The sequence below is a fragment of the Anoplophora glabripennis genome, unplaced genomic scaffold (assembly GCF_000390285.2).
Source record: "Anoplophora glabripennis isolate ALB-LARVAE unplaced genomic scaffold, Agla_2.0 scaffold40, whole genome shotgun sequence".
NCBI lineage: Eukaryota > Metazoa > Arthropoda > Insecta > Coleoptera > Cerambycidae > Anoplophora > Anoplophora glabripennis.
In genome coordinates, this window is record NW_019416268.1 from 953,322 (window position 1) to 1,025,410 (window position 72,089).

Consider the following 72,089-nt stretch of genomic DNA (forward strand, 5'->3'; position numbering starts at 1 on the left):
TATCTTGGATCGACACTGACGACCTGCCGTCTCTGACGAGCCGCCACTGGCAAGAACTGAGTCAATAAGTATGGAAACGGTCCCCATGAATATCCTGATATGGCCGTTGCCCTGGGAAACGGTCCGAAATTCAATGGGCACGTCATACGCGTGTGACCTGGCATAATTAACAGGCGTTCTGGTGTCCCCTGGAGATTTAATTAAGGGTTTTTTCTTAAGGGGCCGGACAAATTAAATAAAGAGAGCTGCAGGCCCCGTATAATTTTCTTTGAAGGATGTCTTGTGAAATAATAACGGCGATAGAGCAAATGTCGCTGATGTTTATTGTTTTCGACCGTTGAGAGAAGAAAGGGGCAGACGAGAGTGACTTATTATCTGGAATTAAGCTTTTAAAAATAGATGGATTCAATTTTGATACAATATTGTACAGAGTGGGACAAATTCGGCAACGTAATGTTTTAGACCATCAATTGCTTAATAAAAGTTGATTAATTTGGTGCCCTCTTTCATCCTTTTCAAGAAACGTACTTATTTCGGAAACATCTTGTATACATATCCCATATTTGCTTTGTTAGTTTGTACAATATTTTGGAACATTTATCGATCCTGCACACGATCAAGATTTCCATGGAACCACTGCATGGGTATTTTTTCTGCTATTTTTATTAGACAAGCCTTTAAATTCTCATAAAGGCTCGGTAGTGTTACTTTACTTTCCGATCTAGATCAGCAAACAGATATTTTCTAGAAGAGCAGCATAAAAAAATCAAATTATCTGAAATTTTTAAAATGATTATTTCAAGTCAAGTGAAAGGAAAAGAAAGTCTACACCCGGAAGTAAATCCAAAATACCGACTACCTTCGCAGCAACAGCTCCACATTTACACTTCGTCGATCGTCTGCGGTAATTTAAAATTTCAACCTAATGCATTGTAATGCAACTTGCTCTCCTGGAATGAGTGCAACCGTGCCGGTTCCCGTTCATTATTTCCGGTTCACGCCGCGCCGACTGCGATGTTTTATTTCCTCCCAGGATTCGAATATGCATTGTCCGCCAACTCTCCAATGGAATATACTAAGTAAATTTATCTGTTCCGAATCAGCTGAATGAACAGAGCCATGGGAGCCGGCATCTGATCTAGTAGACCGAATCTCGATGCTGTTTTATGAACTGCAACAGCAAATTGTTAATGAAGAGCCGGTGTTTCAACAAAGGAAGCCAGCAAACCGCATAGAAACTTTATAACACTTTTGCAGACTGTTTTAATTATGAAATAAGGTAATTATCGTTACTTCTTAAAGTTTCTACGAAAATCGAAGCCACTGCTATATTTCACTTTTTATTAACGTAGAAGTCAGTCAGTCTTTGAATATATGTGATCCTCAGCAATAATAATTGAAAAAAGAATGAGTTTTTTTATTTTTAGAGGACTTTAAGACACTAAAATTAAAACAAATCAAATCGGAGGGAACACACTTCTTCCTTAAACGAAATGTATTCGAAAGGTTGGTAAATCTCGAACCTAGAGACACTAGAGATCAAAATATAGCTATATCGATGAAGCCTAACGCGTACAACCACTGATAGTTATTGGTCGAGAATTTAGTTTTTGGCTAAAATATGGTTTACGAAGGTTTTCTGGTAACTGAAATAATAATCCGTCTTCAGTTTTCGTTAGACGTCTACAAGGCACTATTCATCATTATTTCTGTAAAGTAAGGTAAAAATAAAGAAATACGGGCCAATTTTTTTGCCACATTATTTCATTTTCTGGCAAAAGGTGGGAAGCACCTCATTACGGAATATCTACAAAAATTGCTCAAAATGGGCGCCACTTTGCTAAATACGTTCCCGAACTCGACGAAATGTGACTTGCTGCATTCTCTAAAGCATTTTATTATTTTTTTTTATTTCTTGGCTATGGTGAGAAATTATTTTGTCGAAGTTTATCCTCTGTTTCCACAGGAGTAAAGCGGCTTTAATTCACCCCAGAAGGAGAAATCTAAAGGATTTAAATGCGGTGATCTAGACCACAGCCATAATACACACTCATGTGTGTTTAAATCTTTTTCGAGATTAGGTAGGACCTTCACGATTATAAATGCTTTTGTACATTTAGTTGACGTGCAACAGGTTCTATTAAGTAACATCCAATTGCTTGCGTCTATAAATTAATTTGAAATTGTACTTGATGCCGGGTTTGCCGTATAATGTCTTCGTTCTACAAAATCCNCTAAGGAAATTACCCGCAGACATACTACGGGTAAAACCATCAGAATCTACACGGATAGTAGACAAGCACTACTGACCTTGCGCAATCATAAGATAATGACTAGGACAGTATGGGAATGCCATCAAGCACTGGTTTACCCAGCATATGGGACACGAGCGGTACTATGCCAATAAAGAAGCTGACAAGCTAGCCAGGAGCGCATCGGGCCTCAATATTTTTGGACCCGGTCCCTCCAGTGTGCTTCCGTTGTTGGCACTTGCTGGAATTATTAGGAAGACACCCACAAAGAATTAATGAAACGGTGGGATGAAACGATTAGCTGTCACTTCGCTAAGGAGCTCTTAGTGTATCCTAGTAAAGACACAGCCAAACAATACTTGGCCATGTCTAGGTCAAATCTTCGCCTGATGACAAGTATTCAAACAGGACACTGTTGGCTAAGTAAACACCTTTACAATATGGGGAAGTGTGAAACACCTCTTTGTAGGGACTGTGAACAGGAAGACGAGACAGTACTGCATGTACTATGTGAATGCACTGCCATTTGATTATTATTTTTTATTTCTTGGCTATGGTGAGAAATTATTTGTCAAAGTTTATCCTCAGTTTCACAGGAGTAAAGCTGTTTTAATTCACCTCAGAAGGAGAAATCTAAAGGATTTAAATACGGTGATCTAGACCACAGCCATAACACAAATTCATGTGTGGTTAAAATGGAAAATCTTTTTCGAGATTGGGTAGTTGACCTTAACGATTATAATAAATGCTTTGCACATTTAGTTGACATGCAACAGGTTCTATTAAGTAACATCCAATTGCTTGCGTCTATAAATTAATTTGAAATTGTACTTGATGCCGGGTTTGCCGTATAATGTCTTCGTTCTACAAAATCCTGCTTTATCCGAAAATAATATTAAGGCAGTAAATTAATTATCTTGTTAAAATTTCTCCAAGAGTTACTCTTGCCGAAGATTCACTTTTTCTTTTGTTTGATGGTATTATCAGTCCTTGAAGTGTTTATCTGAAAAGAAATATTGGTCTGTATCCTGAAGATAAACAGTAATTGATATCCTGCAAAGAAAACCTTGTCCTAAATTTGCTGTATCTTCTATAGATCTAAGGTAAATTATACGTAAACAACATATTAATTATTAAATTGCCTCTTACAATAACTAGCACATGCAGTGAAAAATGTTGGAACAAGGCTGAAAATAAAATAATTATATATTAGAGGCAAAAGACGAGTAGAACAGTTTTTAATTAAGAGCTTTAGATGCAGCCTCATGATTTTATTGTTTCAAGTACATCTAATTATAACTTTGCTAATTAGATGCATCCTATTAGGTGCCTATTTTTATAAAAGCTCATTTTAGTTCAAGTAATTTCAGCCTTAAAATAGCTTTTACAGGCTTTATGTGAACTTACCTCAATTTTACACTACATAAGCCTTTCGCTCTTTGATATTTGAAGTGTTATTAAATGCTTCATTTGTGGAATTCCTAACATGTCTGCCAAATACAGGATTACTTAAAAAAATTTTTTATTTAATATTAAAATAAATATTTTTTAGATACTTGTCTCCTTTGCGTTTCTTATTTGATCTCTCTTAATTTTAAACATGTAGAAAACCACAGAAAATTATGCCTTTCTAAAATAGGTGATATGATATGTCTCATCCTTTAGGTCTGTAAGGCAGTCGACTGTATAGATCACTGTCTTTTATTATCGACCGAAGCTTGAAGCAGTTTATTGTTTGATATCTCTAATTAGATCTTATTCCTCTGAGCGAAAAGAATTCGTTGAGTACGGTGGCTGTAGATCTGATTATGTTGTCACCTTAGGAGTGCTACAAAGTTCCAATTTGGGGCCTTTGTTTTTGGTTACATAAAAAATATTGAAGAATGATTATTATGGTGATGAATAATGATGACCTACAACTGAACATATATAAATTCAAGGATATATTTTGTACGCAGACGATTTAAAAATGTATAACTCCATATGAACACATGATGACTGTGACGTAACGTATTGCAAAGTGAACTTGATCAATTAGCTGAATGGTGTAATATTAACAACCTGGCAATAAATACATCGAAGTGTAAACTAAATAAAGAAATAATATAGGTACTGAGATGAATCAAAAGTTTAAGTTTCAGTATTAGGATGAAAATAGATTAATGTCAAAGAATGGCAATGTAAGAGTTAAGTAATAGATTTGAGATTAAGATGACAATTAAATGCAAAATGACAATTTAAAGTAAAATATAAATTTTGATGAAATATCAATCTAAATTAATAAAAGTGGTCATAAAATAAGGGTACTGTATAGTAAAATAAGGATTAAATAGTATTGCAAAGGTTAAATTGGAAATGTAAAATTAATCTGATTGGTTAAATTAAAAAGGATAAGTTAAGAAAAAATTATATTTAAAAATAAGAGTGCAGTGCAGTGGTAATCAAGGATACGAAAAAAAATATATAATAATAAATAAGACAGGAGAGAAGGGATATAATTGTCAAAACAGAAAAAGAATATTGTATAAGAAAAAGTTAAATAAATTAAAGAAGATGAAATAAAAAGAACACGAAGCTGATAGTGAAAATCAGTTGCTGAGAAAAAGAAAGAAAATTTTGTTAAGGAGTAAGGAGAATACAAAATTGTTGTTTATCGTGCAGGAAACCATAAAGGAAAGAAAATAACAACAGAGAAAATTTAAATTAGAGAAAAATTGTGTTTGAAGAAAGAATAACAGTGTACACGAAGTTTGACAGTAACTAAAGATTAATTATCAAATAGTCATATTAGTAAAATTATTTGAATTGTCGTAGCTAAGAATAAAGGAGATAAGGAGTAGGAGCTATTAAGGCGAGTCGGGAAATTGCAGCCAGCAGAGCGATACAAGAGACGGAGAAAGGAACAAATTGACAAAAAGAAGAGATTGAGTGGACGAAAAGAAGGAAGAAGTCAGGACAGAAATAGCAGAAAGGTAATTACTACTTAAGAAATCGTCGACATTAAAAGAAAGAAAGGACAATAGATATGTATGTATAGGTAATAAGTAAATGTTAGTTTGTAGAGTAGAAATAAGTTATCGCAGGATAAATAGGGACATTTTAAAAAAATTTGAAATTTATAATTTATTACGTCAATATAAAAATTTAAACACAGATTACAAACAATATTATTTATTTTTTTTAACAGAGTTAATTACAAGTAAAACCTATTTTGTGAACCGACTACTGAGATAAGACCTCATGTTCTATTAAATTTGATGTTTATTATTTATACAAAATTGACATAGGTAATCTAATTGTCATTAAAATAATCAAACGTAAAATAGAATCCCATTTTAAATCCAGAATACTTTATAAAAAAACAAATAATCTTTAATTTACAATTTATATTTCAAAATCAAATTGAGTGATAGCAAATAAAAAGCTAGCCTGGTAAGTAATAAAAATATATTTTCTAAAATAATAGTCAAAATTTATAATATTTCCACTGACGCTCAACATTACATATTACATAGAACTACACAAACATTAAAAACTAATTATCTTAATTGAAGCATCTCAATACATTGAATGAAGTTCAATTAACAAGATACGAAACAGTTAAAGATTTAGGTATTACATTTGACACAAAGTTGTCTTTTAATCAGCATGTATGTGAGTTGGTGAGCAGAACTATTAAAGTGTTCTAATTTTAACGTGTTAAAGACATTATATTTTTCTTTAGTTAGATCAAGATTAGAATATTGTTCACTAGTATTTTTTCCATTTTATCAAGCACATTCCAAGTATCTGGAATCAGTTCAGAGAAGATTTTTAAAATTTAAATATGTATGAAATATATCCAGAAAGAGAAATTAGCTAAGAATTTTGATTGGTTCTAGCAAATATGGAGTCATTGAAATATCGTATATCGTATATATTATAGTTTATCTGAATCTATCTTGTATTGAGCCACTGTAGATAATACCATAGATTGTCCACTGTTACCTTCTCAGATCAATCTCTAATTACTGTGATATAAATGTTTGTAGATTGAATTCTTTAATTACCAAAATGACAAAAACAATCGTGATAGCATCGCTTTTTATCTTGGATGTTACACACAATAGAAGCAGCAGTTATTTCAGTTTCATGAGCCGAAATTATCAAGACTTTCTCCTTCGGTAAGAGGCTTTCATCAAATTATTTGAGCTTTCGTCTCGGGTTCCTTATTTTTTTCAGAAATCTTTCGATAAACTTGTTGACCGTTACTTTATTTTGTTTGCAACTTAGCGGAGATGCGTAAGGACGCATCTCTTCTTACAGCTTATATCTGTACACTTGAGTCCCAACAGCGTAACTAAGCGTCTGTAGGGTCCTTTAGAGTTTGTACAAAGTCGTGCTCTCGACCACTGTTTGGATAGGGGATAAGAAAGCCTATGATTTGAGATGAAAAGTTACGACCTGGAGATGGGGAGATAAAAATTATTGCGGAGTATTTATAATTTGAGTGAGAAGCTAGTCAAACTTTACAAAATGTAATTAATATTTGTGCATAAAACTGCAAGCGTGGCTGTTAGTTTACAAGTGCATGGCATTACAATTTTTGCAACACAATATATTATGACGATGATGCTGACTCATATATGCCGTGTACCATCAAAGAATTTGCTTCGTATTACAACAAAATGTTTTTGTCACCCAGCAGCATTAATTAAATATCTGTTCCCAGAGGTAGTGAAATTGCACCGTGCCATTTTTCAATGATTCATTATATAGATTGCATCGGCGTGTTTTCAGTTTTCACCAGTACCAATAAATTTAAACGGAAAATGAAATATGAACGCAGTTTGATATATGTTTATAGAAAACATTAGCGAAATTATATTATGAGGATATACAAATATTAATATTTTTAGATTAATTTTTATACTTATATACGAAAAAGTAGATATAATAAGAAAAATGAATGAAGGAAAGCTCAGAATTCTAATTTATTAATTGGTAAACATTAGTATACCTGCGAGACCTCAGTAGATCATCTAGAAGCTTGAGAAGCTTTTGCACAGCGCCTTCTTGGAGGGCGTGATATGGTAGTTTTAAAGCTGGGTATATGGCGGCATTAAGGGCTTGGTACCCTTTGAGTGTCTTAATCCTAGGCGGATGGTTTGAAGAGCTACGGAAGCTTTGTGCTCGGTTTGGTATTCTTTGCATAGAAATATAACTCGAGCAATATTTTATAAATATTGGATTTATTGATTATTTTATATAATAGTTAATCAATAAATATGAAAGCATATACATAGGCGTATACAATATGCATGTAATTTGGATCAAGTACCAACTCTGGCCAGGTTCTGAACGTGGGTTATTGAACCTCAGGCTGGTCAGGTTGATGTTCGTACACATGGCATGGAAGGTCCGCATATGATCTTGAGAAGTCCGCCTTTGTGCGGCACCATTCGCGTTTCTAGATTTCGCCCCAATTTTTAGTCTGGTAGCTTTGCTTCCTTCCTGGCTGAATTCGGAAAACTTTTGATCCCCGAATTACGAACGTGGAGCGGCTGCTGGTCTTTTAGATCGCACCCTTGATGACTACTATACCAACACCCCTGGTGGTGTCTGCTGCGGCTGGGCTAATTTGGGGTTGCTTGGAGCGGTTTCCGGAAACTTTGGGAACTAAGGTGAATTCTGATAATTCTGCAGCGCATCGTCTTCGGCGTCTCAGCTGGTAGCATCGGCTTCTGGAGGTGTCGTCTGCTGCGTACTATGGGCCAAAATACTAAAATTGCTATGAAATATGGATACATCAAGGTTTTCGGGTCGCTGATTTCGAATCTGTACTCAAAATTTATAAATTCAAAATGACGGATCCAATATGGCGGACAAAAATGCTGAAAATGCTCCGATTTGCACTGAAAGGTTTTTTGAGTCGCTAATTTCGAATCCGTACTCAAATCCGGACTATACAATTATAAAATGAGATTTTTAACTTAATTGCGTTTACATAAGGAAAATTACAGTATTTGCAAAACGTCGCTGAATGAATTCAAAGTAGAATTATAGTTAAGATCTTGACACTTTAAATTTTTTATTAGAAGATGCAGTTACGGGGAACTGGGAAACTAACAAACAAAAAATCGATCATCTTTCATCTAATGCGACCCTAATATTAATTTTAAAATAATTCACGATATATCTATATACCTAAAGACAACAAACGAACTCAAAACTAAAAATGCAAAACCTTTAAATTTAAAACAATATAGGTAACTAACAACAATGTGAAAACAAAACGAATTAAATTAAAGTACCTATGTTCAGGACTATCAATTTTAATTAATAAGTAGTTAGTTATCTAACTACCTAAAGAAAACAAACACGAAACAAAAATGCGACTATGAAGTTTTAAATGATTCACAATAAGAAAAAAACAAACAAATTATTAAAACTCAATGAAATAAAAGTATGTTTGCAAGTATCTATGTATGTTCCGACTACCTAAAGACAACAAATACAAAACAAAAATGTGACCTTAAAATATCGAACGCAATTATAACTTTCCAACAACACCCAGAAAGAAAACACAGTCGTCAGTCGTCACCTCCATTCGCTCCAAGTCAGTTTATTAAAGGATCACGCGCGCGTTATCGTTCGGCTTATTAGCTAAACAGTAGGCAAGACGGTGCGGGGGGAGGGTCGGCGATCGCATCAAGCGAAGCGAGGCGCTTGAATTTTATTCTCGCGTCCGTAATTTTTTTGCGATTACTCCTAAGATATTCATTTAAATTATATGGTGTAAAAGAGTAAAATAATGTGCATGAAATGCTTAAAGCCTCTAACTTATTTAAAATGATAAGGATTAATACCGTATTTGTGTAAATAGCTTTTACATTATCCCTTTATAATTGCCAATTTTTTAAAGTATTAAAATGGATATAGGTTATCTTTAACATCTAGACATATGCCATCGCGGACTTTTCTGTAGGCATATATAAGATACACAATTCCACCATACATTGATACACTACATAAACTTTCGGACCCCCCCGGCTGGGACGCGAGGCGCGGGGTCACGGGGCGCCCGCGCGGCCCGGTCGACGATTTTTGGTGACTTCGCGGTCCCGATTGGAAACTGAAGCGAATTTTTTAAGTGTTTGGACTACAACAATATGAATAACTCTCCAAATATTAAAAAAATATAATATATTATCTGGAGCCAAAATTATAATATAAAAAAAAAACTGAAAAAAAATTACTAGAATAATTTGACCCTCCCACTTTCATGAGTAAATCTATTTTTGTTTAAATATGTGTTCTTTTTTCGCAACTGATTACCTATTCAAATGAATCCATTTGAATGCTTTTACTTCGATTTAAAGCATAAAACTACGAGAAACAATACGCCCTGTGTTCTAAATTGAAATTATGTATTAGATTTGCATTTCACCAACCGCAACTCATAATTAAATTGCATTGTTATTTGGTAATATAACCAGCCCCGGTATTAGTGACACTGCGAAATTTAAATTCAAATTAGCTATTAAATACGTTCCCTCAAAGCGCGCTGTATTATTTAGTTGCAGATGTGGCGTTCGTGTATATGCGGGGTATTATGCAGACGAGTATCGTATACAGCCAACCGATTAGTAAATTCTTGTTAACTACACACCCGAAGAACAATTTATGCACCCGTTGTTGCAGCTGAGATAAACGGGTCAAATTTTAATTAATCGATAAACGATGCCTAAATTAGTTGGTTCATCAGTAAGCTGTCAAAGCCGTCAGACTGGTACGAGTAATGTACAGGGTGATCGATATATTTCGGGAAATGCGTTTTCCTTGAAAGTAACTGAAGATAATTTCAGCGGCTGTCACCCAAGGATAAAAAAAAGTTATTAACGTTTTCTTATTAGCGTTTGTTATACTTTCAGCTGTTCTAATATTAAATATATTACCAATTAAAAACAACTTTAATATAACCAACCTACCCTTGATTCTCTGAGACTGCCACCATCTTTCAAGGATGTTCTGGTAAATTATTATTTATTTAGAATTTTGTTTTTATTTTGAATTATGATTGTTAGTTTTGATTGACTTCATATTGGTGCGAAATTTTTATGTGTTGCAAATTTGTGAACGTATGAATAAGAATTTTCTTCGTTAATAATAATTATTGTTATTATTTGTTATTTATTTTGCACTTATTATTTAATAAGTTGTAGACCGCAGTAGTTCTACTCTCATACACAAACTATTGGTTTGATTAAATATAATTTTCACCGATTCTCTTTACTGATTCAATATTTTTTCTTTTTTTTATTATTTTGTGCAGAATACATTACTAATAATTTACATTTTTGTTAATCTAAGATTTTCGCACATACAATATGATCTATTTTTTACTTTTTACTTCTATTTTATAGCAAAGGAAACATTTCGAAATCATCAAGAAATTTTCGTTTCCTCTAGCTAAAGTTAAACTTCTTTTACAAACATTTATTTTTAAAGCTAACTCACTTTTCTATACTTAATGGTGTGTCTTCTTAATTTATTTGAGCTACCCGGTACCTGGATTCTCCTTCAATTTATTTACATCGCTCTGTAGATCATCTCTTTTCCCGTAATTTGCCACGGTTGCCACTTTTACTTGCCTGGTGTGTTCTACACCGAACTTTTTGGTCTCAAGTTAAGCTTTGTTTTGTTTCTCGTTTGTTTTTTTCTTGGATCATTTCCTCATAATTTCACTTCACTTTTAATTTAATTTATTCAAGTTTTTGCCTTTACGTGGTTTAATACTTGTACCAACTGAACTATGGCGAATTCTGCACTAAATAGTTTTTTGTTTAATAATATATTTTTATCGTATACTATTAGTTTTTGTTGGTTTTATATATTATAAGCATTTGTCTTATATCTTCCATTATTTTTTTAATTAAGCCGTCTAAATAAGGCAATGTAACAATATATTCATTTAATGGAATAAAAAAAGTACCTACGATATACTTTCCGTTTCTGATTGTTCTTTATCTTCTCTTACTTATGCTAATGTGTCATATGGCTTTTCGAATAAAGATCGCATATTATTACATTATTATTGTGCACCTCTCCAATTTGATTCCCAGCAAAATATAGTATTATTGAATATATATTTATCATTTAACTGCCTTACTAGAAATAAATAGCTAAATATAATCATCTTTCAAATTTAGATACAATAGAACGTTTATTTATTTTCCAGGAATTACAAGATATCAAATTAATAATTCCTTGAATTGTGTCGTAGAGTCATATTACTATAATAATTTTATACCTTTTGTATTTCATTAATTCACCTCAATTTTTATTAATTTTATGTATCTAACTTCCATTTTATTAGTATTGTACATTATTGAAAAAGTTATATTTTCACCTAAAAACTTTCCTATCTACAATTCAATGCTTATTTATATCCTTCACATTAAAATAGCTGGCTTCTTCGAAATCTAACATTTTCTGGTGTTAATCCTCGTGTGGATAAAAGTAATCGAATTTTGTATTTATTATTTAGTGGCTCATTATTACAGTAACATCGAACTGGCGGATACACTATTGATTTACGGTGAATGTAGACAAAATAGCGGGATCGCAATGGCAAGATGGCACAGTTACAGTCTCAGGTGACAATATCGAATACCTACTGTGATAATGTCAAGTGATAATACGACGTGTCATTCCCTCTCAACCCTTGCACCTTTGTATTCAATCAAAGTCTGTGTTTTTTAGTTTAATTAATTTTTAATCCCTTAGGCGAATATTGCATTTTGGTCTCTAAAAAGCTAATTCGATTTTAGTATATAACTCACAATCAGCACAGTTTCCTTAAACACGTTTTCATAATTTTTTTATTGTAGAATGTAGAATTATAAGGGCGAATTATACTTTTCTGCAATATGTGTAACAGATATCATATTTTCCAATATGTGGGAAATAAAACTGAGCTAACCCTTTTTACCACGAGACATGATTAAACCAAACGTAAATCGAACGATATGGAGTAAAAATGTACAATGGACCAAATTAGGTTTTACTGCCCTTTTATGAGTTGGCAGGCTGTGGAAAGGAAAACTAGTTTTCTCTCGAAAATCGTCCCATTCCGTGTCGAAAGAATAGGCATTATTCGGATGGCTCTTCTAATGATCAGGCATTTCTCACCCCAGTTCCCTCCATCCTGTCGTGATGGACCGGGTTTTCCTTTTTTCTCAAAGTAGGGCGAAAGATACAACAACAAAATCTGTACCGAGGTCGAATTTCAACACTATTTCTACACACATGACACACATATTCTTGTGTGGAAAAATAGATGGTGTCTTTTCTACATATGAAATGTAATAGTTTAGTGACTGACATCTGTCTACAAAAATAATTACTTTGCTGTCAATCAACAAAAAATGCATAATGAATTTTATAATTCTGACAGGACTTAAAAATTATTTAAGGTTAGAATTCGGCTATAAAATGAGATAATTATGTTGGCTTTTCGTTATGTATCAATCCAGTGTATTGTAGATTTACGCTTAAATGTTTAGATATTATTGGCAGTTGTTGGCATTGCCAACTTAGTAACATAATTAGACGTGACAAAAATGCCATGTATGTAAATGTTATTGAAGCTCCTAATTCTGCAGTGCTAAGTGTTTTATAATTATAACATTTTATATACAATGTCGTTCACGGCCATTCTACTATCTGACGTAATTTGTGGAAAGTACGGCCCTGCGTCGGCCTCATTTTCTGATTTCTCGGCAGGTTCAGTCAGTTGTGAAAAAGTGTTTTCTATTTTATGTGCTTTTAAGTTCACGTTGCTTGACAGCTGTTCGGATTCTAATAACACAGAGACTTAACGAAAAAAAGCCAACTGTCAGTGCACATCAAATATGTTTATGTCTGGTTCAAGGATCCAATTTAGATATTTTTCGGGGGATTTTTCTGAAAATTAAATGTATCTGTTGTAGGTATCTAATTATATTCGATATTGGAGTTACTGAATAATAGCTAAAACATTTTTTATAGGAATAAATGATGTTTTTGCATTTAATTACAATTTATGTGCCTATAATATATCTGAAAAAAAACGACCATGTTGCTCTTTTTTTCACATATAAAAATAGACACATTTATAATACTTTTTCTAGCATAATGTAATTAATTGATAACGAAAAAAGGCATCACATTTGATTTCAACAGTTAAACTCACAATTACAATGATCAAGTAGAATATAAAGGGATTGATTTTAGGTCTGTATTTGATACAGAAGAACACTACATTCTATTTAATAAAACGGAAAGGGTTAGAATCAGAGATATTGCCTTCAAATTATTTAAAACAAAATTTTTTGACAGACAACTGCGTTATGCCACAGGGTGATCCACTGAGGCCAGTTTTATTAAATATTATAAATGATCTTTCAAAAATTGCCTATGACAATGTTCTACCAGTATTACATGCTAATGACTTATTCTGTGAACTAAAGGACTAAAATCATTCAAAAGTAAATTGTTGAACATACCTATGGAAATACTATGTATTTGAAACACAAAGTTGTTCTACATTGAGGTAGTAATATTTATATCATCCCTGAGTTTTATACTTTAGATGTGGATATCTTTATGTTTTATGAATTCTTGAACGTTATTTTTTACCTAAAGGCGTTCACATTCTCGGAAAAAATAAATTACAATTATTATTACATCTTGAGGAGAGTGAAAGCCGAGTTTGCTGTACTCATATAAATGTAAATGTGAATATAAATACAATATGATAATAATATACAAAAAATAAACGAGTAAAAAGAAGAGACCACATATGAGCCAAGTTCAGGTAAATCTAAATTTGATAGAGTCAGTTGATCGAGAAGGCTTTCTGTAATAAATTCCACATATCAAACCCATGATTCGACAGGAAAGACTACCTTGTACGGGTGTGAAAACGTCCTTTTTAATTTCAAATCAAGACCATGTTAACTCTCCTTGCTGTTATTTTAAGACCACAATACATGCTTATATCGTCGAGGGACATCAAGCTCGTAAGATGTTTTTCATAAGAAAGGTGTCAAAAACTAACGGGGAGTTTCGTAGTGTGTCTTTGGACACCTTCTAATTGCACATATCTTGCTCCGAAACAGTTAATCGTGTAGTTCTAGCAAAGTTAAGACGTAGGAAATTATAAAATTTGAGAAAAGTAGAGGCATTAAGATCTTAGAACGATCTACGAATCATATAATATGGCTTAATTTAATATGGATCGCACGACATTTAAAGTAGATAAAGGTAATAACCAATATGAACGCCAACGATGGCATGAGATCAAGATAGTTTTGTAAACTGAAAGCTTCAAGTCGTCTGGATAGGGAAACGATCCGAATGCACACTTTCTTGAAAGGCCCCCATGTATAAATTAGAAACAGAATAGGACCTAGCACTGAACCCTGGGGTAAACCATTTAAGATAATGCGTTTCTCAAAGCGACAATCACTAACCCGCTTGTAAATTGCCTGTTACTAAGAAAGGGTTCAATTCATGATTATAGCTTTCCACGTAAGTACTGGAGTGGGAACTGGATGTTGTCTGCTGCCTGCATTTCCTTCTCATTTTATTAAGTGGGTTGGTGGTGTTGTGACTTGCTCTGTCAGGGCTTTAGTGAAATTTGTCAATTTGTACTTATTAATACTTTAACAAAGCACGTAAAGCGTTCGTGTAAATCTGCTTTGGGCTTTCTATTCGATGGATGTTTTATTGTTTATATAGATTGCCCTATTGTTAATTTGTCAATCAGTCTGATAACTTGAGAAGATCTTTCTGTGAGAACAATATTTTGTTCCCACTGATATAAATAAAATCCTATTATTTTAGTATAATATGTAGATTTATTTCAAATTAAAGTAGGCATTTTACCAAAATATAATCCTTTTTCTGCCTTACAACATCCAATACTAACTATTTGGATTGCTAATGGTGTGTTTATCTTCAAAACCTACTTAGATTCAATTACCCTATATAGATACAAAATCGATGTGGCACAAAACAGAAATTACTGTTTAATTATATAATTTCCTTAAACTGCAACGCAAACTGCGGTGAGCTAGATTGCCGATATACTCCAACACGCTTAATGGAGGATGAGAATTTGGCACGTTTCGCACTCATATTTGCCAACTGAGTGAACATTCTCTTGATATTTAATGCCCTAGTAAACGTTTAATAATGCTTTTTGTACCAGTGATCTTCTAGTTTCGATTTTACGATATACGTACAGGATGTACCAACATTGATGTGTCGATGATGTTATACTTTAGTCCGATTTTCGAAATTGCAACGATTTTAAAATTTTGAAGACTACCATTGTAATGACCAGTGCTTATTAATAAACAATTAACAATATAAAAATACGATGAATGTTGGACGGCGCCAAGGAAATGGGTTGCTGCGTAATCGTGCTTTTTTTGGTCTTTTTCCATCGCGGTTCCCTCTGTACTTATCCAAAATAATACATATGAAAGCGTCAGAATGATAATGTTTTTAGTGAAAAATTAAGAACAGAACATCACAATTATATTGGTAGTTCTATCATCTGTTATTATGGACTCAATTTTTTAGTCAATCCTTTTGAGAACGAACCAAAACTGGGAAATAACGATATTTAAAAAAAGTGTAGTTATTTCCTTGAATCTCTCTTTTGGGTTTCGAACTGAAAATAAGACGTTCTTCCTCCCTATTTTACCTTGAAAGAGCAATATTTTCCATGCTTAACAATACGGGGCTTGTAGGCCACAAGAAAAACAAGAATTGGGTTTCCTGCTAATGAGTAGGTTAAAGGTACAAGTGCTGTCTGTAATAACTTCTCTAATGTTTCCTTAACTCAACTAACCTCACACCTTCTCTCACCACCCCTAGCGGCACGCGTTTGAATAGTTGTGTATTTTACACGACCCAAAGTTCCTCTGCGTACAGTCGCTTTACGTGCAAGAAGTGACAGCTGCGAAGCGGCTGCCTCTAGTGGCGCCGGCAAACATCACATCGACATACTCATCTCCCAATTAACCTGGATCTAAATTAGTTACATTTATAGGCGTACTTAGGCAATTAAATGATTTTGCCATGATAATCTGAATGCAAACGCCCCAGCCGCAGTGGTAAGTGAAATAAACGCTTCGTTGGATGACGGTAATTAGGCTGTAATGGTAATTGAATATAGAATGAGTCGTATTCATGAATCTTATAGTAGTAGTAGGGTGGGTGATGGTATGGGAGTTTAACCTTGGGATATAGTTTGAGGCGTAATATTTTTTTTAGTAAGAGTAGACTGTAGATCTTTTTTGTATGATTTCCCAAAGCTTTGTGTATCTTTTTACAACTGCGTTTTAAGTTAAAGTTTCATATCTTTCATAAATTCCATAACTGGCTTTGAACGTAAAAAAATTATTAGTAGGATTAAATCAAATTTTGAAACTGATAATAATTGAAAAAGAAAAGTATATCAAATAGCTGGTTTTTAGACGGATTTTCCAAGCTATAAGTATATATTAAATGAGATGGCTAATCCGTCCCGTATTGCTATGCGGAGTCACAAGAGGAAGGTTGTTTGTAAGCCTAGTCACAGAATTATGTATATAAATGTAAGTCCAGTCAATTAGGTAATTATTAACATGGCATAGTTATGCCAAAGCGTCCCGACATTCAGGATTCCCGCCAATAAGATAAGAACAGAAACTTCTGGACCCAAGAAATGGGCGTGTCGAATTCGGGAAAGATCTGCGAGAAAAAGTCAGTTCTTCCTTAGGTTCCACATTGAGCAGTCGACTTAATTTTAGAGTCTCGGGCTAATTAATTAAATTTAATAATGGATAAAGTTTTTTCCAAATTTTGCTATGAATCTCGCATCTCGGTACGCTGTCGCGTGCCAATAAATTAGTTAATAATGTTGTTCGAGCCGTTGTGTTGTTATTTTGTTTGTTTGTTTTGTTTATTGTTATTAAAACCCTTCCTGGAAGTTTTGGTGTTTCTTTTTGTTTCTTCCAACTTCAGTGTCACCCTGTACAGCCAGTCACTGGATTACATTCTACATAAGCAATAGAGGGTAAGTGCTTGAAATTCATTCTCTGAACATACAACATTTCTAAGTTCCCACGTATTAATTAAAGTATAATGATAATTATAAACTTCCTTTCGAGAATTAAATAGTAAATTCTTTTGAAATCCAGACTCGTTATGGTACTGGTCATAACGGTAGATAGATAATTAAAGAAATAATCCCTGAGGTTACAAGTGACGCAAGTTGGCAAATTGCAAATAAGTTGCAAAATTACGTGTTTTTTCACTTTTTTACAGCCCATGAAAATCTAGACGACCTATCGGAAAATTAGTCATTTTATGTTGTAAGCAATTAAATTACCTACAGTTGAAGGTATCTAAAGTCATATTTCACCAATTTGTTAACTGTAAAATAAAGGTCGAACGTGAAAAAATCTGTTTTCGAAAATTGCGCATTATTATTGCAAATAGCGATGGATGGTGATGAAATTTATGAAAAAGACGGTCCAAAGACAACAAGTGTGCCAAAGGCCGATTTGACAATTAAATTCGTTCGTTTTTTGCAACTAATTATTTAATTACTAAAAGTTAATATCATAGATATAGGGTTTAATTGATCCAAAGACACGTATTATTAAAGACTAATATTTTATCAACACCAAACAAAATATAACTTTAAATTCGAGTTTCATCTCGGTATCTGATCCTGCAGGCATTAATCATTTCCATTTTCATATACTCCCTAAGCTAAATTTCAGCTAACATCATTTTCAGGCGTCTCCAAAGGAAACAAGAAATAAAAGTAGGCTTAGGCTTATGCTAATTTATTGCCATTTCGAGTACTCATTTACAAAGATATACCGTAGGTAGCTAGAATTATAATTCTTTGTGAGATATATTTTCTTTCCATTAATTGTTTGATTTATTTGGGTTTTCCGCCACTATGAGAAAGCTTAAGCGGAATGGATGTGAGCCAGGGCGCTCCACCGTACAGGTCCTTTTCGTCAAATGTAGAATTAACTAGGTAGGTAATTGATAAATGAATTATAAAAAACGGATAATAACAATAACATACAAGTTCCATCACTTAAAACTTCCCAAGACTGTATCTCCTATAGTTTTTAAGATCGCAACAATCAAGTAATCGAGACCAATCTCTGAGAGCTGTCGATAAGCGTTCCAGAAATATTTATTTATTTTAAATTTGAAGTTTTTTAGAAACATTTTTGCTAATTTTTATCTGAAGGAGGTCCCTTTAGGTTTGTGCATTTCTTCGCTAGACACCCTGTACATGAGTAATTACTAAAACTAGAAACTAAGAACTAAGGGTACATAAAATCACTTTTTTAAAGAAAACTAACAGTGACGATGAGTTTTCCAGTCTTAACGTCACAGTAACATATTGTACTTATCCTGCCTTGTTGATTTTTTCTATTGATTCAACTGTACTCTTCTTAAAGAACTTCTGGACTTTAAAGCTCTTGTCTTTGCATTACCAAGGCATTTTACTTTCATTGAGTCGACCAAAAAGGAATTATTAAATTTAAATTCTAAACGCAAGGAAGCGTGGAATGAGAGAAATATTGATTTAAACTGAGTCTGGAAGACAAGGACGCATCTCAAGGTGCAGACTGACAAAAAATCAAAAAAAAAAAAAACTCCATACTTCTGCCAGCTTGATTTGTTCCCCTGACACTGCAGTTTGGCATGGGTCCGTTCAGTTTGCAAACCCTTCGAATCTTTCCGGCAATCCCTCGATTTATTTCACTTTTTGTCGCGCGCAAAAAAACGAAACGCTATATTCTATTTCATTTATAATAAAGACATGTATTTAAAATTAATGATCCGGAAAATGCCGGGCCCGGGGTATCTCAAACTTGGTGATTAATTTTCTTCTTGCAGTTGCTTTCGACCCTTAGCTATAGCAGTAATTGAATCTGGAAGAGAGCAAATGAGATAGCATTAGTTAATTTTCGGCTGTGATTAGATTGCATACAGCAAAGAGTTACGCTTTTCTCCCCTGGCCCAGGATGGTATGCCACGGTGAAACCGCCTTGGAATTATAATTATAAAAGAAAAAAATCCTTCTATATTCCCCGTTATTAGGGTGTGAAAATATTTGTTGTTCCAAAGAAGTGTGTAGATGAATTGGTCGTAGGACAACCATTTTATACTTTATTTTAAAGTTATTAAGTTAACTCAAACAAATTCGTTTTTATTTTAATTTCAAATGAAGTCAAAGTTCTTCGAAACTAGAAGAACCAGAATTTCCATTATTCTTGCTGTCTTATTATCACCCTTGGAAAAGTCGCACCTCCCTTTTGCTTTACTAACTAACATTATTACAACTATTTCTTATATAAATACTGTCCATACAAATTTTTACAAAACTTACAACTTCCTAAAATTTCCTACTTTTTATGTATTGCCGTCAATAAAATTTGTTGTTTCCTTATTTTCTTAGATTTTTTACAGAATACCAATGTAATCAATAATCATTAATTCTGTTCCAAATTTTTCATTTGAAAACTATGATTATTATATGTATACTGGGTTGAGAAATTTTGGAAATTCTTGTAAAGAAAGTTAAAGGGTGTGATTTATGTTCCAAATCTTTTCAAAAATTGAATTCAACCTTGTCCTTTGTGTTACGGAGTAAAGCTTGTATGTCGTTCTTCGCCTCTGAAATAACTAAATTTTTGTATTTTTGTTGCTATCTATCAATTTCCATTTTAATAAAACTTTTTTATCACTTGTTTTGAACTTACATGTATTATTTTAGCTTATAAAATACATGTGCCTGTAGAATTGTTTTATTACTTTTCATTTGTGTATTAATAAAGTAATTTTAGTTCCAATATTAAAGTTGTTACCCATTCTCTTTAATTTTTTCGAAATACAGGAATACACGGAATTTTTATTGTGAGTGTAATTTCCTTGTGGCATAATTTGTTTCGCTTTCAATATATTTAAAAACCGTTTCAACGAATTTCTCAGGGCATTGATTGTTTATTAGTACATTTTTATAAATTCCAATTCATTATTATAAATTTCATCTTTGAAATCAATTTGGCTCTATCGTACAAAAGTTTAATTACACCTGTCTTATATCAATATGATGACTCGAAAATTTAGATATCTGTTAGTGCGAGTTGGTTTTCCATAAAGCATTGCAATTTTTTATATCTCATCCAGAATTTAATCCTTTAACTGAGTGATCCTTGCTCTTCCTAGTAGCCCTTTTCCACTACAATACGGCAAAAAACTTCCTAAAATGGATCAGCAAAAGATTAGTTACTTTTAGCATTTTTTTTATTTCACTTGACTTTTTACCTCTTTCTTGTAAGCTACGATGAACCCTTTCAAAGGTTCTTCGGTGGGGAAAACGACGATGCATGTCAGCATATTCGCTATATGAATTTGTTATCTAGTATTGTGTACTCAATCAATCAGACAATTTTGACAAGTGTTGTCAATAACATATTATTAACGACATAAAAACGACTGGTCTTTTATTGCAGTATTCTGATTTATTATTTCAATGACGTGTTACACAGAAACTTAATTTTTTCGAAAACGGCTCATTTTATCGAAACAAATGTAGAGTATCTCTTTTAAAGAGGAATGACTAAAGTATACAAGCAAGTCCGTTCCTGACTTCCCTGATATTGTAAAACATCTACTATAGTATGGTTTTATGAGCCTTTATACCTACATAAAATATTAAAATTTCAGTAAATAATACACGTGGCCGCGCCGGTTCAAAAGTTAGAACCGAAAAGGTAAATCACTGAGTGCCCCTTTGGGGTCCTGTAACTCCGATAAGGGGCACTAGGATTTTTTTGATGACAAGTCAGGGTTATTATGACCTGCCCTATACACTCACGAGAGTATGCCACACATAGTGGTGTGTTTTTTGTACCTATTTTGTATTTATATGCTTTTTTCAGTGTGAGGTTTTCAGGAGAATAAACGTTAACCGATCCTGTTTTCTTCCCTGTAACTTTTTGACATTTCCAGTAGTATGGCTGCGAGAATCACCCTATTGGATTCATTCCAGGGGAGTAGGCATAACAAAAAAACGGCTTCCACGCCATTTATACGTACCCATAAGCCTCCTGGGAACGCGGTGGGTCCGATGGAATTCCGCCGACGTCTCCAGCTCGTACTTATCATCGACGAAACTCCTCCTCACGAAGACCCTCTTTATTAACGTCGGGATGTACTTGGAGTTAAGTTGCCTGGACGATATCACTTTCTCCAGCTGGCAGAGGAACTCGGCGCGCTTCTCCAACTTCCTCGCCCGGCCGCGGCGCTGCAATTCCTGGATATCGCTGACCGCCAGGCCCACCATGAGGTTCATCAGCACGATGCTGGTCAGGATAATGAACATGAGAAAGATGATGCGGGGCAGTAACGAGCCGCCTCGGCTATCTGCGAATAGGTCCGCATATTCGAACTCCCCCATCATCATAACTGTGGTTTTAACTAGCGCCCGCCAGGGGTCGGAGAATTGCTCGTAGCTGCGAAATTGAATGGAAAAACTGAGGGCGAAGCCTATTACCAGACACAGGAAGGCCAGCAGCACCTAGAAATGGAGAAAGGGCGCTGATATTGCTCCGTTTAATGGGCGGTTCTGGGATGTTTAAAATTTGGCGATGACGTGCGGGAAACTGGGAATTCGCCGCTTTATTTTTACTGTGGGTCAGGCAAGTGGCAGGACATAAGGGTGTGAAATTGAAAATGGCCTTTATAGCGGCGGTAATTTTGAGATGAAATTTTGGTGGAGAGATTGGAGCTTTATCGCGATTTTATTCGTGACAGATTTACGGTACGGATTTTTTATTTCACTTCGAACGTGTTATACTACTTTAAAATTCCTTTAAACATAATCCCAAATTGTTACCAAATAATGTCATAGATTGTAACGCAGTAACGTATCAAAATGAAGACCAATTTTGTAATGCAAATGCAAAGCCTTAATAAATGATTACAAGCCACGTGATCAGTAATTTTGTTTGGAACAGTAATTTTATTTCCTTCATGTTGGCAATAAAATTATATGTTATATTTTTTCACGAGAACCTATTGAAAAATCAACGATCGCATTATCTTGAGCATAGACGTAACAATTTGTCACTGTTCATTGTAAACGAGTCGTTAATATTGATGACGCCATAATTTAAGGAATTTTCGTTACCAGTATGATTCGTGCAATGTTTGGTTGCCTAAGTTCGCCGATCACGTGACTTGTAAACATTTATGAAGGCTCTGCATATAAAGATAATAAAATAATTCTTATACGGGGTGTACTAATGATCCATAGCAAAATTTGGAATGACTTTATCCATTATTAAATTAACCCGAGACTCTAAAGCTAAGTAGACTGCTCGATGTGGAACTTAATTCGACACCTCGCTTCGACACGTCAATTTCTTGGGTCCAGACGTTTCTGTTCTTCTATCGGGACGCTTTGGCATAACTATGCCATGTTAATAGTTATTTAATGGACTGAATTTACATTTATATAAATAATTATGTGACTAACTGGACCTACAAGTAACCCTAGCCTTTCTCTAGTGACTCCGTGTAGCAATACGGGACGGATTAGTCAATCTCATTTAATTTATTCTTATAGCTTGGAAAATCCGCCTAAAAACTAGCTATTTGATCTATTATTATTTTTCTAACAACTTCTAACAACTTATTCTTGGAATTCCTACGTTCTTTGGAATGCATTTCGCGCGTTATTTAAAATATCGATTTTTCTCTTTATACCAGATGCTCAACACGTGGCCCCGACTGTATAAGTGAACTTGTTCAAAAATACTGTTAAATTTTATAAGGCCTTCTCCAAAGGATGCTAAACCTACTTGAGAGCCCTTAACTTTTCGATAAATTAGTGTTGACTGAAATATTTTACTTTTTTGGCCCATCCGTTCTAAGAACTAATAAATAAATTACTACGCGTCCCGGCTTTTGTTACACTATAATTTCCTGCAATCAAAATAAGTAGATATAATTAAACGTATTCTAAGTTTCTTCGTTTAGCCGCTAATGAGCATTAAAGTTGACCAAATGTTTTTTTCAAAGTTGACAGAAAGACCATTTTTTTATTTTTGAAATGCAAATTTTAATTTGATGAGCGAAAATGATCTTTCATAGACGTTATAGAACATATCAGAATTAGTTAATTCAAATTTAGAATATTTCAAATAAAAACGGCTAGAAAACATGTCAAAGCACATCGAAGTGGCTTCAGAAAATATTAATATGGATCAGAATTGCTTTAAAAACAAAATATATCAAAGTAGTTCCAAAATTTAAAAAAGTTATTTGCCAGACCGAAGGTTAAGTTAATGGTCAATGACTAAAACTAGAGAAGACAATATCAATGGCCAGATCTTCAAAGTTCCTGACCCTGACCTGGGGTTAAAAGCGAGTGACTTGGAGTTGAAGGTCAATGAGCTAGTGATAAAAAATGTCAGAGACTAATAACAATTCAGGTAAATTATGGAAGGCGAAGGTCAATGACCTGATGTCTTAGATTAAAGACTTGGGAAGATCAAAGTTTCAGAAGGAATTTAAAATATTTGGATGTATTTCTACGTATTTCGATTTTTTTTAAATCCATCAATTGAAGTTGTTCAAGTATTTCAAAATATTTAATGGCTTTTGGAATATTTCAAGATTTTTGAAGTATTTCTAGATATTGCAATGTATTTCTCGAAAGGATTCGAAATATTCGAACTATTTCTGTGAATGTATTTCAACATATTCATAGATTTTACAAAGATTTCAAGTTGCCTATCTAGATGTTATTAAAGCATAAGGTATTTCCAAGTATTCAGAGATATTTAAAGAAATTCAAACTATTTTGAAATTTTCGAGACTGGTTCTTGAGGTATTTTTGGAAGTTTTCAGTATACTTATAATTAATGGATTGTCTTAAAACCATGTAATATTAATAAAAACAACTAATTGGGAAAATTTATGAAACTTTGTCACCTTGTATTTCAAAACTGAAACTTTTGCAGACCTACGCTCTTTTTCTATTTTTTGCTTAGAGAGTCAATTCTAGAATTTTTCAGATGGAACACACTATATAAAAACATTTTTTTAAAAAGCTTATAACTTGATTTTTACTTTCTCAAAGATGACTGCAACTATGAAGGTAATTTTTACCATTCGTAGAAAACGGTATTAGTTTTCTCTGCAGACTCGTACCTATTATAAAACCTGCCCATTCCCAGACGCATTTCCCGGCTCATCGCCCAAGCTTAACAGGTGACATAAAAGCAATTATCGTTCTACGAAACGGCTTCTAATAGAATTACCTTGACGACGTTCTGCAAGACGGTAGAGAACATGAGTGCATAATATCCAAGACTGGGGAGCCGTCCAATTAGAAGCATTAATTCAATCCATGCCAGCAACACGGCGATGCTGGTGGCGTGCAGCAACCAGGTGGGAGCTCCTGAGAAATTAGAGTGTTGAGCTGCAAACAGAAGAATTAAGTGTTAGTGGACAGTGACCGATGTATTTCAAATGTTTACCGAGTTTCCACAGAGTGAAAAAGGTGTTTTGCCAAAAACAGATTTTTTTATGTAACTCCAAAGTGGCTTATCGGATTCAATTGAAACTAGTTGCACAAACCCAACAAATTGTTATTAAGTATGTCCTATTATTTTGTAACTGCATTTTTTGATTAAAATGACACTGTTTAGGCCTTTTTGATATACAAGAAACAAAAAAGCAGTTTGTTGAGGAAACAACTAGTACTCTGGAACCGCGAGTAATAACAGCAGATCTTATTTGTTGATTTCCTTGTAATCCTGTCCTATACCCTACCATAGCAAACCGCATTTTAACAAATTGTGAGCCTGCCATTCGGACAATTAAGGTAAGTTGTTAATCTTATACCAATATAGTCCATTTTACACTACCATAAGTACCAAATTAGTAACAATGCACATCTTCTTTAGTTTAATAATACTAAAACTTATAATTAGACCACTGCCAATATTACCTGTAATAGTTTCGAAGTAATTAGAAGCAGCAAAGCCGCTTTATTACAGCTTGGAAAACGCAAAATTGCATGGATTATCTACTAGGAACTGAGACTATCGAACGAGCACCACTTACCGTTTCCATTCGAGTCATCCACTGTATGATCCGCTATTATGACCACAGTCAATGAGAGGCAAGTGCAAATTAAATTCATCCAGAGTTCGTACCGCCGCAGATAGTTTCTGTTCATCAAAACGCACTGGAACAAAGAGGAAGCAGTAGTTTGTGAGGCAAGTACTGGGAAATAATAATAATTGCGGGTTGCTAGAAATACAATCTGATAACGAGCTACGACATGTAAACTATTTAGATGGGTATTTAAAAAATATTTGTATTTAAATGTAGGAATTCTGGCAACAGCGCATTCAGCTGATTAGTGCAGATTTAAAATTAGTAAATGCTTACAACAGTTTTAACAAAATAACATTTAACAAAATGCTTCCCAATAAAACTAGAAAATCTTTTTTACAAATTTATGGAAAAGGGAAAAAGATATCGTTTCCTGGTTTATCGAATATAAGAACTTCCGAACATATTGTTACATACTGGCTTCAGATGATGTAGTCGTTTGGCAAATACTTGTCAAACGTGAACAAATGCCGTATGTGAATGGTGCAAATTTGATACATTCGGAAACATGTCTTTCCTTTCCAAATACTTGGGAATGTTATTCATATTTATATTTAAGGAAATTGGCCACTTTAAAAAAATTATGTTTCCTATTGAACCATAAACAGTATCCGTCAAGGAACAATGCAATTAATCTCATCAAGTCAGCTATACCCTTTTACCCCTGAATTTAATCTAAAATTTTTATTTGACATGTTAAATAAACACTTCTCTTTACATTACACGTATATGGTCATATTTTATCTTAACCTAATAACACGAATCGTTAACCTTAACATATAAAATACGAACCTGCAGAATAGCGTGACCTAACAGTCCCGACGACGTCAGTATCAAGATGTACTTCACCGTAGTTTTCATAACGTGCAGCACATGATAATTATGAAGGATGAGAGTAGCATAAAACCCCATGAACACGGCAAATACGGCGTAGATACTAATCCATAAGTAGAAAAAGTAGGAAATCCTTGACCATTTCAGCAGAAGGTACAACTCTGCGAAAATAGTTTGTTTCACAGAAAAAAAAAGTATAGTTGTAATCTGCTTATAGTGATGTTTTGTGCAAGAGAGTAATTTTATGCAACAAAGCTGAGCTGTAGTATTAAGAATAAATAAAACGCTTTAATGGGCTTGACTGGGATTTAGTTTGTTGCTTTCCGAGAAACAGAATATTAGCTTTCTCGAAAAAAATCTGTTTTTCTTTATATCCCCAAACGGGTTGACCAAATCTATTCAAATTTGGTGCAGGTTATCACCTGAGGAGTCGGGGGTATCGCAAATTTTTTTTTAACAGTATTTGTATATCACTGAAGTTTTTGCAAAAATTGTAGTTCAGGGTAAGGAGCAGAGTAAAATGCAGAGAAAAGGTACTCTTATCTTTTTCCGATTTATTCGAAAACTCCCTGTTTTCGAATAAATAGCAAAATGTGCTTTTATAAACCTTCATGCTATACACACAACACAAGGAACAGATATAAGAGTACCTTTTCTATGCAATTTATCTTTCAGTAAATTCTGCTATTTTGCGAAAATTGCAGTGGCGTAGAAGTGCTGCCTAATAAAAAAATATATTAACCTTCACCTCATATAACATTGTCATATTGTCATAATTAAAGGATTTATCTCAAGAGGAAGGACCATAAATTTTTTTCCATATTAATAATTGTCAATTATAAATGCAGAACATTTCCAAAACATTATTTAAAACTGTTATGTCCATTTATAATGTATTTAATGTCCTTAGTAATGCAAGTTTACATTATTTGCAAAACAAACATTCGAATTGAGTCTGCTTCTTGCTTGACCTTGATTGAAATAACATCCACGCACCTGTTTTGTTAATTATATACTGTTGTGGTTAGAACCTACTTTTCATCATAAAAAAAGATGCTGTTGAAAATAGTTATTAGATGGGTTATCTCGACCAACAAGTACCAAATAAGAAAATGTTTGTACGATTGGTTCAGTAATCTACAGATTATAGGAGTTTTGAACGTCAATAAGAAAATGTTTGACGGGAACAAAGAGTGAGAAACTTGGAACTAGAAATAAACGAAGTAGAAGAGAATCCTGGTACAAACGCTCTAAGATTAGCCATAAGATTTCGTGTATGTCATATGCTATAAAAATCAGATACTTACTTATTTTTGTGCATTTTAATTATCATTGTTTATTTATTACTGTTTGAGTTTTCTGTTAGATTATTTGTTAGGTATTGTTTTATAATTCCTCTTATTTAAAAGAACTAAATTTTCGTTTATGTAAGATTATACTCTAAAGGAGACGCTTATGGGTGATGTGGAAACTTGTTTTTTTAATATAATTATTTAAATTTAACAAGAATGCATACCGCAGTTCCCAAGTGTGTATGCGCTATGTATGAGCTTGTTCAGCGGCGAAAATGAAAATCATAAAAAAATTTACAATTTTCACAACGCAATTTGAGAAATCCGCAAAGGTAACCGATAACTAGTACATACATCATAGCACACATGATAATATTGAAATCTTACTTTTTAAATCATATCCTGCACAAAATTTGAATTATATTGGTTTTGCGGAAACTGTAATATCTGTATCTCGGAACGAAGTGAAAAATGTATGAAATCACAGATTTACATTTTTATTAAGGCAGGTCATTTCTACCATTAGGTATAAATAGACTAACCCTAATGACACGTTCATTGAACCCAATTGTCAAGAAAACTGTAATGCAAATCAAGTTAAAAAATTATATTCACTTATGAACATTAACAAATATTATCTTGAATGTTAAGACTTTTGTTAACAGACGTCTACAATGTACACACAGCTTATGGTTACCGTTGAATTTAAAAGAAGCCTCAAGCTGTTTAATTTATTTAAAACTACGTAACACTATAGCATTCAGTGTTGTAAAAGATACATCTTACTTTTACTCCCTATGGCTATATTGATCTCTTACCAATAACTGGATGTTGTAGGACTTCCGTTTTCTCGTCTTCGGACGCGACAACCAGAACATTAGAAATGACTTCCATTTGTCTCCTGCATTTTTTAGGGGCCAGAACAGTGAAATCTGGAAAGAAACAGATGGAACGCTTACATGCTGTGCGATATCTCTCCCCCGGTTTCTTAATAATGTCCCGCTTAGCGAGCTTTGTGGTGACAACTTCCTTAAAAGTCAAAATATAGTTGCATTAAGACATACGAGAGATCTTATTTTATTCTTTAGAATATTTGAAAAGGAATACAAATATTTCCATTCGTTAGATAGATCTTTATTTCTGGTCATGATCGAATGCCAAACTTTTTGATAAAAAACTGCAAGGACGTAATATGTGTATTCTCAAGGTACTGATAATATTTAACTTACGGCAGAGATCCACAAATCTTACTTTCTGGAAAGTTGGTAAGGTAGGTATGCCCGATTTTGAAATCTGGGGAAACTACATTAATCTCTAACTTTAGACATAATATTACCACAATATGTAACTTTGCTAAGCTCTTTGATATGTCTTATACCGAAATTTGGTCTTTAACGGATCGTTCCATATCTCTTTATCGACAACGTCTATGAAGAAGAAGTTTACTACTTTTTAAGTCGTGTTTGCTTTACCCAGTCCAGTGTAATTGATGAACATGGGCAAGCTGATATAGTACACATCGATTTCTCTACCGCATTGCCCATAACATTTCAATTAGAAAAGTTAATTACATTGGTTTTAGTGATCCCTACTAAAATTAGTCCAGTCATACTTGCAAGACATACAACAACATATGGCTTACAATGTTTATCAGCTTTTTAGTCACTTTTCGAGTTCCTCACGGTTCAAATCTCGGGCCGTTATGGTTTTTAGTATTTATATTGCCTTCTGTAACAGTTTGTTAACATTATTTTTGTTGGCAACCTTAAGTTGTCAAGAGATCGACTCTAGCAATGATTATCTGCTAATACAATGAAAATAAGAAAAAATAGAAACATCGCGTAATGTAAACTATTTAATCATAGGCGTGTAAAGTTTTGACATTTACGCGTAAGAAATTTCCTCTCAAATACTAGGAAGTCCAATACGGTTACGAGCTTTGTAATTTTCTTTATATATAGAATTGCTATTTTCTGTAATACGTAGTTTCAATTCTTGCATCTTCCACTGAAATAAACTATATTTTCCCTCAGCCGCTACGTAGCACTTTTCTTTGCTTTTCCCGCAAACGGCATATTTTCTTGATTCCACGACTGCTACATTTCACTGCAGATAAAACTTATTAGCTCTAATCTGTTTTTCCTGATAGCTGACTTTTTTAATATGCCCGGCCCTGGCTTTAAAAATGAGCCTTTTGGCGAGCTAATTTTGGAGCCACGACAACATCGATAAATCAAGCCTTTGGTCCCAGGGCTGCACGAGGGAGCGCTGTTCAAATGTTTCCTTGTAACGCCCCAAATAATAATAGGAATGTATAATAATGAACAGCCATTATGAATGCTAATGCCTTGCCGTTCTTTTTTTCTTAAACAATTTATAAAGAAGCTAAGCTTTTCATGGATATTAAGATGAGACATAGAGATATTGAAATGAAAAGTAGCATGTCGTTCTGTAACAGTGACAAAAAGTTTCAGCCTCTACAATGAATTTGTTTTTATGAACAAGTTACATACATAAGGGGACTGTCAGAAAAACAATTCAATTGCAGCAGCTAAAACAGGATTCCTGATGGCCAGTCAATAGTCGCAAGTCAGAAGTTATTTATCTAACTGTGGCTCTCAACAATAACAAAAATTTCTTGCTGCAGTAATTAAACTATATTGCTATGGTTACTAAGACTTTCAGTTAAATGTAATTTTGGTTCAGCTCTATGTAGATTCCAAAACTAGCATTTATTTATTCTGAAGATGGTAATAAAATTTCGAAGCGCAAACGAATGAAAAATTTTACTATAATTATTCATCTAACTTGCTGGAGTATCAACGTGAGTCGAGAAAATTTTTACTTATCTCTTTACTTGTTTTGAATGTCGTGGCAAAAATGATACTGATACGGGAAAGATACCTTTGAAGGGTCATCCGGGAAAATCCGAGGAATACATTTAATTAAACCTCTATTTTTATTTAATTCTGAGCAGTAATAACGTGCTGTCGCATTGGTCTGGCGGAATAAATTTAATTAAAACTGAAATTAAAGAATGAACCGGGAGAGAGGCAAACAGAGATGAACAAAGCGGTGCTATTGACACAAATAATTGAAATATAATCTCCTGGGCTCGAGAAGAGCAAATCCGGGAAAATTACTTAAGAACTCTGACCCTTTGTTGCGTCGAGATAAGTCCGTGGAAAGGAATGTTCGCTGATCGAGACACCGGACATTAGGGGATATTCAATGACAGTTTTTCCCAATGAAAACACTTAGTCGTTATTAACTCTACTATTAATTTGCTGTTCTTTGTGTTAAATTTCACTGGAATACCAATTTTTTCATATGACTCCACAAATAAAAGCCTAAAGAATTCCTTTCAGGCAACCAAGCAAGTCGACAATGTGGTCCAGTCTTTCCATGTCAAATAGAAATGTTGGACAACACCTCGAAACATAGATGCAACAATTCTCCATTTAAAGCGAGGAATAACACTGCCAGTATCTGAGACACTAAAACGTCAACGAATGATTAAACTTGTGAGAGTGCTGCCTTATAATTAATTTCATGTGATATTCACAACAAACAAAATCGATTGCCAATATAACATAAACAAAACATAACACGAGGGGTAAACCGCTGAGAAAGTTTTTGTACATGTCCCCAGGAAGTCGGGAAGAAGTTGGAGGAAGTTATACGGAAGTTGAGGAAGTTGAAAGGAATTCCGAAGGAAGTCGGGGAAGTTTTTAGGAATTCCAAGGAAGTAGAGAAAGTCTGGAGGAAGTTTGGAGGAAGTCGGGAAGTTGAAACCAAACTGCGCATGCATGAACGGTAAACGCATGCGCAGTATTATCTTTTATAGAAAAATGCGGAGAATGTTAAACATTTATGTGGAGGAATTACGAAGCAGTCTAGAGAAGGTCCGAGTTTGACGAAGTATAGAGAAGTTTTTGTACAGAATTCAGGGAGCGGTTTACCCCTCGACAAAACACGACTCTAAACTACGACTCGACAATTTACGGAGTCACCGCAGTACGAAAAACAATAAAAACAACAGAAAATGAACCACAGTTAAATATCGTTCATAGTGCGACCAACAGATAGCTCTGGTTTTGAAATATCACGTATTGAACATACGAACGCCCCGTACTGTATTTCTTTACTGAAACAACATGAATCGTTAGTATGTTTCGGATGAATTTTACGAGTTGTTCACTAAAGGAAACTGTTACAGACGTATAAATATCAAATGAGACAACTCTTATCTTCTGATCCCTCTCTACTAATTTATTAATTCAGGAGGTGGTTGTTACATTTTATAAGCAATAAAAGGAAGAACCGAGAATTACAGAATGTTGCCAGGAATATTAAATATTTTATGAGGTCCGGCTACCGATGGGATTTGACTTGGTGTAATAAGGTCACGAATAGATAGTCTCCAAGTACGTAATTATTAGAATTTTTAGTGGTATATAATTTACTTTAGCAAATACTCATATACAAAAACACTTACTGATGTATGAATATCCAAGAGGCGAAGGAATTGAAAAATATTATTGAAGGGAAATAATGAAATAAAAGTTGATGTTTATTTAAATTGGACAATAGCATTAACATAACACAAGGAATAAATATATGTAGAGTTCATACTAGCAGTGGAGAAATGAAAAACATCAAGGAAAATATTAATACAGTATGAATAATAAAAAAAAAATGAATACAGAAAAAAGCCTAGAATTAATAGAAGAGCTTAAGAGGCTGAACAAAAATAAATGAAGAATAATATGAATGAATATGCTTGTAAAAATTATACTACTTTGTAATTTATGTTTAATACTGTCATCCAAAGTATTTCCTTATTTTTAACACATTGCATTAAAAAAATCAAATAGAAATAAATCGAGCATCTTAGAAGGATGATCTGTCACTATTTATTGATTTAACTTGGAGAATTATTGAATTTTTGTATTGTCGAATATTTCAGAAAAGTCTTTTATGCAGGTCAAATTGTTGATAATATAATTTATAATTTTTGATAATCTATATTGCTATTTTGTGTATTTGAAATTATTTGTGTTGCCCAATTTATTACTTACTTTACATTAAAGATCCAAGTGGGGTGAACAACACAGATTTCTCCAAAGCGTTAGATAAATTGGATCAGAGTATACTGGCCTGCAAGTTTGAATATTTTGGCATCAGTAAATCACTTATACACTTCTTCAATTTGTACAGTACCATGGTTCCAAATCCAAATCAAATATTAGGCATGTACAGGGTTAGATACTTGGCCCACTGCTTATTATTCTTTTCATTAATGATATCGCCAATAATTTATAGTATTCACTTTTCCTGTAACTGATTGTGGAACTTCAGCAGTGTTTTAGAGTTCCTTATGAAGAAAAGTGTAGTACGTTTTTCGAAACGTCTAGACCAAAGACGCGACAACCATCTTGGAAATTATTCAATCAAACTTTAGCACAGTTTACACTTTCTCAGCGTAAGGTGTGTCAATAATCTAATACCTTCAAATGTTTCTAAATTTAGGGCGATGCCTTTTTCCTTCAAAACTAATTATATTCGCTTTTGATATAGTTGGGTAGACTGGTTGTGTAAAGGATTTCGACGATATTGTGGTACCAAATTAACTTCTTCTGTAAATATTACTGGCTGCATTCAGGGGCTTATAAAAATTTAAGTGAAAAAAAAATGCGGGAGTTGATAATAAAATACGTATTTTAAAGACATTTTCCTTTTGTGGTTTACATCCTTATTAGAAGAATTATGTACTCTGTAATTTTCTCATATAAAATTAACCACAATATTGTTCACATTATACTTACGTATTGTTGTTTGTTAATTTTGAGAACATGCTGGACGTATTTTTGGGAGTAATTAAAAGATTTTTGTGTTCTCATAATTCAAATCATCTGTGTGTATTCATGTTTTTTTGTTTGTCAAAATTTATAATTACGTTTTCTCTTTTTTATGACATACTTAATGAATTGTCTTCTGTTTTTCTATTATTGTTTCATTATTTATTCATGCACGATGATTGCACATATATTTTGCTGTAATTTTATTCATTAACAACTGTATTTTTCAACATATTTTATATTTTGTTTGTACATTTGTTTTTTTTTTTATTATTTTATATTTATTTATTCTTGGTATCGTTCCCTTGAATGAATTACATTAAATAAATAAATACTATATACAATTCAGTACTTACCAATAGTGTAATAATGCTTGTACTTATCCGTCCGCTTCATTAATATCTGCTCGTCCAGCAACTCCTTTATTATCCTTTCAGGCTTTATAATTTCACGAAAAATAATATCAATCACGCTGTCGTCTTCGGAGTTCACCACTGTTAAATCCCCGCCGTGTTTTATCAGCATTTTCAAACAGTTTCGGTGGTAGTACTGAGCGGCGAGGTGAAGGGGTGTCCACCCCTTCTCGTCGGGGAGATTGACGGTGTCGGGGGTGCACCTTTTGTCGCTGAGGATTATCTCCAGGATGTTGCTTCCGCCTAAAAAAGTCATGAATCAGTAATCTGAAATATATACCAGGCAGCTGAAAAAACAGTTTGTATCTTCGCGATAGCTTTTAAATTATGCTTTGAAGAAAGGTCTACTTAAGAGTAGATTGAAAATTTTATATGAAAGAGTGGTATTACATTTGTGCTAGGAAAAGAACGACATATATTGCTGCCTACTTAACATTTGCCAGGACCATTTACTATACGTTACAGCTAAAATAGTGTTAATGTTAATGGTAATGTTAGAAATGTTAATGGTAATGTTAATGTTGGGAAATTTAATTTTTAACATTATTTTTGTGCTTTTTTTTGGTCGAAGACTTTTTTGATAAAACAAATCTCTGGAGCTGTTTCTTGATAGATATTAAAAACTTTATTACCTAATTCGGCCAGCAGGTGGAGCTCGTTCCTGAAAGTCGGCGCCAGCCAGGCCCCCTCCTGGAGAAGCATCCTTACCGACTCCTGCCTCTTGTAGAAAACGGCATTGTACAAAGGGGTCAATCCTGAAACAGATTAAAAACTTTCGCGCTAATGATGGAATCCCATATACTTTGCCAGAGTTTATGCTGCCGTTACGAGCATGGATATTAGCTCCTGAAAAAAGTTTTCCCACTTCGGTAATAAGCTGATATTAAACGGTGCTTTCATGGCCGGGCAACGATTTTTTTTTTGTAGCTCACGGCGTTTTTAAACTTCAACCATAACAACGTGGAATAATGACGGTAATGCAGTTAAATTCGTTAAATTTCTTGTAATGGAGTTTCCAGGCTGTTAAATCATAAAGCATTTCGCCCGCAAAAAAATATACGTTGCAGCTTTACAGTCATAAAGAGAACCGCAGAAAAATGTAGAGCAACGTTTCGTCAGTGTTTTGTTTGCTTTTGTGGTTCTAAAAAATTGGTAAGGACTTTTAAAATTAAAATAAAGTTCATACGTGAAATCCTGAACAGGTTGGAACTATTCTGTGTACATGGATATACATTTTAAACCAAGACCAAAACGATTTAACTAAATTTAGATCTGTAAATCACGTTGACCAATTTAAATGGAATTTGATATACTAGTTCCTGTGTAAAAGCCACTTTTTGACATGACAATCAAAGTAATTACTCAGAAGGAAAAAAAATTTAAGCAAACATGCCTATAATTTTTTGCGGATAACCAAACAGCCTTAGTTCTTATTGTCACAAAAGTAAGGGCAGTTTTAAGGTCGATCTATTTACCTCTAATAGTTTTTTCGTAATTATTAATTAAAGTTATTATTTATTAGCCATCTCCACGCCTTTCTTGGACGAAATAATGTTTGTTAAGTACATAATATTCATATTGAATGTTTTTCACGAAGATTATTAAAAATAGTGATAATTTTCAATAACACATAATTCAGTAAAAAAAATTTTTTGTTTGATTAATGATTTTACTTATTTTTCAAATTGGAAGCAGTAGATTCTCATCGACTTCATGTATGTAATTTGATGCTCCCTAAATAACAATAATCCCAGATTCTAACTTGATAGTCAAAAGAGAAATGTTCAGCAAGTTTAATATTTTTTTGCTGAATTATACGTTATTAGAAATGGTGGTCATTTGATCCAATAGTTTTAATAAAAAAACATTAGATTTTAAGTGTTTGTATTCCACAAGGTATTTTTTCGCTTTTAGCAAATAAATAAAATTGACCCACATGATTCCAGACAACTTTTATTTAATTTTTTTATAAATTTTACAGTTGCAGAGTTACAGAAAAATCCCTCTTAGGTAGAACACACTGTATAAAGGATTTTCAAGTTATGTGAAAAAAAATAATAACAGTTTTTGTGAACTTACAATTTTGGATGGATATTGGTTTAAATAAATGGACTGAAAGTGTATTTTATAATACCAGTTAGAAAATGAACATAAAATTGCAATTTTTAAGAACTTTTTGATTTTCACAACACAACAGAAACTTAAATTGGAAGACATTTAAAAATATGTGAAATAAATCTATAATTTTAGATATTATTGGCCGGTTTTTTTGTTTTCATATAATTGATTTGAAATTCTGTAGAAGATACACACTGAAAATTAGATTTAAGTTTAATCAAATTAAACCCAGTTTAAATATTTAATGTAATTAAATTCCTTTCTGAAGAATGCCGGGATATTGCAAGAGTTACATTAAAAATATTCAGAACGGATTCTGTTATTGCCTCTGGAGTAATGGAAAATAAAACTTGTAGTTAGGTACATTTCGCTGAAGTAAACAACTTTTTAAATCTTAGCTTTTTTAGTCACATCAAAACCCTCATCGCAAATGATGCAATGCAAACTGGATGTGACATTTGAAGTTAGTTGGCCAAGGTAGCTATGGCCAAAATGACACACCGTAAATTATTATGTTTCTGTTTTAGAGTAGGATAGTTTTTCAAGTTGTTACGGCGTGGTATAACCGTATCGCAGATACAGACTTACAATGCCCTTTTTTAGCTTTCATTAGGAATATTTGACCTGCTCTTGTTGTTCCCGTGTTAGGCTCTGTGGGGACGGACAAGAATCCAGAGCCTCTAGATCCGCCCTGATATTGATTTCAGTTCTTATCCTTGACTCTAAGTACACTACAGGTGGAAATACTTATTAGAAAATGGTGATTTTCTGAGACTGAATTATAAAAGAGGAACCTTCGAGGTTATAACAAAAGATGTCTTGAAAAATATATTTCTACTACTAACTTAAGGAAATAAGTATACGAATTCTTGATACACGGGAAAATCAAGTACAAAAAGTTGGGATTGATAAATAATAATCTCATTGTAAAAAGTTGAACAGAGAAAATATTTTAGCCCTCGCTGCAGCAAACAGACTAGCTAACGATGCAAAGCTGCCCAGTTGCATATCGAATTGTTTGCAGAACACTAAATAATGTAGAGGTTTTATTTTATATTCCTTCAATATTCCTGCTTCATTAAAACAGACAGGCGAGTAAAAGCCCCTGCATCCCATAGGTAAATAATATTACGTAAACCGATAAACGTGTTTTGGTGAAATAATATTTCCTTTAATTATACCTTCGTAATAAAGAAGTATTAATGAAAGCATTATTCAGTAACATTGCAATATGCTTACCAACTAAAAAACGAAAGGGAACGAAAAACGAAAAACGAGGTTATTCATTTAAGTCTTAATAAATCAAGAGTCTAAAATCATTAGTGATAAATGTAATAAAAATTTCAGTTATTTATTTATTGCTGAAAATATTCGACCAAAGAAATGACCAGATATTTAAACTCCACTGATGTTTGTAGTCGATTTTTCAATACCAATGAGTGACTTTTATGTCGATTTACCATTCTGGTAAACATTTTATTATACCACATTTTTTTGGAAGATTTCTTAACGGTCATTTCTTACAAAATAACTTTAATCACACATGTAGTTCGAAATTTGTTTAAATGGAGTATTTTCACATCATTGCATTGGCAAAGTTGGTTCCATTTCATGACCAGCAAGTTCCCGAGATATTACCCCACTTGATTTGCTTTGGGCATATCTTCAAAGCGTGATCTATCGCAACACACACAAGAGGATATGAGACAGCATATTGGAAATTCTTGTATTAACATCACCTTATTATTATTACATATCACCTAGCACCTGTCTGAAAGACTTCAAAGCTACATTGAAAAAGATGGTGCGCAATTCGACTACTTAATGTAATTGAATAAAAATGTAAAATAAAATAGTAAAAAAATAGTAATTGAATAGTAATTTTTTGAATAATTCAGTTACTGTAAATTTTTGAAAAAGTTTCCTTTAAAATGGGACACCTACGAATGATTATAAAACCTATGGCAGCAGCCATGAGATAAATCCCCAATCGCCGGCTATATTGACCTCCTAGCCTACTTGATTACTTCATTAGGCAAACGCCAAATTCAATTAAGACGTGAAGAATTAGTTCCCTATAAAACAAAGCCAAGTGACTGCGGCAAGATGTACGTCGGCACCTCCGAGCCACGGTGGGACTTCCTTTATGTTCGGCGGCATTGTTTGGGCGAAAATTGAGCGTAAACTTGGCGCGCGCCTTTTTGTACGTCACGCCAAGGTTCAAGGGTTTAATGGAAATCTCCGGCGGCTTTAAAACGACGACGGCCCCTCTCGCCAGGATCAATTACCGGACTAATTACCGAAGAATTGTTTACTCTGAAAATATAACACTGCGTCTATTTACAATGCTTCTATTTATAATATCTTATCTGTCAAAAATGGCAGACAGGATTGTTTGCCTCGGAAACATAATGCGTGGTCTGTTCATAATACAAAAATAGATGTTTCAGTTGTTTACTTTTTTTACCGTATTTCGTATGTCAAAAAATGTCAGTCATTAACTACGTTTGAGAGTGGATCACATGAAAAAAATTTTGTTGTTAATGGAATAAACTAAAATGTTGCTATACGATTTTCATTTGTTTTCAAGTTATAGCGAAATGCAATTATTTAGCATTTGATTACACGTTTGTACGATCAAAGTGTTACAAAATGCAAAGAACTTATTCAAATTTAGAGTATGCAAATATGGTGTTTGTTTATGGTTTTTGTAATGGGAATGCTAATGCTGCTGTTAACATCACTGTGCGAAACCGGAAAGCTTTCCAGTGCATCTGAACGATCTCATCGAGAAGGTTTAGAAGAAGTGGACAATATTCTGGGTCTAGTAGTAGATGATGCAGCTACCAGCTCACGAAGAATTGCTACTCAATTGGGCATTCCACAAAAAAAAAGTAATGAAAACCTTCTACGAGTAAGGCTTATATCCGTACCACGTACAGAGAGTACAACCGAAAGATTATGCTAGGCGTATCGTGTTTTGTCGATGGATCAATAATAATCATTTTGTTGTATCCCGCATACTTTTTACGGCTGAAGCAACATTCACCCGTAATGGCATAACTAATTCTCGGAACTCCCATGTATGGTCAGACGAAAATCCTCACGCAACACTTGAAAGTAATATTCAGTATAGGTTTTCCGTAAACGTGTGGTGTGATATGATCGATAGTTACTTAATTGGCCCTTTCGTTTTGGAGAATCAACTCACAGGGGATCACTACTTACATTTTTTTACAAAGGGCATGTTCCTATAAACATGAGAATGTGAATATACTACCAGCACGATGGAGCGCCTGCACATTTTACTGGTCAAACTATATTTGAACGAGAGATTTCCAGGGCGTGGGATTGGCCGCGGTGGTCCTGTTAGTTGACCTCCAAGATCTCTAGACCTCATAGTACTAGATTGTTGTTTATGGACCAAGCGATTCGAAATCTTGGCCAAAATTCGAATATCAAGCGATTGGTCTATAAAGTCTTACTTGGGGGTTTTCGAGGTCGCTGATTACGAATTTGTGGTCAAAATTAAAAAATGCAAAATGGCGGATTAAATATTGCGGCGAAAATTTAGGCACGATGACAGACTTGACTATAAATGCTTACTCGGGAGGTTTTCAAGGTTGCAAATTACGAATATAATGTCTACATTCAGAAATTAATAGTTGCAGTTATAGTTGTATTAAAAAAATAATTTATCATTGTATTAAAACGCCTTTGATTTGCCTACAATAATGGTAGTTTCCAGGGTCTTCAGTTTGCGCGGTTAGTGGTGCCGCCGAAAATACTGCGTCCATTATGATGTCTATACAAATGTTTATTTGCTAAATTTACATTTACATTAACTAATAAAAAAAAGGTAGATATCAATATTATAAGAATTCGATCACATTTTACCATTCATGCGTTTTATTAAAGTTCAACATCGTTATTCGCCAGGAGATCGTGGATTCTATATACTACTATTTATGTTTGTTGGAGATGTTTTGAATAATTAAGTATTTATATCTTCGAATCAATGAACAACCTTATACTTCTACATTTCCTACCGTTTACATAATTCAATATATACTATTTACTTTAATGCAATTATATTCAAATTCAGTTAAGCCTAACTACTGACTTTTCGATTATTTTCTAATAAACACTGTTAAAATCCTATTTCAGTTAATACGGTTTTTCTTGAAAACTATAAAGTTTTTTAAAATTTAACAAAAGTGAAAAAAATTAAAATTAAATTCTGCTGTGAACTAATATTATTATTTTTCAATTCGGCCAATGAAAAAAAAGTTCGGTACAATTTTAGGGGTGAGTAATCAATAATGAACACCTTGCAGTGCTTTAATTAACTTTAAATCATAGTCAAAGAAGACCAGTAAGTAATAAACCTAAATTATGTACCAAATTTGGTTCTTCTGCGGTAAAGTGTTGCAGAGATATTAATTTTTTTAGGCCCCCACTTTGGGGGCCAATAACTCCTTAGGGGTGCAACTTAAGTTTGGTTAAATTACAATATTTTGGACACCCCTAAATCACCTGCCCTGTGTCGGTTCTTATGCGGGACACCCTGTATATATAAGAATCGGAACACTCTGAAGTGTTTACAAAAAGATAAATAGTTACTTTTGTTCAAATTCCATACTTAATTTTTGGTCAAGATTTCGGATCGTCTGGCCCACAGTGGGCTGGTTCAAAAACGAAATGTATAAAGTTGCGATTGAACACTCGGGAGGCACTTCGACATACCAACAATAATGCAGCACTTATCAAAGAAAGACATGCAGAAATCAGGAGAGGTATAGACGCCCTCCGTAGACGAAGCAGAGAGTGTTTAGAGTTCAATCATAATGTTTTTGAACGTTTAATCAAAAAACGCTCTGATTAATCGAATAAATCGAATAAATTAAATTTATTAAGATATTATTATTAATGAAAATCGCATTTGAGTTTATCTTATTATTTTGATATGTAGAACACATTCCTGAAGTTTGGTGCGAATCTCCCGACTCACCCGGTATATTCTGCAAATAAAATATGTTTTTTATAGAATATCTTTTTGTTTGACACATTGATACGATTAAATTGATACATGCCGATTTAGAAATAGTTTTGATTTCATATATTTTCAACATGTTCATTAATTCATTGTTACTGTTTCGATTGCCAGTTTGGTATGTTTATTCGCGCACACACCAACGGATATTTTAGTAGGAGGTAAGTCTTAATTGAGAATTTCTACAATTGAAATTTTAATATATAAATCACAGGCAATGACAGGACGTGTTTATATGTGTGTAATTTTCTAATTCGACGAGCTCGTTGTTTAAAAAAAGTATTTATAAATCTACAAAAACATTTTACTGAATTTACTATCTGGAGAGTTAAAATGGTCCTCCAAGTTCCAGACTATATGGCACAAGGGAGACCTGGTGCTCTCTTTCACCACCTTACTTACATTCATATCTTGAATCTCGAACCCTCTCATAACAACTTTATTATGTCTGCACTATTCCCTCACGTAGGCTGGCTCTACATAAACAACCACTGAACAACTGTGCCGTGAGCACTACACATCATTGTTTGTTTAATTTTATTATTAGTGAATTAATTTTGAATAGAACTGAGTTAAAGCTGCTTTTGTAGTTAATTTTCAAAATTCTTAACTTAATTTTACATCTTCGAGTTAAAAACTTCTCCAGACTTCAATTCTTGATACTGGGAGACATTGCCAAATCCAAGTAGATTTAGAGTAGATAAAATAAATACTGGACTAGATAAGCATAAGAACTGGGAGGAACTTTTTACGTTCGGGTAATACCAGAGCGCTTTCCGAAGACCTGTTGCTGCTTTTTCATAACGTCTCCAGCGTCAAAACGTCTGCAGTTGATGAATGGTTGTTGCGAAAATATAGCGCTAAGGCTTGAATAAGGTTCGGGAACATTTTACTGCATTTTCGAAATATCGCTGAAAAATAAATCTACCCGATTCAATTGTAAAAAGTATTTAAAAAATGTTAAGAACTGTTAAGTACTTAAATTGGATATAATCGGCTGTTGTCTCTTTATTCAAACTTTCTGTCCGTTGAAACTACAAAACGGTCATTAAAATTAATAATAATAAAAACTAATTAATTGAAATTTTCTCTAATCGTCCAATGTGTAAAAAGATGGAAATAGTTGTTGTCGTAGACAACGAGTCGTTCGCTTTTTTGTCGTATTTCTTTTGTAGCAAACAGAAAAGTGATAGTTTAAAATAAATTATCGTCAGTTCCACCTTAGTTTTCATTACGGAATTGTTTAAGTTTCTAACAAAATATTTAATGAACAAATTAGTGAAGTAATTTAATTTTTAGTTCTTGTTTCCTTTTTGTGAAAAAACAATATGTCTGTCAGGTATGTGATGTGCGTTAATGAGTACAAATACGTATATACTAAAATGGTTCATCAATAACAAAGTAATGGATTATAGTATAAAAAACTGTGATACATATTGAATAATAATAATAATAATAATAATAATATAGCAATGGTACCGAAATAACATTGTTCATGAACAGAGTTCGTGACTCGGTCGGATGACCATAGCCGTTGCGTCGGCCTTTCGCTGCAGTGCCATGTAGAAACTGGTAATAACGGCAATTATTGGATTCGCGTTTGACTTGCGTATACGTGTTTTAATATTCAAATAATGTCGAACGCACCAAAGGGTAAAAACAACTTTTCGCTGATGAAGTAGGTACGCAAAAATATTTATTTTTATTTTTACCTACCTGTTTATGTATTTGTTTACGACAAACACGCCTATGACTAGCCGACGAAAACCCCGAACTCTATTCATGAATTCTATTCCTTTAGGATATGCATTATAGCAGTTTTACGTTGAGAATTTATCCACGAATATATTTTCTTGAATAAGTTGAAAGTAGTTATTTTTAATTATATAACATGAAAAAATATTGTTATCGTATTTAGCATGTTTAAGTATGACTTTAAAAAATGTGCTAAGGTAAATATAATTTGAGTTCAATATTTTTGTTGGTTCTGAACTTTATGAAGAAATTCACGAAAATGTTTTAATGTAAAGCATGTTTTAATTTGTGAAGAACTTCGTGAATATGAGTCATTACACTTGTCCAGCAGATTTATGAAGCGATTCCAGGAATTAATTTATGACGAAATTCGCAATACAAAACACATGTCTCAATTTCAACCTAACCTCAAAGGAATGCAATTAACTGGGGGCTAGTTAATCTCACGTTCTGTCCGTCGGTTAGTTGGGTTAGAAAACTTATAGTTTAAGTTTTATAGCGTCTAGCTCTCTTTGCTCGTCTGTCAAAGGTTTTGGGCCTGTGGGACTTGCTGGTTCCCATTTGGAAGAGGTTCATGCAATTTTTTGAGGCTAGATTCAAATTCTAATGTAAATTCTCAAAGAATCGAATGCAAGCTTTGCAACATATGCGTTTAATATTTTACTTATTCCCTTCCATCATTTCATACAGTCATTAAGCTCAGGCAATTCAATGCACGCAAAAAACGATTACCTGCCATTTTTGAGGTTACAAAGTGGTCATTATTCGATTGATCAAATCTGGTATTAAATTTATGTAAATACTTTAAAAAATCTACTAGAAGAATGCTTTATTTTCATACAATTTGAACCATTGAATTCGCGCATTGCTTTCGCGCAAGTTTTCAAGGTTAAATTAGAATTCTAACCTATATACATATTTAGACTACTTGAATATCCATTCTCATTAACTTATTATACGGTTGATTCTTCTAAAGTTAGCTACATAGCTTTTCATTAGACATAACCACCATTTTTTATTATTTCGACCTATTACTTGAGGTTAGAATAAAATCCTGACCTAATGACGTAATTCTAATTCGTACTCAGTTTTGGAATGCCTGTGTTACAAAAAATAAGTGAAAGTCAGTATTAAATAGTCGTCAACCTCTTTAGGCGTTTCAAACAGTAAATAGTGAGGAAACAGGCCACGCCTAATAAATTTTTCGACACTTTCGAACACTTCTCCCTATCTGGGTCTGCGGGAATTCGTTCCGGTTTCCCTTTTCGCGGCGATGGCGGCGCCATTGTCAGTTAATTACCTTTGTTGTAAGCGTTGACATCTGCCCCGCTTTCAATTAAGCGTTTTACAATGGCGTTGTAAATCTCTTCCTGCCTGATGCACACGGCCAGCAGCAGGGGTGTGTTTCCGCTACCGTCTTTGGCGTTGACGTCGGCGCCGTTCCCCAGCATCAGGCACACGGCTTCCAGGCAGCCGCTCCGCACGGCGTCGTGCAGGCCTCCGTGCTGGAAATGTGACGTTTCGGTCAATTAAAGAATTACATTCCTAGATGAGTAGAAATAAAAATCCACAAGTACAGAATCATGAAACTGTATAAAACTTTTAATGTGTAATTGGGTAACCGTTTCAGTTTAATTAAATTTGACATTATACAGGGTGATTCACAAATGGCGACCAAAAATGAAACCTCGTATTCTTTGGTGAATTTTAACCTATTTAACACCCTGTATCTTTTTAACGAAGTGTCCTAGATAAAACCTTTATAGGAAATATTCTTCTTAAAATTCATCAAAGAATACGAAGTTTCATTTTTGGTCATCATTTGTGAATCATCCTGTATATCCTATAGCTCCCGATTCTGTTTTTAATAAAGCCGTGCAAATAATGGAATTTAAATTCAGCTTATTTTATGGATTGCAGAGGACCTTGAATTTAACCGGAATTTATATTTGACTGTCTAGTTGTTATGCGCTCTATTGAATAAACATACCACTGATACATGAAAACATATTAGTTTTTGTATTAAACAAATTTCCGAAAACGCAAAACATTTTGCTGTAAAATCAACAAACAGCGTGTTCTGCTTAAGGACATGTCATCGCCCATAGCTTTCTTAAAGCACATCGCGCATGTCCCATTTACTTTGCCATTTAACGCCACCGCCAAATGTGGGACTATTTTTTGCAAAAATTAGAGAAAATCCGCCATCAAAATTATTTTTCCATAAACGGCTAATCGTATTTCGCTATTTTTTTTACTTTAAGTATATTCTATAATTAAGACAGGGATGAAATTTAAATTTTCTGAATATATAGGGTGCCAATAAATTGTTTTTGCGAATATAATTTGAAACAATCAGTCAGCTGGAATCTAACTGTAGTTCCATCTGCTTTGAACAATCAGCTTTGTTGAATGACAAAATATACTTATACAGGGTGATTTGTTAAGAAAATAAATTTTAAACAGAATTCATACAATAATTATGCATACAATTTAACTCGCGCAAAACTGAAATCTTATTAAAACACGTACAACACTAGCTAACATCCTGTATCTAAATTGCAAATGAAAAATATTTCCAGAAAAGTAACTTTAGTAAAAATTCAACCTACTATATGGTGACACTTTTCCATAATTTCTGACCCATTCACTACACCCACTTAAGAGCAACTAATTCTCGGGCTTATCTTCAACAGCTAATTAATGGGTCGAATACTTGCGGGAAAATCGTAATCAAACCGCAGAAATTATTTCAGATAAGGTTTCAGCGAATGTGGGGCAGACTTATTTACATGTTCGTTGTATTAAAAATTTTATGTACGAACTTACCCTGCTGACTTTACGAGATATTTTTATGACACATGCAAAATGCAGATGAATCTTGATTGTTAAGGAGGGTCCCGTATTCGACACCATGTTTTAGGCAGAGATTAAACTTTATGTTGTTTTTACACCTTTGCAAAATATAATCTAGTTAATTAAACAAAAACACACTAGATGACAAAATTACTTACTTATGTCTGATATTAAAATTGAGTAATAAATATGTACAGGGTGTCCCGAAATTAGGGGACAATATTTCTACGGGGTGTTCTATGTCGAAAAAGATATTTTTCATAAAAATAGAAAAAAAATTAAATTTTAAATTGTTGTATTATATTGCTTATATCTATTATTGAAAATGGTTGTGATTAATATATTTTGAATTAATTTTGATTATGTTGCAAAAATTTTTTTTGTATAAAATTAATAATAAATATAATAAAAAAACTTTATATATTAAAATTTCAAGAAGTTAAAATTGTAATTTTATCGACCACATTATTTTTATTAATATTTTTTAATTTTGAGAATTTTGCAATAAATTCAATTGCTTTTATTATTTTTTAAATCTTTTAACAGTAAATAATAATTTGAAAATAATTTGTGAATTTTTACTTTAATTTTACATTTAAATCGTAATTAAATAAATAACAAAATATTGAAAAAATAAGTTTACTTTGGCTTTATATGTTAAAAAAAATAATTTTTTAAATGAACGATAGCTATAGAAGCCGAGATATTGCAAAATTTACAGCGCGCAACAATTTGACACTTTTCTGGCGCGCGCGACTCGGTTGGACGAGCTTCCCCCATCACTACGCCGCGCGCTGGACAGTTTACTTAGCAATTACCTTCTTTTTAAAGGGCTCGTGAGTCGTTAATTTTCCACATTTTTCAATGGAATTCACGGGAAATCAGTTTACGTCGTAAACTTTATTTTGTGAAAAATTCAAGTCTTAATGTTTATAAACAGTTGCGCTACGATTAAAAAAATCTTATCTTGGCTCCTGTTGGTCGTAGAGGGTACTTTTTTTTAAATTTGTATTTTTTTGCCAGTTATCCATTGCACCTATTTTCGGTGAGGTTGCATAAATAGCAACAATTTTATTCAAATTATTTATAAGCGAAAATCGCACGGTTTTTTAATGAACAATTTGTGAATGTAAATGTCAAAAAAACGGTGATATTTTTTAATAGGTCGCTTAATTATGTCTTTAAGATTACAATAACGCTTTCAGAATCATGTTTGGTCTGTACAGAGGTTTAAAATTCATAACTTTTGGAGCCTCCGTTATAAACAAATTGAATTGTGCGAAAACTATTGCACCTACAACGCCAACTTTTGGCACACTTTTAAATTATGACAAAACCCTCAACTTGTCATAGATTTTATAAAATTTTAACATAAATGCGATGGTTATAAACAAATTAAAAAATGGGCACTTTTCTTGATTTTTAGCAATAACTTTTTTGTTTATTAACCGATTTTATATTAACAAGTCTAATTTTGTAGATAATTTTACTCCCTACAAGCTGTCTGTGAGTCACTTCGATGGTTTTCCCTGCAAAGTGAAAAAACTGTTTTTCTCACTTATGTGTTTAAATAGAAAAGTTAGCTAATACAATTTTTCGCCTCACGAGATGAGAGATATCTTGTATTATGTTCCTTTAGACAATTTTACAATAATCTCGCGGATAGGACTTTTTCCGAGTAAAAATTTTATATGCTTGGCCTAAAACGTTTAGACATGTAGGTAAGTAACACAATACCGGGTGATGGAGCATGTAGCCTGTACTTAAAAGTACTAACTTTATTTTTTTTAAATGACCTGTTTTTCCCGCAATCTTTAATATATATGTAGTCCCGTCTGCCAAAATCTTCTTTGTATGAGCTTTTTAACGATTTGTGCTCCTAACATTACCGACAATTAAGGGTTGAGTAATGTCCTCTAAACTGCAGCGCAAATTTATTTGTTTAATTTACGATTTCGTGAACATACTAGCAGGAAACTTTGTAATTGTAAATGTTAATATTAGTGTCTATATAAATCAAGTCTAAATACCCTCCAGTACCAACTAAACTATGTTGCACCGTTATGTGGGTCACCCATGTGCACAAGTAGAGAGTAATTTTGTAATACCAACTATAAAAACTGAGGCATTACCTATTACTACACATGGGTTATTTTAAGGTCCTACTAGTCTATTATTTTGTAATAATCATATTTTTAAATATATTAAATGAGAAATAACGCTAATTTAAATAGCATTACCATGAAAATAAATCAGTCAAAAGACATTAATCGTTGAAGGACCACGGGTGTTACAGAATAATAATGTAGGTAAATCGTAGTACATCGACGTACATACATGGGCAAGTATATTATGAACCTAATAGCACTCTAGACATCTTAATTAATATTATAGCACACCCCCTATATTTTTATACTAATAGTCTGGTTTTACATTCTAGGGTAAAATGACATGGCCGATCTAATTACATTGTTGTCGGAATGCCACTTTATAAAATATTGAGAATAATATTGACAAGCATTTTAAATAAATAGATACATTTTGGAAATAGAACATATTTCGTTGTAGACCGCTGAGTTAAGATTCTCAAAAGTTATAGAAATAAATAATTTAATTCTTTTTTCTTTTACTTTTTACCTTTTGTACATCTAATAAATGCAACACTGAACTTGTACCAACTCCAGTGATTTTCAAAATGTTTCTAAGGGATTTTAACATTACGTTAAAAACTGTCTTGCTTTTCTTATTAAATTACCTCCAAAGTGAGGTTCAACCATCATGCTTTGTCCACCCCGTAAGCCCTGCGAAGCTGTTTGGTAAAACCCAAATTTCCCTGGATTACAAAAGCAGCTGTATAAAGTCATCCCCCCCGTATTAAATTAGAACTTGGAGAAAGTATCTCGGCTAAAACCAAAGTTAAGTGAGCCCTTAAATCCAATTTAAAAACTTTAAACAAATTACAGCACGACTAACAGCACATCTCGGAACAAATTTGGAATTCACCCTGAGCCATTTCTTTAATGAAAATTTTATCATTAGGCCGCCAGCGGATGGGCGGCCGGCGTTGTTCGGAGAGGCGGAAATTGCAGCAGTTCTAGCCGGAACACGGAGTATATCCTCCATGTGTGTTTATTCACTATTTAGTGCAACGTGGGCTACACATGGTTGAAAGCCATGCATAACATTACGGGCACTTACACAGACAAGTTGTGGTTAATCTAATAATAATCACAACCCCCTCATCCAGTAACCTTACCTATTGCGACGAAATAATTAAAAACGTCATCATTCCATTTTTCAAAATGGTCAATTACCCTCCAGAAGCAAATCCTATCGTCAAAATCAGAACAGATTTTTGTTCAACAATTGTAGTTTTATAGGTTTTAAGCTATAGCTGTAATTACAAAGGAGCCTTCATAAATGATTAGAAGTCACGTGAAGAGCAATTTTGTTTTGAACAGTATTTTTATTTCCTTCATGTTGGTCACATTTATCGGCTTGAACAAAGAGTACATAATTTTTTCTATTGTTTCTCATTTCAATAATGTTTAAATTTCTGTGATGTCTAGCAAGAGAAAAAAGTTATGAACAAAACTAATTTTGAGTTCAAGGTAAAGTGCCCTCTAGCGGCACATAATGAAACTTTTCTCTGATTGGTCCAATACAGCTACTTAGGTGGGCCAAATGAGAGACTAATAGAACTTGTACGAAATAAGTTATTTAAACAGGAAAATTTAAAAAAAATAACTTTGACAAGCTGTAACTTGCAAACAATTGACAATTCGAAAAAAATTTTCATTACATACTGCTATTATTTAAGTCCGTAGAATCAATTCCCGGAGTTTCCTGACGGACTTTCAGAATACCCTGTATATTAGCACTATCACCACCAGCTTTTCCGTTAAGGGCTACATTTTGAGAATGATTATAAAACAAAGCGTTCAAAATTTTCCATATACAACTGATATGTTAGTTGCGGTGGAAGATGTATTTACACGAAATAGGATAAATAGTGTTCACATATCTGGAAACTTTCACTTTCAGCACCATTTTTCTTTGAATGTTTGAGCAAGAATAGCCGACGCTCGCTTAATTGGACCATTCATATTGCCAATTCGAATGGATGGTTTTGAGTATCTCGGATTTATTCGAAATGATCTGCCTGGACGTCTTGAATGTGTGGCTGATAACGACATATAAAATTATTTACTTTTATTTATAAGTACGTAAAAATAATTCTTAAAATGTGGCGTTAGGATAACAGAAAACGCATGTTTTACAAACGCTTTTTTTAGTTATTATTTTATTTGGGTAAATTTAAATGGTAACAATGAATAAACAAAACATCAAGGATTTTATTTTTGTGCTTACTTTTGTTCTACACGTTTCACTTTTCAAAATTTCAGTACCTAAAAATGCCAGAAATTTCACCATTTCTCGGCCAGGGATATGGCCACCTTAAGAGAACCACTAGCACAGCTACCGCGATCTCAGTTAAACCATTTTCACTCCTTGAGTAAAGATTTTTGCTAAACTTTCCAAATATTTTGCAGTTTCAAAATTTAGTGATTGAAACAAAACCGAGGATAAGTTTTCTAGTTCGATTTTAAAGACAAGTTCAGCTGTCAAATTAAATATTACATTTTCATTTGATTTTAATTTACAAGGCGATATTCAAACAAACAAATGATTATATTAAATATTTGAACAGTTGAATTTTAAACGAAAATTGAAGTGTCTCGTCAACAGACTTTTTTTCTTTATTAATATAGCAGTTTATGGTATCGCGTAATCTCATCGAACTGTCTACAAATACAGAAATTCGTCAAACTGATGCAACATAGAATTAGAAAAATCCAGATTAGCAATACGCCATCCTCTTAGAAGAAAGTATCCGCATAGTTTTCTTAGAATTTACAACACATTTAAATAAAACAGCAGCTTAAAACATCAGGGAATTTTAAATTAAAATTTCCACGCTGCATCCCGCGCATAAATAAGCTTTAAATTAGTTCAAACCTCTTCCACAGAAACTAAATTCGCTCGTAGCAGGTTGTTATACGTTCAAGTTGAGCTAGAAATGAAAGATATTGTGAAATTGGAAAATATAAGACGCAGGTGTTGTAACATGATCCTTTAAAGAACTGAAGATGTGTGACAAATCCTATTATTGTATACAATTTGAAAAGAAATAAAATGTGGCTCAAAAAGATATAGGTTTCAGAAACAGATTCGTAAAGTGATCGTTAGCTTTTCAGAGATTTCCTTTTGAATTTAGATGTTTTCTGGATATGCTGAATATGACACAGAAGTATAACGATGTTGTAAATTCTTTAGTTGTATACAGGATAGTCAAAAATTTGCAGCACTACCGTTTATATTCTATCTTGACAGAAAAAAAATATCTGATTAGATCGAGAAATCTAGCTAGCCAAGTAGCGGAAGCAGCAACAAAAAATATCTACTAGATAATATCGGACCTCCTCTTCAAGCTCAGATATCGATATTGTGGAAGAAGAAATCCTGGAAATGGTAGAAGAGAACTTGGTAGCCAGTGTCAGATTAATGTAGAGGCAGGCTGTAGTTTCCAAAAATCCAGTGGAACAGAATTATGTCCAAACAACTAATTTATCCTTTTTATGTTCAATAGCTTCTACCTCTTGGTTTTGCAGCTCGTCATCAATCTTCGCAGATTATTAACTAATACAGAGTTGGAGATATTTCACAAGAAAATTCTTTTCAAGGAGGAATCATGTTTTACGAAACATGGAATAATAGGTTTCCATAAATAGCATGTTTACGCAGATGAAAGGACATTTTTCGTGTAAATATAATATAAATAATTATAAGCAGAATATTTCAAAGGAAGGGGTATTTTTCATAGTTTTGTTATAGTTGCTTATTTTTAGACTCAAACTATAAATTATAGGCAAACTATTTAAAACAAGGACAAGGCCATGCTCTCCTGTTTATATAATCTTATATTCCTTCGGCACACTCCAGCCATAAATAAGGATATGAAAAAGTTACCGGCGGAGCGTTTTCATAATTTTTAATTAGCGTCCGTAGTTTTAATTAAAATCCCTCCGCACCAGCCCCGCCCCCCAGCGGCTTTAATGCAAATTACTCGAAACTTCTTACATTCGCAGCAACAAATTCCTTGAACGTATCCTGTCACGGTATTAAGGCCTGTCCCAATTATTTTTGTTAACCTAATTAGGGCGCACGTTCGTTACGGTGGTCGAGGCGAATACAAAAATACCCTTAATATGCGATAAGTTTGTATTAACGCTAATTTTCCAGAAGTCTTCAGTCAGGAGCGCGCTAAAATCTAATAAGAGGTAATTACGTAGTAAGGAAAAGCCTGGCGTCACACCATGGTTTAATTTACAAATTCGACTTCCTATTCTTGCGATAATTGTTAATAATTATACAGGGTGTTAAAAAATTGTGAATATCTTTAAAAGGGATGCATACTCTAAGGGGTAAACCGGTGATAAAATTTGATGGTGACATGGAAATGATGCATTATAATAGTGTCATTATCGTACTACGGAGCCTTCAAAAATTATTACAAGCCATCGACCATAGATAACCTACATTACATGATTGGCAGTACCAACTAAAAATCCTTAAACCTCACTGGAGTTACAGGAGCAATTAAATAAAATTGTTTTTGTATTGTAGATATTAAACTTAATTATACAATTTAGTTTTAAAAAAATATTTCGAAATTTTTCGAAAAATATTTTTGGTTCTTCGTTGAAATCGTTTTAACTTATTAAAACGAGAAAACTTCAAACTTGACTTGTTAATGAACAAATTGCAAGTTATTTGCATTGTTTCGTTGCATTATAAAATAAATTCAAAATTATAGATTGGTAAAAATTGCTTTAAAATAAATGATATAATAAACACCACTAATAATAATGTTTCTTATAACGAAGTGTTTCAAAAGAGGACAGGAATTTATACAGAAATACGAAAAATCGTGTTAATACCTGAATCTTCAGTGTAAAGCTCTACGTATATATTTTTCATTACTTCATTTTTTGTGTAATTATAAAATTTTATACAAACATAATATTTTGATACGAAAAACCGCAATGATGTGTTAATTCCAGCTACGTTTTCGCAGTTCTGTCAGTTTTCAATCTAATAAGCCCGGCCAGGCTCGCATTAATTTTTTTAGGGCCTAATTTTGTTTAATAATTTAATTTTGTTTTGCCTCTCGCCCAGAATTTTTCCAATCCTATTGGGATTAGGTTGTTAAGTCTGTTATTTACGGCGTGGCGATTACAGCCCGATAACTGACGCCCTGCTTTTTTCGGTTTGTTCTCTTTGTTTCGATAATTAATCCCGGTTTCGGTATCGATAAAGAGCCTAAACGCCAAATGAATGAGTACCGCTAATACAGAGGACCTAATCCGCGCTTTAGCTACTTGTAGATGGATTGGTCTTGTCTGCACAACTACGAAAAACTCCTGCGACTCGAAGTACACTGTTTATCCACAACCAACGTACTACGATGTTATCATTTTACTGTTTTTGGACATATAAGGCTAACAGACATACACGGGGTGAACCTTAGATTTATACAGGATGACCCAGAACTGACGCCATTACAGGAAAATGGAAAAAAGTAGAAAACCTCAAGCGGGAATCTTTATGCCATCAAAATTTTTTTTTACACCATATGAAAGTTCTCATTTTTCTCAACAATTTCGATTAAAAAAGTTTTTCGAAGACTCTTTCTGTTCAGAAAATTAAAAATAATATGTAAGAGAAGAACACCGATTCGATCAAGTCTCTCTTATTTGCCAGTCAGCGTTGCCATAGAAAATAAGTATATTCATTATAAAAATCATTTGTCTCTCCTAGCTTCCCTAGAAATTAAAATATTTAAAAATTAATTTTTGAATGAATGTAACAAATTTACACACGAATAATAATTAAAGCATGTTAATAATGAATATAAATATTGAAAGTATCTTTTTCCATAGTAACGGTGACAATATCAGTACTGATTACAGACAGTACAGATTTTATCTGCTATAACCGGTTATATTCTTTATACATATCTTCTTATGTCTTTTGAAGGTGAAGAGATATCAAATAACTTTTTTTAATAAAAGTGGTTGAGAACTTTCACATAAAAAAAAATATACGATTTCAACCTGGGAAAAATATTTTCGGATGACAGTGGGTAAGCAAAGTCATTTCTAGACTATTTCAAGGTCCGATAACTCCGAATGGCATCTGCCATCCGCAGTGACTAAAGATTCGTTGAAGGCAATTTGAAGAAGTAACGGTCTGCAGTAACCACAGGTAAATGTCACTGTTGGAGTGGACCTGAAGAAGTGGTGGTCGACAATATCCGGAAAGCTAATTCGGAGTTCTGCTGTTCCGATTTTGTAAATGGTGCTAGTGTGTGCTCTGTTAGTTCGGAATTCTGGACCTAAGGCTTTTTTGGGTATTTGGAATCCTTCTCTTGAAATATCTTTACATCAGTTTTATTTGTATTTGATAGTCTATCTTCAATGTACACTTCTGCTACCGTGGGTGACTTTCACCCACCGTAACCTTAAGATTTATTGGTCGGCCATAATAAAGAACACGCATTATATAGAACTGTAGTACAAATTGCACAATTCCAAACCTTTCGACACAAGGACACTATTTCGTTTTCAAATAGATCAAAAGGAAATAAATTGGCCCGTGGTAGATACTATAATGTATCAGGAAGAGATAAATAATCAAATTGCTACAGTTATTGTTATACCCTGAGACTGAAGGAATTATTCTTGTAATTCAATCAATATCAGGTCATATGGGCTTATTCTAAAAGACGACAGAGTCGCAAAAATGTAATTTATTTCCAAAAATAATCATATAACATCAGCTTGCAAACTATTAGCAATTGTTAAGTATACAAATAGACATCAGGCAATAAGTATTACAATACCAACTGCTCAAAGACACACCCATATTATACATACACACCACAAATAATATTATAAAGAACAAATATTATACAGGGTAGCCCATCGAAAACGTACCGCAAGACATTACAGGGTAGTAAAGAACTTTTCGGCAAAATCCAAAAACAGGTCAAATTTGTTTCTGAAGGGGACAACTTTTGGCTCAAAAAGCATACCAAAATCTTCAACCCCCTAAGTGGGGGTGCTATCCCCAAAATTTTTTCAAATGGGAATGGGGGTCAAGTGGGGGGTCATTAGAAAGGGCTTTTAATTCTCTATACATCGATTCTTACTTTTTGAAAATCGATTCATTATTTTAGAAAATATGCAGCTTTGAAAATACGAACAATATTTTTGACGAGAAATGCGAAAATCGATTTAATTTTACTTCAAAACTTACGGTATTAGTCAAGTAAATGCTGAAAATGTTGTCCGCCAACTTGCATACAATGATACAGGTTGTCTTCAAACCGTTGTCGAACATTCTGGTGCACTTGCGGTGTTACTACGCGACATACATTAATGATTCGTCCTCGCAGATCTTCCAAGGTATCAGGTGGAGTGCTGTAAACTTTGCTTTTAATGTGCCACCAGAGAAAGAAACCTAAAGGATTTAAGTCGGGTGACCGAGGGGGCCAGTCAATTGCACCTCTTCGTCCTATCCAGCGTCCTGGAAACGTCTCATTTAGGTAATTGCGCACATTGAGCGAGTAATGTGGAGGAGCTCCGTCTTGCTGGAAAATCAGTTCGTGTTCATTGTAAGCAGGGTCGTCCTCTATGATATTTGTTAGAGCTGGGTCGATGACATTTTGTAGTAAATACAAGTACATATCGCCTGTCAAATTTCCAGGAAGGAAAAAAGGACCTACAATGGAATTTCCAAAAATACCTGCCCATACATTCAACTTCTGGGGGTGTTGGGAGTGTGTCTCATGGAAAATCCTTGGATTGGTATCAGCCCAGTAACGACAATTATGGCGATTCACTAAACCATTCAAGAAGAACGTACACTCGTCCGAAAAACACACATTAAAGAGGAAATTATCGTTTATCGCTCGTTCAGTCATTATTTCGCAAAATTGCAAACGACGATCAAAATCGTCTTCATTTAGCTCTTGCACTAGCCGAATCTTATAAGGATGGAATTTGTATTTTTTTAATATTCGTTGTGACACTTGTACGTCTCACTCCTGTCGCAGTAGCCAATTGCATTGTACTCAGCGTACTATCCATTGCCACTTGCCCCAATACCGCTATTTCCGTAGGTTCATTTAGTACCGGATTTTCAACCTGCCTCTTTTTGTTATGAACGGAGCCAGTTTCGCGAAATTTGGCCACCAATTCGCGAACAATTTTTCCAGACGCATGTTTCTCAGGATGCCGTTGGTTGAACAGTTCGGCGACCCGATTTCCGCATTCATTGTTTTTGAAAAAAAGCTCAATAATTTCTACTCTTTCTGGAATTGAGCACACCACAATTAATCAATTTAAAAGACTCGGCAGTATTGGTACTCATCAACTACAAGTCACAAGACAGTTATCTAGCAACTTCTTGCGACCTATCTAAATACGAAACAAAAAGCGGACAATTTTTTGCTCACCAAAATCAGCCTAAAAAACTTTATTTATTATTTCAACTACAGGTATCTACTACGCTCGTTCAATCAATTGTAAATCATTTTAGATCATAATATACTTGCGTAAAAAGCAATCATTTTTCATTCATGTAATGTAATGCGATCTTTTTTAAATCAAAATCTGGAATAGATTACTCCAAGTACAGTTCTTAACGGAGCAATTGAGTTTTCTGATGGGTGCTAACTGAATTCAGGTAGACAGAGATAGTCATTTCTCTTAAATCTATGAATGTGCTGTATTTCCTCTTAACCGTGTGTAACAAGAAAAGATGAATATATATTTTTTAAATATTGCTTCATCATCTTCCCTGTAAACAACACGAATTGCGTTATTAGTAGAATCCTCTATCTAAAATCGTGGCAAATCTCTATCGCTTTCAAACCAGGCACGTCCCAAATGAATTTCAATTGTACACAATCGAAAATATTTACTCGATCTCCATCAGACGCAACCGCATGTACAAACTGAAACACAATTCCACGAAAACAAGGCAAGCTTTCTGGTTTAATCTAATACCTCGATACTGATAACTTAATAAATTAATCTTACATTAATTAGTTTAGCTTCAGATCCGTTCGGAATGTAGTTTGAAAATTGACGTGGAAGTTCCTAGAACTGAAATTCTCAGTTCTGTAACAATCAGTAAGATAATTCCCGACATCAAGGTTACCATTCACAGTGCGTTGATGAATATTGCTTGGATTTGCCTCCCCTGACGCGAAAAGTTAATGGCTTTAATCAGAACCAATCACTATCCGAGTTAGAGTGTGTGAAGTTATAATTATTCTCTCGGCAACTTCCTTCACAAAACTTCGTTTTCCTTTGGAAGTAAATAAGTAATATTGATAGAGCATCCTTTCCTCCTAGCAAAGTAAGTTACAACAAAATTATAATTACAAGAGCTAATACCATAAACGAATATCAAATTTCAATCACTAGTGGCTAAATTTCTTTAGTCACTATTGAATTAAAATAATTATAATTTAAGTAAAGAAAACAATATTAAACAGTTAACTATTTATTAGCATTTATGTTAAAAAAAAAGTTGTATTGTGAAACTGGATTCCACGACCAAAATGAACACAATTGGATTCATCTTATTTGTGAGACATCATTCTGTTATTAGTTGCTACTGTAATTATGGAACAAGTAGTAGAAGAGGTAGTATCAGCAGTACCCACAAAATAGGTAGTAGTAGCAGAGGCAGTATCAGCATTGTCTGCATTCAAAATTTCATATCCTTCAGCTATTTTGTCCATTTTGCAATATCCAAAGCATTTTAAAGTCTGTACCACAACCTGTTAATAAAGTAGCTAGCAGTAACCAATTCTCGACATGAATGATTTGTATAAAAGTATGTTACTGAATTTTCTAGGCTCAGGAGCCAGTAATATTAGTAGGTATTTTTCCGAAAGTGATATGGTCTACAGGTTGAAATGGTACGTTTTCCTTATTGGTAGTTGAAAAACAGTTGGCTGCTTGTTGTTTTCTGCAGATGCAGATACTTAGGCATTTTCGATTCAGTTCTATTGGATTAATGCCAAAACCATCAGTAAAATCATGATATATCGCTACTTGTGAGTTAGTTTTTGTGAATGGGTGATGAACAAAAAATTTGTTGATTTCTTCTCTTGAAACAACCAATGCTTTCTTGGCATGTATCAAACGTATTTCTTCTGAGTTTGTTTTTACTGCCTTTTCTGTCTTCCAAGCTTTGAATAATGAATATTCCCCGTCGTAAACCTATTTAGATTTTGGAGGAAGTAATCCCAAAGATGCAACTTCGGCTTCTAGTCTAATATTTTCCAACGAAGACCGATTATTATGTATGCGTAATTAAATTGTTCTATAAATAAGTGCTAAGAATGGTCATAGACCAAAATTATAATGTATTTTTGTAAAATTTGTTTTTCGTTTTTTTATAAAAATCTATAAAGGAATTATTATTTTTATAATATTTTATCATTATATTATTTACTATATTATTTTAATTAACGAAACATATTGATTTGTAACAGGTCTGTAATAACTATTACAAAAAACACAACACACAAAAAATGAATTATTATTAATTTTATTTTGTTATACTTATATACAATTTTCACTGTTAAAACGTTTACAAAAAATCCTCCTCGTGTCCCTGTACGATTCTCAAAAACAATTCATTAGTGAAGACTGTTATAAACTTCGAACGAAGTAGAGGACGAAATTCGGAACAAAACGATATCACTTGCAGTCCAATTAAGCACTTTTCAAATCCATCACCGACTGAAATCGATTCGCTGCAACTTAATTGCTTAAATTAAAAACTTTTTCCTAATTGCAGGTCTTTTTTGCGGAGGGCTGGAATTCCTTGAGGGAATGTGAGCTGCCTTTAAAATCACGTTCTTTAAAAAATATCCACTTTGAGAAATAAAACAGGCCATTATCCTATAAGCACCTCATCTTTTAGTCAGGCATTTTTATTTATGACAAAAAATTTAAAAAATTGTGTTACATTTTTTATACGATCAATAAAAGTGTATTCCGCTCGCGATTGTTGTAGCATTTTTGCCCCAAAATTCAATATTTCACTACATCTAGTCGTTAAATACCGAGAAGTAACTGTTAGAAATATTAATTTCTATAATGTAAACGATTGTATCTGTAAGGTAACATGTAAGAATTCCTGAATCACATCAATATGCGAACATTGGTTTCACTATGAAAATGGAAGAAAATGGTACCCTGTCATCGAACGGCATCTTAGGGTACAGCGTTTACAGATAGATATCTGCTCAGGAGCTCAGGTTTATACCTGTTTAGGTTTATCGCCAACCATCCCAAAAACAGGAATATTGATCGAGCCAAGCAACAAAATAGCTGAATACAAAAAAAGAAGAAGAAAGCTTTGTCATATATACAAGGATTCCCTGACAATAGATGCCGAGATTCATACCATCTACGACACCTGAAGAAAGATAGGGCCAGTCTTTCGCAAGACGAGCAGCAGAATGATCTACTCCTACAGCATTCCGTGTACCTATACACTTGATAAATGAGAAAAATAACGACGTAGAAAAATCATCAGTAAGAGCACAGGGTATGTATAGAATACGCAACAGGCTTAACTAATACCAGAATTCTGGTGAGATAGAGAGAAAGAAGATTTTAGCTAATAGAAATTCAGAATAATCTAAATAATTTCAAGAATTATCTGGAATTTGGAAAGCATTCATTCTCAAAAACGATCAGAACAATGACTATAAGCCATGCATGAGAACACCAGTGGATACATAAAACATAATTACTAACCCTAGGACTTAATCTATATTTTCCAACTTTCTTCTCCAGAAGAGAGTGATGTCTCTCATCAAGAAGTCTAGACCAACGATATGGCAACTAACTTGGAAGTTGTTCAACCATCATCCATTCTACAAGTACCAGAAACTCCAAATATTTAGGCAACCTATAAAAAGATGATTTAATCAATAAAATAGAAGAATAAAAATGTAAGTTTTTTTAACCTGTCTTAATCATTAGATATTCTTTATTTGAAGCTTGTAATATTAATTTGTTGACTCTTCCTTGGTCAAAAATTTTTTAATTTGTTTTACCCCTTACAACCCCGTACTTGCATTTTCAATAAGGAATAAAGTTTAGGAAGTTTAGATATTGTATTAAAATCGTGCTTAATTGTAAGGAGTGACTAATAATAATTTTATAGTGATACATAACAACGTTTTCTATGAAAGACTTTCTTATGTGCACAATGGTTCATAAAACGGTGAGATGTCTGCTCACATTTTTGCCTTGTTTATTTTTTGTAAGTAAATCTAATGTGGCAGTATTTACTTCCGCCAGTTCTGGAGCAATTGCAGGAGTGGAAATTTTAACGCTACTCATTATTTTTTAACTTTTTACAAGACATAAAATATATAACGGCTTGAATTTTGAAAAGAAAAAAGTAAATCAAATTTACTCGCATCAACTGTGACAAATAGAACGAGATCTAGCAGAATTTAGAAAAGACTAATCAAATTTAGAGAACTTGTATTAAAAAGAACACCGTAACTGTTCTACTTTTGAACCAAAATATCGAATGAATAACATAATTTGCTGTTAAAGCATTAATTTTGCTAGTCTTCTTCTTGGATCTGTGTTTCTATATTATTCTTCGCCGTCATCATCAATGTTAATCGATACGCATTACTTACCTATACGATCAATTCTTACAAAATTATTGCGCAAAATAAACATTCTGTGTGAGTTTCAGGAAACTGGCGAATGATAAAGAATTTATGTGAACCTAAAATATCTTTTTATCAATTCTGAAACGTAATTCCTCAATAATTTATCCACCTGTTCTCCCTGACAAAAGCCCCCTTACCTAATTATAATAATTCAGTGATCGATGGAAATAATCGCCTGCGAGAAATAAATTTAAGGCCGTTAATGCCTTCAAGTCGAGCACCAGAGATCCCTAGGATGTACCTTGCCATAATATACAATATGACATAAATCAAGGGGATGAGAAGGGAAAATCTCTTGCTACGCCTTTGTGCTCCTGAGTTATGTCTGTTTTCCATTAGGGCTATTTTAGATAATCGTGATGAAACTTCCAAAATTAGTTTTTGCCTGGGCGATTTACTGCTCTAGATAACCATATGGTTACTGGCAAGCAAAATGTATTGTGAAATAGTAAATAAACAAAGGACTTACCATCAGCAAATTGTGAGGGCTTGTGCTATAACGTACAGGAGTAATTTTAGAGGTACTAGTTACATATGCAGAAAAACAAGTGAGATATTCGTAATACTTATCTTATATTCTTTAGCTTGTCTTTTTAATAGGGAATGCAGTTTTAAAAATTTAAATATATCAAGTTGCAGATTTCATCTTTAAACAAGATTCTAGATAATATATCATCAGCTAAAGCCGCGGTCTTTCACCGCCTATTAAATACCTTACTTTGTTTAAATATTACCGTGCTCTTAAACTAGAATGCGTAGGAGCCATCATGTATAAACCAAAGTAGAACTTTGTCACTTAGACGTACATCTTCAAGAACTACTGAAGTACTTGTAGAAAATGAGTGTATGTATCTCCATTCTAGGTTAGAAAAATTGTAGGACAATTCATTGGTCTTCAAGACTTCCAATTCTTAGATTCAAATAAAACTGTAACTGATGACGACCTTTGGTTAATTAATTTAAATTCTCTTGAAAACTTGACTTCACTGCAAACAACAGCTGCACCAAAAACTCAAAATTTTGTCGGTTCAAAATAGACATTTTTTCATAAAACTACAGAACTGTTGGTAAAATATTACCTTTTACATTTCAGACAGAACAATGACTTTAGCAAAACGAAATTTGTCCTTGTTTTTTTTTTATAGTAGTATTTATTGTTGCTAGTGATTCACCCACAGAATAATGGAGAAACATTGACTATTTGGTTTACCAATACCTCTGACTTTATTTATGTTTTGTATTCAGATTCCATGAAAAATGGATACAACATGAAGTTTTATGCTGCGCAATTCGAATGAGGGGTTGCTAAATTGAAAAAGTTGTTCGCCAGACTTGCAATGATTTCTATCAGTCGGGAAAGTTTCCAGTTTTTGTGATGCATATAAAGTAAGAGAAAGAAAGATACAGAGTGATCCGCTGGTTATTTCTAAATGGAAACTAAAATACACTCAGCTTTACCGTAATAGAAGACAACAACGAACATACGAGTAGGTAATTTCATGCAAATTTTGATCAAGTTCCGAAGTTTCGAAACTGTGAAGTGAAAATTTCTTTTTTCTCGGAAAAGTACGCCCAGCAATTTGGTTTTAGGCGCTGGCTTTGAGAAGAATCCCACTTAATCTAATGCGAAAGTAAAGGTTATGCAAAGATGTTTGACCCTCTTAGAGGAAGGGTCCCTTGGAGAATTCCAGTGAATTTTGGAGGCCAGGGCCGGCTCCAGACGCTTTGACGCCCCAGGAAAACTTGTACCTTCCAAACACACAGCCTTAATATTTTTAATTTTATTATACAACAAATATTCCTCAAATTTTTGAGGATCTATTTTTGTAATAATACGCTCCTTTTAGTAATCCTCTAGTAACTCACAAGACTCTGATTGTAGTATTTCACTGGTCGATCTCTTTTCATTGCTATTCCTTTCTATCATCTAGGAGCTTGGAATTTGGACCTAATATTCTCAAGAGCGAGGCAAGCTTTATTTGTTGACTGAACGGAGGCACTTCGCACTGAGGCTTTCAACTGAGCCTTTCTTCACAATTTTATTGTAAACACTATTGTGCTTTGAGACTTTACACTATTTTTGGGATTGGCTAATGAGACTTTGCTTTGAGCATAAAAGGACCTTTTTATCGACCACAGGTCCATCGATAATCCTAGACGATTTGAACGCTAAATTGATGATATAAATCTGAGCCTAGGCTCACAGTAATTTATAGCAATGATATTATTGATTATAAAAAGTTTGCTTAAAATATTTGATAGACAATATACATGCAGTGTTAGTGATTAGATCGGCATTCGAACTCGCTTCGAGTTGGCTCGGCTAAGCTTATGGAACTTTCGTACGGTTTCTTGCAACTAGCCTCTTTTAATATCACGATCGCATGCTAAAACCGGTCCTGTTGGCTCCTTCGGGACGACATCAGCCAGAATCAAGGCGGCGGCGATGAAAAACTGATATATCGCGTCGGCTAAGCCCTGCCCGGTGCTGCTATCCATCATCTCAGTTCTGACGTCCGCCGTGATATTCCAACTCTTAGGAGAGGTTCCGAGAATTCCAAACTGTTCGGAGGTATCCACATTTTTATTTAAACTTTAATCTTTTGTTAGAAACGTTCCCAGTTTCTGGAGAAAGATACTTGGATATACATTAGGGTTATTGCGGCTATGGCGGTAAAAGCAGCAGCTCCGGAATCTGCGTAATCAGTCCTTTGATATACATACATACTTCAAGTTTCTAATAAACATTCTTCATCAAAAATACACTAATATAAATACGTCATTTTGAGTAAACTATAGTAATAAGGCGTTTACACTGTTTCGAAATAAGACTAATAAAAGCTTATTATCTAATTCAATTACCGAACTTCTAAGGGAGTTTCTTAGTCAAAATTACCATTAAAGGGTTCACATGTTTCAACTGCATATTGAAAGTGAACTGTTACTACATGAAAAAAGCATCTTGGAAAAATTGCTGTATAAAGGATTTTCCTATAATTCAACAAGAAGCATTATTTTTATTGCAGTGAAATGTAATAGTATTGTTTTTGTTGAATTCTAACATTTATATCTACCACAGACAATATAGCTTCGCTCCAGAGCATTACTGGAATAGGCAGCAGTTTTAAATTTCCGAATTGCCGATAGAGTACACCACCAGCAGAATTTTAGGAAGAATCAAATGCAGCGGCCCGCATGCCTACGTGTATCCCAGCAACATATAAACAACAGTTTGGCAATGTTGTCAGGTGTGCTTACATATTTATTTTGTACACTTCGTATAATGCAATTTTTTTAAACGTGTGATTATCGTACCAAATTGGAAGTCGACGCACAAATCTAAAAACATTAATTGCAAGTTTTTAAAATCTCCCATTCCAAGGTGTTCATCTATATAATAAATAATTAGTTAGGTAAATTCATACTTTTAATTCTAACTTGATTTATTTTATTTAGCATTTAACACAAATGTCCATTTCCAAATGAAAGATAAGTTCATATAACTCTTCAATTACATAATTAAATGCAATAAATCTATTTGCCAGTTATTATTTGGCAACAAAGCCATGGCTAGAACTGCCTCCCGTTAGAACTGCCTAGAGTTACCACGCTAAATTTTATTGCTGGAGGCCGGCTAACAAGACCCTACATTCTTTCTAAGTTGCCATTTTCCAGCATTTAACGCTCGGTCTGAGGCGATAAGCTATAATATCTGTGTATCTACCTAGAAATTGGCACTTTTTAGCTGCAAAACGTTGGTGATATGACTGATATGTAAGATCTTGTAATCAACAGTTTTTTTCAAATTCGTATATTGAATAGCCTTGAATATTGTGTTTTATTTTAGGATTGATTTACTTTAATCCTATTCTTATGTGCGTTGTTTGTGTAACTTTAATAATATTAAAATTAATATGTGTAATAATTTGTGACAGGTACACATATTTTTTCAGTAAAGAAAGTTTTATCGTACAGCTAAATAGAAAATAAATATATTTAACAAAATTATAGTAAAGATAATTACAGCACTTTAAATAAAATTTGTCGCTAATATCTGACACAAATTGTAGCTTGTCATACCTACTTTCTGTATAAATTGTAGTCAATAGTGCCACAGTTGTATACATTATTAATACAATAATTGAACTATCAATACGTAATTTAGCTCATATTCAGGTCACAAAAGAGTGGGTTGCATAGAAGCCATTTTTATATAACTATAAAAGTATGTGTAAGTTTGTTAGTTTCTAGGAAAATGTAAAAAAATAAATTAAATAAATAAATCTAAGGTTAATACTTACCTGTTAGAGATTGCGTTATAAGATTTTGGAGGTCCGTTTCTCTACAGGTTGACCAAACTTTTCTTGCCCGTGAGATCGAGAAGAAAATCCTAAAAAGGAGTGACAAAGAAAAGAAACCTTAATAGTAGAGCAGTAAGTTCAGACAGAGGATGAGTTCTGGTGTGTCTCGTAGCGTTGCTACTACGCAACACGATGGATTTGCTCAAGCTGTAGCCCCTTTGAAAGTATGGCTTTTATTACTTTAATTAAATTACTTACAAATATCATAAACGCCTACTGGGATTTCCTCCCACTTAATAATAATAAAATAAATGTATGTTTTTTGTCAATCTCTGTTTTTGTTTAGCATGTAGAAAATTCTTTAACATTCATAGATCCATTCTCTTCTCATCCCTGTGTAAAGTTGACAAGAAGGATAAAATATTTAATCTTATAATAACTTCCGTCCGAGTCTAAGTTATTTTAAAAAAGTTCATAACGAGATAATCGATTTAGAGTCCCCGGAGGCGTTCATCTGCTGAAACAAATTCTTTTTTAAGGTTAATTAGTCATCCCTTTTTAATTAAACTGTGGGAGGGACCGCAGTTTTAATATTTCAGTTTTTAATTATGCCTTTCTTCGTCGGAAAATCTTTAATCTGTCCAATAATTTCTAAATGAGGCGCCGCGGCACACAATACATGTTCCTAAATAAATGATTTTTTCGTAATATTTAACTTTTCAGTTACAGAGAGAGTCGTTATACTACTGTCAAGAATGGACACTTCTCTGGTTTCTTACTTTTTTGACGAAAACGAGAAGACTCAATTTATGTTTGATTTAATCTTCATATACTGATTGCATGTAATCTACCATTATTATGGAATAAATACAATCCCGTGTGAAAATTACTATGTCGGACCAGTTTGGAAGTAGATTATTTAATTATGCATATATTAATTCTTCAGATTAAGATATTTTATCATCGTCGCGAATAATTTTCGCTGAAACAAGGGTAGAAACATACCTGATGATGCGATCTATAATGGATCCTATCTAGATTGTAGAACCGATGGTAACGATGCGTATAACAATGTAATCGTTTCACAATGATACAATGACAAATCTTATAATCATTGTTCACTTTATTTTATGTTGATGATCGCACGCCTTTGATGCGCGGCCAATGATGACAGCTCTATTTATAACGTTCCCAGTGTACTATACTTAACTAAATTTTTTGTATGATAAAATCTTCTTTATCTTCTCGTAATATTTTTGACGATATTTACTTTATCGATATTGTCTCAATTAAATTTAAGAGAAATAACTGCAATGTATATACAGGGATGGCCATAAGTACGGAATAAAATTCATACCTTTTGAATGAGTTAATTTTTTTTAAAACGCAGAAACACGTTAACTGATTTTGATTTTTTTCCATCTTTCAGTTATATAATAATAAATTTTTCTTCAACTTCTGGCCATCCCTGTATGTTTGTTATCTACATACCGCCTAAAGTTGTTACAGACTCTTATGAAAAACTGTTTTATGCCCTCGAATCATTGTATGAGATATATAACTGGGATATAATAATCGTTGGCTATTTTAACATCCCCAATTATGCGGATTACACCCCTAAGTCAGAATTTTTTAAACTTTTACGAATTCAGTCAATATAACAACGTCTTAAGTTGTAACAATAGAATTCTGGATTTGGTTATTTCCAATATTGATTGTGTATCGCACTCCCCTGACATATTACTCCCTGAAGATCTTTTTCATCCTGCGTTGCTTGTCAACATTTGTGTTCCAAATAAATTAACAAGAAGTCGGGGAACCTCTGGGGTGGATTTTAATTTTAATTTTAATTTTAAAAAAGCCAATTTTCCCGCTTTATATCACGAACTGTCATTGGTTGACTGGTCTTCTTTAAAAAGTTTTACCTGTGTCAATCAACTTGTTTCCAAGTTTTATGAAACATTAAATTCAATCTTCATTAAACATGTTCCATGTAAGATATTTTCTAATAAATGCTATCTGCCATGGTTTGATGGTGATTTAATGAGGTCTATAGTTGAAGAATAAAGCGTGGCACTCAAATTATATTTCTGCTGCGGAATTAGAATTGAAATCCAATCCAAATAAGTTCTGGACCTTCGTCAACTCAAAGAGAGGTAACAACTATCCCATCTACAATGGTTTACAATACTATATCGTGTAGTGACAACAAACAAATCGCTGATGGTTTTGCAGACTATTTTTCAACTTCGTTTGTCGCATCTAGTAGTTTCAATAATGACAATGGTTTCTATAACAATGCACTTACTATTGCATATAACTCTATTTCTCTCAATTATGTATTATTTTCTATCAAACAATTAAAGCCTAAAATGACTATGGGTCCGGACTTAATACCCGCTTTCTTGATTAGAGACTGTGCTAACGTCTTCTCAGAGCATCTTTTTACCATATTTAACTTAACTGACATCACATATATTCCCTGATCAATGGAAAATTTCAAGAATATGCCCCGTATATAAAAAAGGAAGTAAGAATGATATCGCTAATTATCGACCTATTGCAATACTGTGTAACTTCAGTAAAGTTTTTGAAACTGCTATACATCGTGTCCTCTCTTTTCAATTCAAAAACCTTATACCTCCTGAACAGCATGGGTTTATGGAAGGACGGTCGACAGTCACGAATTTAGTATGCATTACTCAGTTTATCAGCGAGGCTATAGATCGGGGAAACCAAGTAGACGTACTCTATATAGATTTTTCGAAGGCGTTTGACCGTCTCGACCATGGACTATTAATAGATAAATTAAGCACTTTTGGACTATCGTCAGACTTTCTTGAACTAATGAATTCAAATTTCACTGGCAGAACTCAGTTTGTTCAAATTTCTGGTGTTAAATCTACTGAATTTGCCCAGACTACAGGTGTTCCGCAAGGTTCTATTCTTGGTCCCTTGTTGTTTGCATTATTTATTAATGATATGTTATATCGATATTTTGTAAATATCACTGGTGTTATTATAGTATCATGACTGAATTCAAATATTATTAAAACGTTTTGTCAAATAATTGTAATATTAAGATTTTTTAAATAAACACGACAGTAAATCTCTCCTAGTAACAGAGATATCTAGATTTATTAAACGTTACTTAGGTTCCTGAGAGAAAAACTTGTTTACACCTTCTATATAATAAAATAAAGCAAAAATCAAAGGTTTCAAAAAATGTATATGGGTCAGTCTTTTTCGAAAAAGACGTTCTCGAGAAAACAGATTTATTCAAAATTTCTCCACGTTCCGAGAAAATCCTAATTAAATTTTTACTTTCCGGGTATTATCTCACCTTGTTTCGTGCAGCTTTTACGAGGAACTATCCCCAAGCCGTCTGATAGAGACGTGACGGCTAAGCAGCTTTTATATTGTATCTCTCGTTTAAGGGGGGCCTGTTCCGGGATCAAATATATACTGTCGGGTTTAATTCCGACATCAATCGGTTGTAGTTACAGCGTGGGCCCAGATTCTCCAATGTGTTCCGTGTGTCATCCGAAAACAATTATATACGTCTTACGTCATACGTTATAAAAACCTCTAAAAAAACTAGGTGCAAACCAGGAGACAAAGTAAGTTGAGTATGCATGCGCATGGTTACTTTTATATCCATAATAATAATATGCTATCCCTTCTCATGCACAAATCTTCGCCTTCGAATGGTTAGAGGTACTATAACTAACTGTAAGCATCGTACTTTTAAGCGAAAAATAAGAAAATGTAGTCACAAGCGTGCGCATTGAGTTGAATATTGTAACCTGAGGGGTTATTTCTTTAATTATTATCTATCTATCGTTCTGACCAGTATCATAACGAGTCTGGATTTCACAAGAGTTTACTATTTAATTCTCGAAAGGGAGTTTATAATTATCATTATACTTAATTAATACGTGGGAACTTAGAAATGTTCAGAGAATGAATTTCAGGCACTTACCCTCTATTGCTTACGTAGAATGTAATCCAGTGGCTGGCTATACAGGGTGACACTGAAGTTGGAAGGAACAAAAAGAAACACCAAAACTTCCAGGAATGGTTTTAATAACAATAAACAAAATAACAACACAACGGCTCGAACAACATTATTAATTAATTTATTGACACGCGACAGCGTACCGAGATTCAGGGAATGCGCGCTTCATAGCAAAATTTGGAAAAAACTTCGTCCATTATTAAATTTAATTAATTAGCCCGAGACTCTAAAACTAGGTCGACTGCTCAATGTGGAACATAAGGAAGAACTTACTTTTTCTAGATCTTTCCTGAATTCCACCTCGCTTCGACACACCCATTTCTTGGGTTCTTATCTTATTGGCGGGGACCTGAATATCGGGACGCTTGGTATAACAATACTAGGTTAATAATTACCTAATTTACTTGACTTACATTTATATAAGAATTCTGAAACTAAACTTACTTACAAGTAACCCTAGCCTTCCTCTAGTGACTCCGTGTAGCAATTACGGGTCGGATTAGTCAATCCCATTTAATATCTTCTTAATAGCTTGGAAAATCCGTCGAAAAACCAGCTAATTGATCTATTCTTTCTTTTCCAATTATTATCAATTTAACAATTTAATTTAATTCTAATATAGAACCTTTACGTCTTTCTCGTATTTTCGCGCATTATGCCTTGATTACCATTGAAATGACAGATCCCATACCAAATTTCCAATCCAATATATTAGGTGATATTTATAAATAGATATTTAGTCCATGAGAAGGAAAATTTTGAAAATAAAAATAAAACATATTGAACTTATTTTCTTTGGTGTTTCAGGTAAGAATTTTAAATTTATTAAAGGTCTGAAACTGCTAATCGAAATTTGCAATAATATAAAGAATTGTAAAGACGATACAAGCGCCAAGGACTTTAAAATTAATTACAAGGAAAAAGGGAAGAACAAACATTTTTCATACATTTTAGAGGCGACAAAACATCGACTTTTCCTTGAATTACCGCTAGTTTTGGTAGTAAATGTCCCAGCTACAAAGAAAAACTTTATAATAGAAAACCGACGAGGATTTATTAGTAAAAATAAAACAAATCGCCCCTCTACTACATTGTTGATAATCCGTTCTCTGGGTGTAATCGAGAAGTTTGATCTAGGACCATCAATCACCTCAAAATACTATTGTATCCGTACGGATGCGTTGCGTTCTTGGGAATGATAAATATTAAAGGCAACAATAAAGCTGAACTCCGCTTTTGTTTGTATCAGGGCTGTTTACTACGAGGGCTTATTTAGTGTTCAGAACTGACATAAATTTGAACTTGCCCGTACAACGCTTGAGCTTTCCTGGAGCGGAGAGGAATGACCGCATCGGTTCTATTCTTCCTTGGATTTGAAGAATTGCCAAGCTAAACAAATCTAATTTGATTGCTTTCTATTTTTGGCACACTGAAAGTGAATAAACTGTTATTGTGTTCCTTCCTTCACCATTTACTGTTTTCTATCAAAACTAAATATGAATATATAAAAAATGTTTGTTTAATTCATGAATATTGAATACTCTATTGAAAAAAAAAATCCAAGATTTCTTTAACCCTGAATCATTGAATGAGTAGGTACTCAAATCTAGAATACTTGTATTCAAATTCAAAAAACATGAAATGAGACATATTATATATAGGCGATAACGTTTATCATTAAATAATATGAAAATATTTGGACAGAATATGTACAACGTACAAGTACATAATTTTTTAATTGCCTTATAACAAGTTAAAATATGTGGAGCTATTAACATTAGCTGTATATGTACATTATTTTAGTTACATAATTAAAATTTTCACAAATGAAACCTTATTACTATATTTTTGCATAAAATAAATTTACAAAAAGAAGTGTAAAAAAAGCTGTTTCCCTGTGAAAATTAAAAGGACAAGATATATTTGCGTGACTGGGCAGGCTGTGTATTCGGATGTAAACAATAACTGTCAGTCACGTCTAAAACCAGACCAAACTTTCCAACTCAATGCCAACCGGATTGAAGTTACTACGTTCCGGATTTAGATTTTCGTTCGTTTCCCACAAACGAGATACGTAGAAACTCCCGAAAAATATATTACATTATTAGAGTATGAAGTGACGTAAACTTCCTCTTTCAAGGAAATTGTAGAGTGTAATATAAAGAAAATTAAATAGTACCCACATAAATCTCTCAAAAAGTTATACAGCAATTAAGCTAGATTGTACAATAAGCCCTAAAAGATAGTGAAACGATTAGTTTTGCAAACTTTAAGTGGAATTAGTGCCTTGACAAATTGGTGATTTATAACCGGAATAAAGTTCTTCATCTAGACAACCCTGTCGACGTGAGATAATTACAATTTTAAGTACTAGACTTAATTTATATTGAAACTTCTCCTTAAAATCTTTACATCTCTATCCAAAAGACTTTTGGAGATACTCCTTCAAAACAGAATCAGTGTCACGAAAGAAGTTGTAATAGAATTTTTACACATTTTCAGAAGTATTATTGTGGTTTCCATAGTGTTCTTATAACAATGGTATAAATGTATATAGGTCGAAAGCAAAGCAAAATTAATAAATACGTTTTTTATGGCGAAGCAAGACAAAATGTATTAGCATTAGGAACAATGTTCCATTATTTAGTATTCTGTACTCAATCAATCAGACAATTTTTACAAGTGTTGTCAATAACGACAAAAACGACTAATGTTTTATTGTAGAATTCTGATTTATTATTTATTCAATGACGTATTCTACAAAAATTCAATTTTTTCGAAAACGGCTAATTTTATCGAAACAAATGTAGGTACCTTTTTTAAAGAGGAATGACCAAAGTATTTAAAAAATCAGTTTTCAGCTCTATAAAATGACACCTGTCAAAATTTTGGCCCAACGAATGTGGCATGTCCGTTCCTTGACAATGTAAAACATCTACCGTAGTATGGCTTTATGGGCCTTGATGGCCTACATAAAATATTAAAATTTCATTAAATTCAACATCGGTTCAAAAGTTAGAGCTGAAAAGGTAAATCGCTGGGTACCCATTTGGGGCTCTGTATCTCCGTTAAGGGGCACTTTAGGATTTTTTTATGACAAACTAGAATTATTTTGACCTCCCCTGTACACTCCCGAGAGTATGCCATATACTTACCAAACACCTTATATATGGACGCTAAGGTCCTTCAAAAAATCGACTTTTGTCTTAGAACAAAGTCCCTTCGTTTTTCAGTTATT

General features: G+C 33.5%; 1 protein-coding gene across 1 annotated transcript; it reads right to left on the minus strand.

The window, feature by feature from the left end:
• Window positions 1–18,128: 18,128 nt before the first annotated feature.
• LOC108903251 (transient receptor potential channel pyrexia-like) lies at window positions 18,129–45,482 on the minus strand. The gene is made up of 10 exons (XM_018705352.1): window positions 45,438–45,482; window positions 44,126–44,330; window positions 34,532–34,654; window positions 33,843–34,142; window positions 28,444–28,557; window positions 26,292–26,494; window positions 25,446–25,569; window positions 24,638–24,798; window positions 21,408–21,888; window positions 18,129–19,237 (listed from the first exon to the last, which is right to left on the minus strand). The coding sequence occupies exons 1-10, from the start codon at window positions 45,456–45,458 to the stop codon at window positions 19,185–19,187; spliced, it is 1,785 nt and encodes a 594-aa protein (XP_018560868.1). The 5' UTR covers window positions 45,459–45,482; the 3' UTR covers window positions 18,129–19,184.
• Window positions 45,483–72,089: the final 26,607 nt, after the last annotated feature.

What these genes read in the sequence shown, in the direction of transcription:
- LOC108903251 (XM_018705352.1), bottom strand. Translation starts at nt 45,458, where the DNA reads ATGGAAAAGTGTCACCATATA. An exon ending in TGGAAAAGTGTCACCATATA is followed by an intron (nt 44,331 to 45,437) that starts GTAGGTTGAATT and finishes TCACATTTCCAG; the next exon opens with CACGGAGGCCTGCACGACGC. An exon ending in CGTTCCCAGGAGGCTTATGG is followed by an intron (nt 19,238 to 21,407) that starts GTACGTATAAAT and finishes GCTCTCTTCCAG; the next exon opens with ATTCAATTACTGCTATAGCT.